At 43.2% G+C, this 54,360-nt stretch overlaps 1 protein-coding gene across 1 annotated transcript; it reads left to right on the top strand.

The window, feature by feature from the left end:
* Window positions 1–17,521: 17,521 nt before the first annotated feature.
* Window positions 17,522–45,208, top strand: LOC138663998 (oocyte zinc finger protein XlCOF8.4-like). The gene is made up of 8 exons (XM_069750395.1): window positions 17,522–17,666; window positions 17,787–17,966; window positions 18,050–18,179; window positions 18,254–18,351; window positions 32,496–32,586; window positions 39,064–39,167; window positions 39,364–39,454; window positions 41,588–45,208. The coding sequence occupies exons 1-8, from the start codon at window positions 17,589–17,591 to the stop codon at window positions 42,220–42,222; spliced, it is 1,407 nt and encodes a 468-aa protein (XP_069606496.1). The 5' UTR covers window positions 17,522–17,588; the 3' UTR covers window positions 42,223–45,208.
* Window positions 45,209–54,360: the final 9,152 nt, after the last annotated feature.

The raw sequence follows: 54,360 nt of genomic DNA, 5'->3' as shown, positions 1-54,360 counted from the left end.
CTGCGCTCCCGCAGGCGTCTGTCAATCTGAATGGCCAGAGACATAGAATCACTCAGACCGGAAGGCGTGGGAAACCCCACCATAACATCTTTAACGGATTCAGAAAGACCCTTTCTGAAAATTGCCGCCAAAGCATCATTACTCCATTTAGTCAACACCGACCATTTTCTGAATTTCTAACAATACAATTCTGCCGCCTCTTGACCCTGAGACAGGGCCAACAAGGTCTTCTCAGCTTGATCCACAGAATTAGGTTCATCATATAACAATCCCAAAGCCTGAAAAAAGGAGTCTACATCAAGCAAAGCCGGATTCCCAGATTCCAGGGAAAATGCCCAATCCTGCGGGTCGCCACGCAGCAGGGAGATGACAATTTTAACCTGCTGAATGGAATCACCGGAGGATCGAGGTCTCAAAGCAAAAAACAGTTTACAGTTGTTTTTAAAAGTCAAAAATTTGGACCTGTCACCAAAAAACAAATCAGGATTAGGAATTTTCGGTTCTAAAACAGGAGTCTGAACAATATAATCAGAAATACCCTGTACCCTAGCAGCAAGCTGGTCTACACGAGAAGCTAATTCCTGAACATTCATGCTAGCACAAGGCTCTTCAGCCACCCAGAGATAAAGAAGGAGGAGAAGACAAAGTAGACTGAAGAAAAAAAATGGCTCAAGACCTTTCTTCCCTTCTTCTGAGACGCATTTAACTCATTATTGGCCAGTTGTACTGTTATGATCAGGTGACCTTGGAGCAGCATGAATAACTTTCACTGGAATAGGTGGTAACTATACTGACCGCAAACCCTGAACTTAACACCGCAACTAGAAGTAGCCGTGGGGTGTGCCTAACAAAACCTAGACACCTCGACACAGCCGGAGGACTAAATACCCCTATAGATGGAAATAGGAATTTCTACCTTGCCTCAGAGCAGAACCCCAAAGGATAGGCAGCCCCCCACAAATATTGACTGTGAGTAGTAGAGGAAAAGACACACGCAGGCAGGAAACAGGATTTAGCAGATGAGGCACACACTAGCTAAATAGGAAAGGATAGGACAGGATACTAAGTAGTCAGTATTAAAAATCCTTCCAAAAATATCCACAGCAGAAAATACAAAAACTCCACCATCTAACTAAAGATGTGGAGCGTATATCTGCAACTCCAGAGAATCCAACAAGACTGAGAAAACACTGACACAGTCTAAGCTGGACAAGAGAAAAACAAATGAATAGCACAGAATATAAGCACACTGCATGTGTGCCACAGAAACAAAAACCAGACACTTATCTTTGCTGAATTGGCAGCTAAGCAGGAGAAGCCAGAAAGTGATCCAACACTTCACAAGAAACATTGACAACTGGCAAGGGCTAATGAATCCTGCACACCTAAATATCCCAGTCAGAACTGCAATGAGCAGATACACCTGGCCAGGACTGCGACTCAGAGACAACTGCATTCCCACCTACAACCACTGGAGGGAACCCAAGAGCAGAATTCACAACAGCTGTCCCCGGGTAGTAGGGCTAATAGAGCTGTCCCCGGGTAGTAGGGCTAATAGAGCTGTCCCTGAGTAGTAGGGCTAAAAGAGCTGTCCCTGAGTAGTAGGGCTAATAGAGCTGTCCCTGGGTAGAGGGGCTAAGAGAGCTGTCCATGGGTAGTGGGGATATGAGAGCTGTCCCTCAGTAGTATGGCTAATAGAGCTGTCCGTGGGTAGTAGGGCTCGGACCTCAGTACTAAGGATTGGCTGCATCTGCTTGGGTTCAAAGATGGAACCACATAAAAGTGCTGGCTGACTGCATTCACTGTGGTCACCATTTGTGTAGGCTGACTGTGTTCCCAGCATGAACTATTCACTCTGACAAAGATGGCACCTGCTCCTTGTGCTGGTGCTGACCCCTTTATTGGCTGCATCGGCTCAGATTCAAAGATCACATCAGTTCCCTGTGCCAACTCCAGGCACTCTGCTGAGCACTGTCTGTTTCTAGTTCGAACGCAGCCAGTATTTAGTAGAGGGGGTGGCACCAGCACAGGGGGCGGCTGACATCATTGATTTTGCGCTCTGACTTTGCGGGTCGCATAGAATGATATGGTGGGCCACATTTGGCCCCTCGAGTCTTAAGTTTGATACCGATGATTTAGGATAAAGGGATTTCCCATGAAATGTCTGTGGCGTCGGTCCTGTACTGAGGACGCTGATCCTGGAGGAGGAGGCTGTGGTAGATGCAGGTTCTATATTCTGGGGCAGAGTTACTGATCCTGTGTAATTAATCGCTCTCAGTCAGATATCTGTGTTTCCATACATTCCTCGGATAGACTATAATGGGAGCACGTTCTGTCGGATGGTCAAATGTCTATGTATGTTTTCCGTCTTGGTGTCTTTTTAACCCCTTAACGACCAGGGGTATTTTTGGTTTTGCATTTTCACTTTTTGCTCCCCTTCTTCCCAAAGCCATAACTTGTTTATTTTTTCCTCAATATGGCCATGTGAGGGCTTATATTTTGTGGGACGAGTTGTACTTTTGAATGACACCATTGGTTTTAGCATGTCATGTAACACAAAATGGGAAAAAAATTCCAAGTGTGGTGAAATTGCAAAAAAAAAGTGCAATCCCACAGTTGTTTTTTGCTTGGCTTTTTTGCTAGGTTCACTAAATGCTAAAACTGACCTGCCATTATAATTCTCCAGGTCATTACGAGTTCATAGACATCAAACATGTCTAGGTTTCTAGGTTCTTTTTTATCTACGTGGTGAAATTTTTTTTTCAAAGTTTGTAAAAAAAAAAAAAGTTGCCATTTTACGAGACCCGTAGCGTCTCCATTTTTCAGGATCTGGGGCTGGGTAAGGGCTTAATAGGCTAGGTTCACATTGCATTAGTGGGTGTCCGCTAACGGACTCCGTTACATGGCGCAATTGTCGCAATTAATGCTATGTAACGGATCCCTTAGCGCACCCATTGACTGCAATGTGCTAATGGATCGCTAACGCATCGCAAACGTTTGCCATTTTTGGCATGCGTCTGCGATGTGCCGTTAGTTTCGGACGGACCTCGAACGCTGCTTGCAGTGTTCAGGGTCCATTCTTCGCTAGCGCAGATCGGGCATCTGCGCTAGCGGGATCGCCAAACGCAATCCCTTTTTGGACATTGTGTTAGCACAATCTGTTAGCGTATCTGCTAAACGGATTGCACTAACGCAATGTGAACCTAGCCTTATTTTTTGCGTGCCAATCTGACATTTTTATTGATACCATTGTGGTGTGTATATGATCTTTTGATCACCTTCTAATGCCTTTTATTGCAATGTTGCAGCGACCAAAAAAAACGTAATTCTGGTGTTTCGATATTTTTTTACTCGCTACGCCCTTTACCAATTTGATTAATTATTTTTATATATTGATCGGGCGATTCTGAACGCGGCGATACCAAATATGTGTATATTTAATTTTTTTGTAATTGTTTTATTTTGAATGGGGCGAAAGGGGGGTGATTTGAACTATTATATTTTTTTAGATTTTTAAACATATATTTTTTTACTTTTGCCATGCATCAATAGACTAGAAGCTGGCACAACTCGATCGCCTCTGCTACATAGAGCAGGGCTGCAGTGCAGTACTGGAAAATGGTTACAAAAAATCAAAACTGCAGTAAAATAGTGTACAAAACCCTCTGCAATTTCACCATTGTTATTTGAGTTTGTTTTAATGTACAGTAAAAATGACCTAAGAACATGATTCTTCACGTCAGTTCGATTGCTACGATATTAACCCTCTACAGCTATGACGTACTGGTATCTCATATGCTGGCTTTCAGACTTTGATGTGGGCTTGCACGCCGAGCCCAACTCTTTCATGTCAGATGATAGCTGATCTAATCAGTTGTCATGTTTGTTTAACAGCCGCGGATGGAGCAGAGCTGTTAACTTGTTAAAGGCCAATGTCAATCTCTGACCGCGGCACTTAACACGCATCGGCAGGAGGGCACATGATTTCACATGTCTATCGGTGCACCCATGATGTGAAGGTGAGGCGCCGATGTATTGTCACTTGTCTTGCGAAAGCCAGCCTTTAGCTGGCATTCATAGGATATCGTGATTTTCCCTATTTATATTCCCTAAGCTTTAAGTCCCTTAAGGTGACTAACATGTACAATAAAAAGTGAAACACGTTTTTTAAAAAAATTTAAAAATAAAGACAAGTTCAAATCGCCCCCCTTTTGCCCCATTAAAAATAAAACAATTTAAAAAAATTATCGCTACGTGTATTAAAGTCCAATCTATCAAAATATAAAATAAATGAATCCGATTGGCTTAACCAGAAAATTATCGAAACGAGAGAATTAATTTATATTTGGTTGGACTGTTACTCAAATCTGTATATATTTAAGTTTTGAAAAGTGGGGATAGTCACATGTTGGGGTCTCTTGCCTTAAGCGGTTTAAAATGGTGACCCATTGTTTGCTCTTTGAGTTTCACAGGAGTACCAACACAGCTGCCTTCAGCAGTCACCTGGCTGCAATGGTAGCTCATCAGCTCCTCGCGAACACATCACGAGGCTTGGGGGGGGGGTAATATAGGAAGTGCACAATTGGTTCCTGAAACTGTTGTCACAGCAGAACCACCTGCCTTAAATGCAGGTCTCAGGTATTAAAGAGTATTGTCAACTTCTACATAGGGCAACTGGTTGCAGGGGCAGCATTAGTTCATGATAAAGAAAAAAATGTTATCTCTCAAGACAATTTTTTTGAGGTCTTACATAAACAGTCACTATCAGTGCAACATGTCTCGCGAGAATTCGGCACGATCTTCAATGGAGCACGGTGACTCCACTGCGCAGGCGCCAGATTTCCATTCCCGCTGTCACGGGGCTACCGCGACAGAGAGGTTCCAGAGAACCGCAGCGCTCTGGGCCTCGTTCACACACTGTGAACAGAAGCTCTTTACCTATATTTTGACCTGGCTGCTTTGTGCCAGCAGTGCAGGAGTTAACCTTATTGCTGAGAGCTGGGTCTCTCTCAGCTGAACTGGATTTTGTAATCTGATCCTCTATATAGACCCAGTCCTGACTTCAGCTATTGTCAGTGATCAGTTCTACTGCCTGGCTGGAGGTTGATGGAGAGAGGTGTTGGAGGTTTATTTACAGAGATTGGTGTCTGCAGTTTTGGTTTCATGTTAAACCTGTTTTCCTTCCTAAGTTTATTCCTTCTCTTCCCTTCTTTGTTTCCTCTGTGGTTGTGTGAGCATTTGGTGAGTTTGAATCTTTTAGTTACCTTGTCTGTTTACCCTGTTATTTGTTGTATTATTACACGGGTGCACTCCACCTCCTTTGGGGGGAGAGGGGGCCACTCATAGGGCCTGCACAGGAGACAGGGATACGCTGGCGGCTCAGGCTTCCTAACCTTCATAGGTACCCCCGAGATAAGGGAAAGCGAGGGCCCCATTAAAGTGGTAGGGTCAGGTGCGGGTCCCATTACACTGTCCTGCCCCTTTAACGCCGCTTACGGCGTGACAGTATCACTGACCTAAAAAAATTTTCTTGGTCCAATATGGACCCCATTGCTGCTTTAGCTGGACAAATGCAGCAACTCAGTCTAGAGGTGGCTGACCTCCGCTCGGCGGTTGTGCAGCGCACTCCAGTGGCCACTGCAGGGGTTGCTACACCTCCACAAGCTTCGCTGGAGCCTAAAATTGCGTTACCTGACAGGTTCTCTGGGGGACGTGACAAGTTTGTTACATTCAGGGAAGCCTGTAAATTGTACTTTAGGTTGCGTCCTGACACTTCAGGTTCAGAGGAGCAGAGGGTTGGAATTGTAGTATCGCTCCTACAAGGGGACCCTCAGGCCTGGGCATTTTCACTTCCCACTGACGCTTTGCCGTTACGGACTGTGGAGGAGTTTTTTCGAGCCTTAGGTCAGGTGTATGATGATCCTGACCGCGTCTCCCTCACTGAGTCCACAATACGCCATCTTACACAGGGAGACTGGCCAGTAGAGGAGTACTGCTCTGAGTTTCGGAGATAGGCTACTGACACATTGTGGAATGACCCTGCACTCCGTAGTCAATTTTATCAGGGCCTATCTGATAAAATAAAAGATGCTTTCGCCCTACAGGAGACACCAACCATACTGGAGGCAGCTATGTCTCTTGCGATCCGTGTGGACCGCCGCCTGCGCTAGAGACATAATGAATTGCCGCTATTCAAGGGTAAATCAGATTTGGACTCACCAGAATCTGAGTCTCTAGGAGAACCTATGCAGTTGGGTGGCGCTTCTCGTTCTAAGGGAGCTGCAGTAGTACGGCGCAAGGAAGGGGCATGTCTTTTTTGTGGCAGAAGGGGTCATTATGTGAATGTGTGTCCTTCTAGAAAACAACCGCCGGAAAACTATTGAGCCCGGGTTGCGGGGAGGTTGGCAACTCGGGTGTACTAATTTCTTCCTTAGGTAAACCTCAATTTTTCCTACCAGCTGAGATTCATCTTGGTGAAAATAGGTTTAATATCTCTGCCTTTCTGGACTCTGGGGAAGGGTTTAATTTAATTGATGCTGGGTTTGTTCAGGCACATGGGCTTAAGACTCAAGAGTTGTCTAGACCCATACCTATTATTGCCATTGATTCTGCACCTTTGAGCCAGGGGACTTTCACTCAGATCGTCCGTGGGGTGAGCCTACAAATAGGGGCGTTGCACTCCGAGTCAATAGATTGTTATGTGTTGGGGGGGAGTGCCGTCGCCTGTAGTACTCGGTTTACCATGGCTCACGTTACACAACCCGGTGTTAGACTGGCAGACTCGGGAGATTACTAGATGGAGTGAGTTTTGTCAGGAACATTGCCTGGGTACTCGGCTGGCCGGATTGAGTTGTCAGGTTTTGCCAGAGTTCATCTTCATCTCAGATTTTGAGGATGTATTCTCTGAGGAGGGGAGTAGAGAGCTACCTCCACACCGTCCTTATGATTGCGCCATACGTTTCATTCCTGGTGCTAAACTGCCTAAGAGTAGGCTATACAACATCTCAGCCCCAGAGAGACAGGCCATGAAGGACTATATCACGGAAAGTCTGGCCAAGGGTCATATCAGACCCTCGTCGTCACCCATTGCTGCTGGGTTCTTCTTTGTAAAGAAGAAGGATGGGGGTTTACGCCCATGCTTAGACTTCCGTGAATTAAATCAGATTACGGTCTGGGATTCTTTTCCGCTCCCTCTTATTCCGGACCTCTAACAAAATTGTGGGCACTAAATGGTTCTCCAAATTAGACTTCAGGGGGCATATAATCTCATTCGGATGAAGGAGGGGGATGAATGGAAGACGGCGTTTAATACTCCAGAGGGACGTTATGAGAACTTGGTTATGCCTTTTGGGTTAAGTAATGCTCCTGCTGTGTTTCAACACTTTGTCAATGACATATTTAGTCACTTAATAGGTAGGTTTGTGGTGGTATATCTGGATGACATCTTAATTTATTCTCCTGACCTCGAGTCTCATCAGGATCATGTACGGCAGGTCCTACAGGTACTCAGGGACAATAAACTGTTTGCCAAACTTGAGAAATGCATGTTCGCAGTCAAAGAGATTCCGTTTCTGGGTTATTTCTTATCCTCCACAGGTTTTCGTATGGATCCGGCTAAGGTCAGGGCGGTCTTGGAGTGGGATCGTCCTGAGGACCTTAAGGCTTTACAGAGGTTTTTAGGTTTTGCAAATTTCTATCGCAAATTTATTAAAGACTTTTCAGTGGCAGCCAAACCATTGACAGACATGACCAAAAGAGGCACGGATTTCTCCGTATGGTCCAGTGCTGCCAGTAAAGCTTTTGAAACTTTGAAAAAGTGTTTTTCCACTGCACCCATATTAATACAGCCTGATATCACTCAGCAATTTGTGGTAGAGGTGGATGCCTCTGAGTTAAGGTACCGTCACACTTAGCGACGCTGCAGCGATACCGACAACGATCCGGATCGCTGCAGCGTCGCTGTTTGGTCGCTGGAGAGCTGTCACACAGACAGCTCTCCAGCGACCAACGATGCTGGTAACCAGGGTAAACATCGGGTAACTAAGCGCAGGGCCGCGCTTAGTAACCCGATGTTTACCCTGGTTACCATCCTAAAAGTAAAAAAAAACAAACAGTACATACTTACCTACAGCCGTCTGTCCTCCAGCGCTGTGCTCTGCTCTCCTCCTGTACTGGCTGTGAGCACAGCGGTCGGAAAGCAGAGCGGTGACGTCACCGCTCTGCTTTCCGGCTGACCGACGCTCACAGACAGTACAGGAGGAGAGCAGAGCACAGCGCTGGGGGACAGACTGCTGTAGGTAAGTATGTAGCGTTTGTTTTTTTTTACTTTTAGGATGGTAACCAGGGTAAACATCGGGTTACTAAGCGCGGCCCTGCGCTTAGTTACCCGATGTTTACCCTGGTTACCAGTGAAGACATCGCTGAATCGGTGTCACACACGCCGATTCAGCGATGTCTGCGGGGAGTCCAGCGACCAAATAAAGTTCTGGACTTTCTTCCCCGACCAGCGACAGCACAGCAGGGGCCTGATCGCTGCTGCCTGTCACACTGGACGATATCGCTAGCGAGGACGCTGCAACGTCACGGATCGCTAGCGATATCGTCTAGTGTGACGGTACCTTAAGGGGTGGGAGCTGTATTGTCTCAGGTTATTTCTCCAAGTAAGTGGCGTTCGTGTGCATTTTTCTCGAGAAAATTATCTTCTATGGAGAAGAATTATGACATTGGTAACAGGGAGCGTTGGCAATTAAATGGGCATTTGAGGAATGGCGTCATTTTTTGGAGGGAGCACTTCATCCTGTCATGGTGATCACAGATCACAAAAATCTGTTATATTTAGAATCTGCAAAGCGTCTTACACCTAGGCAGGCAAGGTGGTCTCTGTTCTTCGCCAGGTTCAATTTCTACACAACGTACCAGCCAGGAAACAAGAATGTCAAGGCTGATGCGTTATCCCGTTGTTTCCCAGGGGTGGGGATAATTAAGAACCAGGTCCTATACTGCAGAAGGGTGTTGTAGTTGCCGCAATTAATTCTGATCTTGAGAAAGAGGTGGTAGAGGCTCAGGGGGACGCCCCAGCAGCCTGTCCGTTAGCTAAGCTTTTTGTTCCAGCTAATCTCCGTCTCAGGGTCATAAATGAGCATCATGACTCGGTTTTGGCCGGACACCCTGGAAGTAAGGTTACCACGGACCTACTCACTCGGCGTTTTTGGTGATCTGGGGTAAGACATGATGTACAGGAATATGTCGCTGCCTGCAGTGTGTGTGCGCGTTCCAAGTCGTCTCGTTCTCGCCCGTCTGGGTCTCTTCAACCTTTGGAGATTCCCAAAAGACCTTTGACTCATTTGTCAATAGACTTCATCACTGACTTACCGGTTTCAGAGGGTAATACAGTTATTTTAGTCGTAGTTGATAGATTTAGCAAGATGTCTCATTTCATTGCGCTCCCCGCATTACCAAATGCTAAGACTCTGGCACAGGTCTTTATTAAGGAGGTTGTGAGACTGCATGGTATTCCTTCAGAATTGTCTCAGATCGTGGGGTGCAGTTTATTTCTAAGTTTTGGAGGGCTTTCTGCAGCCGGCTGGGGACTCATTTGTTGTTTTCTTCAGCTTTTCATCCTCAATCCAATGGTCAGACAGAACGTGTAAATCAAAATCTTGAAACTTATCTCAGGTGTTTCATCTCAGAGAATCAGGAGGACTGGGTTAAATACTTACAAAACAAGAAGAGAATGTCCAGCTTCACTGAATCCGTAAAAAAGAGTTTTCTTTATTCACAAACTTTAAGCATAGAGGATACAGACTTCAGCACGAACCATATGGGTAAGAATCTCAATGCGTTTCTGGAGACTAAGCTCCCTTAATCATGACATGATGTCATGTCCCCAGATCATGTCATGATATCATGTCCCAGGGGACTCTGCTACATGAAGGTGCCGGTGACGTCACGTCAGATAGGAGGCGGCGCCGGGTGGGATGATGGACGGCTGCAAGGCGCTTGAGTCAGGGAGAAATCATACCTCCCTGACTCAATAGAGGTATGGTGCCACATTTATAAAAGTGATTATTTCAGCATTCCTAGGGATGCTAAACATAAGAGCCACCTTCACAGAATGCAGCCTTAGTGCTATTGAAGGTGGCTCTTTTACTTAAAACCCCCTGGGGGGGCGACAGGTTCCCTTTAAGACTACTCTCAAGCTGCACAAGTTCTCTGGAATGAACTACCCCAGACAATCCGGTTAATTCTCAGTAACACAGTTTTAAGTGTAATCTTAAACACATTTCTTTAGACTTGAATATAACCTCAATAATCTATTCCCTGTCCTCTCTTCCTGCTTTTCCTCAGAATCTGGTCCTTATCTTTTTCACAACATATGACGTATATTTCCGTCATACAGTTGTGACCAAAAGTATTGACACCCCTGCAATTTTGTCAGATAATACTCAGTTTCTTCCTGAAAATGATTGCAATCACAAATTCTTTGGCATTATTATCTTCATTTAATTTGTCTTAAATGAAAAAAACACAAAAGAGAATGAAGCAAAAAGCAAAACATTGATCATTTCACACAAAACTTCAAAATTGGGCCAGACAAAAGTATTGGCACCCTCAGCCTAATACTTGGTTGCACAACCTTTAGCCAAAATAACTGCGACCAACCGCTTCCGGTAACCATCAGTGAGTTTCTTACAATGCTCTGCTGGAATTTTAGACCATTCTTCTTTGGCAAACTGCTCCAGGTCCCTGATATTTGAAGGGTGCCTTCTCCAAACTGCCATTTTTAGATCTCTCAACAGGTGTTCTATGGGATTCAGGTCTGGACTCATTGCTGGCCACCTTAGAAGTCTCCAGTGCTTTCTCTCAGACCATTTTCTAGTGCTTTTTGAAGTGTGTTTTAGGTCATTGTCCTGCTGGAAGACCTATGACCTCTGAGGGAGACCCAGCTTTCTCACACTAGGCCCTACATTACGCTGCAAAATTTGTTGGTAGTCTTCAGACTTCGTAATGCCATGCACACGGTCAAGCAGTCCAGTGCCAGAGGCAGCAAAGCAACCCCAAAATATCAGGGAACCTCCACCATGTTTGACTGTAGGGACCGTGTTCTTTTCTTTGAATGCCTCTTTTTTTCTCCTGTAAACTCTATGTTGATGCCTTTGCCCAAAAAGCTCTACTTTTGTCTCATCTGACCAGAGAACATACTTCCAAAACATTTTAGACTTTTTCAGGTAAGTTTTGGCAAACGCCAGCCTGGCTTTTTTATGTATCGTGGTAAGAAGTGGGGTCTTCCTGGGTCTCCTACCATACAGTCCCTTTTCATTCAGACGCCGACGGATAGTATGGGTTGACACTGTTGTACCCTCGGACTGCAGGGCAGCTTGAACTTGTTTGGATGTTAGTCGAGGTTCTTTATCCAACATCCGCACAATCTTGCATTGAAATCTCTTGTCAATTTTTCTTTTCCGTCCACATCTAAGGAGATTAGCCACAGAGCCATGAGCTTTAAACTTCTTGATGACACTGCGCACGGTAGACACAGGAACATTCAGGTCTTTGGAGATGGACTTGTAGCCTTGAGATTGCTCATGCTTCCTGACAATTTGGTTTCTCAAGTCCTCAGACAGTTCTTTGGTCTTCTTTCTTTTCTCCATGCTCAATGTGGTACACACAAGGACACAGGACAGAGGTTGAGTCAACTTTAACCCATGTCAACTGGCTGCAAGTGTGATTTACTTATTGCCAACACCTGTTAGGTGCCACAGGTAAGTTACAGGTGCTGTTAATTACACAAAATAGAGAAGCATCACATGATTTTTCGAACAGCGCCAATACTTTTGTCCACCCCCTTTTTTATGTTTGGTGTGGAATTATATCCAATTTGGCTTTAGGACAATTCTTTTTGTGTTTTTTTTCATTTAAGACAAATTAAATGAAGATAATAATAGCAAAGAATTTGTATTTCCAATCATTTTCAGGAAGAAACTGAGTATTATCTGACAGAATTGCAGGGGTGTCAATACTTTTGGCCACAACTGTATGTTGTGTCCCTGACTTTGATGCGGGGTTCGGCGCTGAGACTGCATCTTTTCCCGCACATGACAGTTGATTTAATCAGCTGTCACGTGCCTTTAACAGCCACCGGTGAATCGATGTGTGTGGGTTTTTTTTCACACACCTGTATATCTTTTAATTTATATTGTGCCAAAAGGAGAGCAATTCAGAGCAATGATTTATAAAACAAACTTTAATTGCCATAAATACAAAAACATATATCAAAATATTACATTATCTAATGACTAGAGCACAGGATTAATGTCCCAGGAATGCTGGAAAAGCGCCCATCCCCCCACTCCCCCAGATGTAAATACCCTTGTAATGGTATGCATAAGAAAAAGCACCTACACTATCCAACCAAGGTCACCCCAAAGCAGTGGGATTCTATAGTAATGCCATTAAGTATGGTGGTGGAAAAAGGGTGCTAGCACTTACCACTACACAGAGGTAGGGGGGGGCGGTCGGGCGATGGTCCCCAACGCACGTTTCGTGGCCACCAGTGCCACTTCCTCAGGGGGAGTGTATATGTGTGTATATATAATTTATATTGTGTACATAAATTGTCACATACATTAATTATTTCCTCTAGTACAGGCGATTAGTTTTATTCTCCTTCCCTATTTCATCACACCTTAGATCTTCCTTAGGTCCTGAATTTTCCTGCATCTTATACAGATTACTTTCACTCACTCACAAACACACATTTTAACCTCAATCCACATATACACTATTCTTGCACTTTACTCATACCCACCAATGTGTCATGTATAAGTATCTGGCACGTACTGCTGTCATCACTATGACTGTGCTGTTGGCTTGCGGGTCAATTACCAGAGGCTGTGAGTCCTATATGACGTGGCAGGCGCATGACATAGTGCGCTGCATCATATCTTTCTTAACCCTTCCAAATTAAACCCACCTGACTTCAGTCACATGACACAGTATGGCAACCATTCATTGACTCTGGTTCAAATTATAACGTTCGGCGTCCTCCCTCTTCTGACACTCCCCCTGAGGAAGTGCTGACAAAATGCGCGTCGGGGCAGAGGTACGTATGACAGATCCGGCCACAGACTGCACCTGGCTAGCTGCATATCTTAGGTAACATATGCCTTATATTTGACATGGCTTATTATTGCATTGATGTTTGTAATAGCAATTGGGTCTGGTTTATAGCAGAGTGCAGCCACAATCTTTATGCACATGCATTTTAACCATACTTACCCTGCAAATCCTTAACTTTGCCACAGCACCATTTTCTGTTGCATCTATATGAGGAATAGCCACTAAGCCTTTATAATTGGTTAAAACATTTTGAATGTATATGCACATGCACTTTAATAGTACTTACCTGGATTATTGTTAGTTTCGGAAACGTTGAGGGAATACTTTGTGCATCTTATGGACTTTTCGCTTATCTGGTATTGCTATTTTCAATATTTAATCATGGGAGTAGGTTTAGTTTCATGCATGGTTGAACATTTATAGGACGATCCTACAAGTACCTCTTTGGTATTGTCTCCAAGGGTGCATGAATGCATTGACTCTGTATGCACTGAGCTTATTTCTGTGCTCATCACACAAGAGGCCTCTATTTTAAAAGTATAACTTGTGTTATATTATATTTGCAATTGATCAATAAAATATACTGTTGTTGACACTTTTTCAGTGTTCACTTTGCCTACTTGGTTCCCTTCGTGTAGTGTTCTTTTGATTGATAATTTTGATTTTCTAAATGGATCTAGCAGTGTATTGTACAAGACTTTAACACAGGTAAACCACTTTTTCATGTACGGTATTTGTATTTCCTTGTTTTTTTTTATTTACATATTTAGGATTTTTTTTTCTTTTTTAATTTACTGTAATAAAGATGTTTTTAGCCTTCTGTAAGAAGCCTCAGCTCTCTAAGTTTTGGTTTTGGATACTTTTTTTGGGCCTAATTATTTAGGATTGAGGGTATTGGTATATGTACAGTGCCTACAAGTAGTATTCAACCCCCTGCAGATTTATCAGGTTTAATAAGATGCAAATAAGTTAGAGCCTTCAAACTTCAAACAAGAGCAGGATTTATTAACAGATGCATAAATCTTACAAACCAAAAAGTTTTGTTGCTCAGTTAAATTTTTATAAATTTTAAACATAAAAGTGTGGGTCAATTATTATTCAACCCCTAGGTTTAATATTTTGTGGAATAACCTTTGTTTGCAATTACAGCTAATAATCGTCTTTTATAAGACCTGATCAGGCCGGCACAGGTCTCTGGAGTTATCTTGGCCCACTCCTCCATGCAGATCTTCTCCAAGTTATCTAGGTTCTTTGGGTGTCTCATGTGGACTTTAATCTTGAGCTCCTTCCACAAGTTTTCAATTGGGTTAAGGTCAGGAGACTGACTAGGCCACTGCAACACCTTGATTTTTTGCCTCTTGAACCAGACCTTGGTTTTCTTGGCTGTGAGCTTTGGGTCGTTGTCTTGTTGGAAGATGAAATGATAACCCATCTTAAGATCCTTGATGGAGGAGCGGAGGTTCTTGGCCAAAATCTCCAGGTAGGCCGTGCTATCCATCTTCCCATGGATGCGGACCAGATCGCCAGGCCACTTGGCTGAGAAACAGCCCCACAGCATGATGTTGCCACCACCATGCTTGACTGTAGGTATGGTATTCTTGGGGTCGTATGCAGTGCCATCCAGTCTCCAAACGTCACGTGTGTGGTTGGCACCAAAGATCTCGATCTTGGTCTCATCAGACCAGAGAACCTTGAACCAGTCAGTCTCAGAGTCCTCCAAGTGATCATGAGCATCTGTAGACGAGCCTTGACATGACATTTTGAAAGTAAAGGTACCTTACGGGCTCGTCTGGAACGGAGACCATTGCGGTGGAGTACGTTACTTATGGTATTGACTGAAACCAATGTCCCCACTGCCATGAGATCTTCCCGGAGCTCCTTTTTTGTTGTCCTTAGATTAGCCTTGACTCTTCAGACAAGCCTGGCCTCGGCACGGGAGGAAACTTTCAAAGGCCGTCCAGGCCGTGGAAGGCTAACAGTAGTTCCATAAGCCTTCCACTTCCGGATGATGCTCCCAACAGTGGAGACAGGTAGGCCCAACTCCTTGGAAAGGGTTTTGTACCCCTTGCCAGCCTTGTGACCCTCCACGATCTTGTCTCTGATGGCCTTGGAATGCTCCTTTGTCTTTCCCATGTTGACCATGTATGAGTGCTGTTCACAAGTTTGGGGAGGGTCTTAAATAGTCAGAAAAGGCTGGAAAAAGAGATAATTAATCCAAACATGTGAAGCTCATTGTTCTTTGTGCCTGAACTACTTCTTAATACTTTAGGGGAACCAAACAGAATTCTGGTGGGTTGAGGGGTTGAATAATAAATGACCCTCTGAAAAGACTTTTCACAATTTAAAAAAAAAAAATAAACAAAGAAATAACATTCTTTTTTGCTGCAGTGCATTTCCAACTTCCAGGCTGATCTACAGTCCAAATGTCACAATGCCAAGTTAATTCTAAATGTGTAAACCTGCTAAATCTGCAGGGGGGTGAATACTACTTGTAGGCACTGTATATGTTAGCTTATTAAGCCAGTGGTAAACTAGTAAAATTCTTCTTCAGGACAAAAAAAAAATGTATCAGCCAGATACCAAATGTACTTTCTCATCCTATAATTCCTACAAAAACCATGTCCTTGATGAACCTATATAGGCCTACAATTCTCCTCTAATTCAATCCAAAATATCTCCCTCAGTTGACTACTCATGTCCTCGTTGCCCAGCCCAATGTGAACCTTTTTCACTGTCCATGGTATTGCCCATTCATTTGAAAACATTAGGAGAAATTAACCCAATGTTTAAAAAAAAATATCTTTAACATCTCAATTCACAGCACTCCAGCGTGGGCTATATTTAATATTTGAAATGAAAGAGCACCCCCAGTTACAAAAATTAACAGAAGAACACTTTATAGTTGGACAGCCGCCACCCATATTACCATCCTTCACTGGTGTGTCTTACTGACATTTCTATCCATACATTTAATTACAGTTAGTAGAATTTCTATTCCGTAAAAATTGGCTGAAAAGCATTGAAAATACATGAAAATTAAGACAGTGCTCTTAAAGACTTGGTAAAAATGCATTGAAACCTGCCTAATTCCAACTAACAACAATGGTAGAAATTTGAGATAAGATTCAATTCAAATTTTACAAAAAATTTAGATTCTCCAGAATTTTACTTTTTTTTGCAATTTGTCGTTTTGCTGCATTGTAGAGGGCTAGGAAAAAGGTTCAATAAATAATATATTGCCGCATACCTGTCTGCCGTCTGGTCCTCCATGCTATCTGGCCTCTTCTTCAAGTCCTTAGGCTTGCAACATCATCTTCAACCTTCTTCACATGGCGCCAGAAACTGTGGCACCCTGAAGGCCTCAGATGTCACGATGTGTTGCAGTTGAGGGCTTGACTAGGTTTTCAGATGACTCACTTCATAATGCCGTCACCTAAAGACTTGCACAATGAAAAATGGGCCTACTCAGAGCTGTAAGACCTGGTGCAAAGTGGAAAAGTACAAATTGGTAGCGTGGCGGGCTGCGGCATGACAGGTGAACTAGGTTTGTTTGTGCCCATTATTTCTGTTTTAAGACCTGGTGACTCTTTTTGCTCTTTAATAACTTTTCTCTCCGACTTGCTCCTACTAAATATGTCACCAGTAGCTTTATTTATTCACATATAAGAGATAAAATCGCCCCAGTGTCAGTTCTTTTTCTTTCATCCCAACTTTTGGTATCTTCCGTCCCACTCAATCACAGCGATCGCACCATCAACTTGACTCTTGGTATCTTTATCATTTCACATATCCACAATTTTTCACCTAAATTTGAGCCCCCACTACTCTAGTATAAGCAGTTACTATTTTCCCTACATTTTAGTTCACTCCTTGTAGATGCTAGCTTACTTTGGTCTAATTTTCCTGCATTTTTTTTTATTTGCAAACAAACATTTATACTCTGGATAGCTTTCAGTTTTTGCAACGTGGGTATCTGAATAACGTCCTACGTGCTATTAATCAGTTTCTGAGCATCTCACAGCTTTTATCTTGCCTACTGAGAAACTCTATATCGTCTCTTAGGAATATAACCTGAACACATTATCTTCATAAAAAGATCCCCAATATGTTATTTCCGAAGGAGCATTAAGTTGCATGAGGCTACAGGAGAATACCCTCAAAAATATCTATACATTTTACCCCACCCTTTAACACCTAAGATAATGAGAAGATCAAAGCCTGAACATATATATAGGTGATGACATTTCCCGGCTATGCTGCCTTTTTGGGATAAATTCTGTTGAATGACACTCATAACTTTCAGCCTCTTCTCATAGGTTCCCCTTAATATCTCCAATAATTGGATTATTACATGGGATTCTGTATGATTTACATTGGTTCATCATTTTCCCTTTAAGGTCACTACAATATCGGGTCCTCTCAGTGGAGATCTTCTATTTAAGAGAATTTTCCTGACTGACCTATTAAAGATGGAAAAAAACAGGCACAAGATGGCAGAGAAGATATTACACCTCACCCTAGAGATCCTCTTCCAGCTTACTGGAGAGGTAAGAAATGTCGCATTACATTATTCTTATCTATGGGAATAACAGATGGACAGAACTGGAGAGGTGAGGACTCTGGAAATGTCTGTAGTGAGATTTATTAATGTGTCTCTCCATAACCAGGATTACACAGTAGTGAAGAAGACCTCTAGTGAGCACTGTCAGTCTCCTTTGTTTGACGGATGGGGAAAACCCCTGAGCCCAATCACAGGGTCTCCACTTTTTCCCCTGAAACATGAGGTCATCAAAGACCAGAAGATTCTACAACTGACCTACAAGATGATTGAGCTGCTGACTACAGAGGTGACACTGCTGGGAATGCTGGGACATTATACAGTAATGCTATGATTAAATAGGGGTTATGATGATATCATTGTATGTGTCAGATTTCTTTAAGGTGTCAAGATGTCACAATCCATTTATCCATGGAGGAGTGGGAGTATTTAGAAGAACATAAAGATCTGTACAAGGACGTCATGATGGAGGTGGAGGTTCCCCAGCCCCTTTCATCACCAGGTAATAGACAGGACTAAATACACACAGCCTATTTATCTGTACATGAATTCAGTCCCTGTATGTGTTTTCTACAGTTCCATCTAGTAATAAGACAACACCAGAGAGATGTCCCCGTCCTCTTCTTCCGCAGAACTGTTCGGAAGAAAATCCCAATGTTCATCAGGATCATCAGGTAGATGAAGTGGTTTCATTAAATGTTCCATTTGTGTAGAAGGTTGTGAAGGTCTTATTTTCAGCATTGTATTAGACACCAATATTATATGTTTTTTTTACTGTCAAAATGCCAGGAATATAGTCTTCCATACACAGGGGATGTTGTCTGGATCTTCTCAATATTTTCTGTATATTGAGACTGCTGGTTGGAAGAAAGAGCCTAAAAGTTGGAATTTTACAGGATGCCTAAAGCTATTTAATAACTACTGCTGCAAAATTTTTAATTAAAATAACATACCCTTCTTCCTGTATTGAGCGGTCACAGTTACCGATCATTACAGTCATGAATATGCGGCTCCACCTCTATGAGAGGTGGAGCCGCATATTCATGACTGTAATGAGCGGTACCATGTGACCACTCAGCACAGGAAGAATCTGCTGCGCTGGAAGAAGCAGGGACTGCAGGGACCGCATCGGGAGTAGGTAAGTATAACTAGACAGCCTCCGCTCCTCCTCCCCTTCAGAACCCTGGTTATGACTCGAGTATAAGCCGAGAGGGGGACTTTCAGCCCCCCAAAAATGGGCTGAAAATCTCGGCTTATACTCAAGTATATACGGTAGTTGTTTTTTTTTCTATATGAAAATTCATGGTATACTTCTTTTCAGTCGAGCGATGGCTTTTTATTCTCTGAAGAGGGTCTTAATCTTAGCCACCAGAACTTCTGTATGATGGATTTACATGGATTGACCAATTAAGTCTCCCACATAGAAAGAATCAGAACATAGAAAGTTATCACAGTTACTATTAATGACTGTATAACTCCTGTTTCACAGTTATAATGGATATAACAGATCAGTCTCTCTGTATACTTATAGGTCACAAGTCATCATTTGTTTTTGTTTTGTTTTTTTATTTAAATCATTTTTGTCTTTTTGCATTGACATACTTTATGCCAAATAAATAAAAATGGGTACACTGTGTGATGAATTATCACAAATTAAAAAAATGCTTATTTTTGGCTCCTTTACTTTTTGCACCTTTTTAGAGTAACAAAGTGCACAATCCTTTCAAAATGTAATACTATGTCACATATTAGTATTCAAGTGCTCAAAAAAAAAAAAATAGACCGATGTTATGCTCCATTAAAGTGTTATAGTTTAATTGTGCAAAATTGTTATGATGTTTCGGGAAAGTCTTTAAAAATGAATTTGGCTAAAACATTTGGATAACCAAAGTCATGACCATAATTGTGAACAAACAAATGAAATAAAATACACAAACCCGAGTAAATTTAACTTAAAAAAATTAATTGAATAGGTCTTAAAGTGGGGAAAATAAGTATTTGATACACTGACGATTTTGCAAGTTTTCCCACCTACAAAGAATGGAGAGGTCTGTAATTTTTATCGTAGGTACACTTCAACTGTAAGAGACAGAATCTAAAAATTTTTCTTTACAAAGCCCTCCTACTCTGCACTCTTTTACCTGTAATAATTGTACCTGTTTGAACTTGTTATGTGTATAAAAGACACCGGTCCACCAGGGCTGTGGAGTCGGAGGCTGTGTCCATTTTGATGGAGTCGGAGCCTGTATAAAATGGAGCAACTCCAACTCCTAAAATATATAATAAATTGGGTACAGTAGCTCAATGTAGTATGTCCCGTAAATGTTTTAATAAGAAATTGGAAAAGTTGAGAAATTACCTATAAGTATCTGTTCTGTTTCTGATATAAGGATCTAGGCTTTTAATTGAGATGAATCTGTGCTGCAGTTTATGTACATGCTCAGTAGTGAGCCAGTGCTGTGGAGACAGAGTCAAGAGTCAGGGAAATTGTGGAGTCGGGGGTTTGTCTAAGGACACCAGAGACAAAATTGTAGATCTGCCCTAAGCCACTACTCGTGGGCAAGCCGTGAGACAAGGTAGTCAGGAGATCCAAGATCAGATTCCAGAAGGGGTCATAGGTAAGAGGGGTGCTACAAAAGAGTGGTGAAGTAACAGTCTGGAGGGTATGTCAAAAGCAGAAGGGGAAATCCAAAAAAGTAGTCACAACAAAAAATCCATGGTCACCAGCAAGATCAGAGACAGACACCAAGCAAGCAAGCAAACACACCTACCTGAAGCAAATTTACAACTGACACAGACTACTAGCAGCTAGCCAGCTAAATACCTTGCAAATGATTAGGGATGGGACTCGGGAGACAACTGAGGAAACACCCGCAGAATAAACCAGATTGAGCTGCTGGGCTGACAATCAAACTGTTCACAACCCAGCATAACCCAGGATAAGATTGGATAACAACTGTCACTCACAAAACTGACAGTCCATCACATTCCAGATACCATAGGGCAGCTGTGCTGTCACTCACAGCGTTCCTTGTCCACAGTCAACGAAGAAATTGTGACAGTAGACCTACACTAAGTTGGAATGGGCTACAGAGCAATTGGCAAGCAGCTTGGAGAGAAGGCAACTACTGTTGTCGTAATTGTTAAAAAAATGGAAGAAACACAGGACTGTCAATCTTCCTCGGTCTGAGGCTCCATGCAGGATATCGCCTCATGGAGTAAGGATGATTTTGAAAAAGTTCAGGAATCGGCCAAGAACTACACGGGAGGAGTTGGTCAATGACCTGAAGAGAGCTGGGACCACCGTCTCAAACATTTCTGTTAGTAACACACTATGCAGTCATGGATTAAAATCCTGAACACTAAGAACACCGTTTCAACCGTTTCATACTTTGGGGGTACTTTTCTGCAAAGGGGACACTTGGAGCCATGTATCTCAAGATTTTGGCCAACAACCCCGTTCCCTCACTAAAAGCACTGAAGATGGGTTGTGGCTGGGTCTTCCCCATGACAATGGCCTGAAACACGTAGCCAGGGCAAAGAAGTAGTGGCTCTGTAAGAAGCATTTCAAGGTCTTGGAGTGACCTAGCCAGTCTCCAGACCTGAACCCAATAGAAAATCTTTGGAGGGAGCTGAATTTCAATGTTGGCCGGTGACAGCCCCAAAACCCGAAAGATCTAGAGAAGATCTGTATGGAGGAGTGGGCCAAAATCCCTGCTGCAGTGTGTGCAAACTTGATCAAGAACTGCAGGAAACGACTGACCTCTGTAATTGCAAACATAGGTTTCTGTACCAAATATTAAGCTTTGTTTTTCTATTGTAACAAATACTTATTTTGTGCAATAAAATGCAAATTAATTATGTAAAAATCATACAATGTGATTTTCTAGATTTTTTTTAAGATTCTGTCTCTCATTGATGAAGTGGACCTAAATCTAGCAGCGGGTTAGAGATTAAATATTAAAACTTAACTTTTACTTTTACTATTTACAATCACAAGCGTGACCGTAGGTGAACAAAGTGCCAGTGTTTTAAAACCAATAACAATAACAAAGTCCACAACACAGAACACAGGTAAGAACCAAATGGAACAATATTTGTAAATCACTCATATGTTTCAGGGATTTCATACATATGGTGCTTAACAACAAATGAGCAAACTTAAAAACCATATAAGGCGGGCCAGACCCCGACCTATTTTATTCAAACCACCAATAGCACTGGAATACATATATGCCTCACAAAGCTTATTTGTGCACATCAGCATATGTTCAGTAGGTGCCTATACGTGGATACATTTGTTACCAGCGTTTCAGTTTATACTCATCTGTGGGACCGATGCTGTCAGCGGTGCCTCCTCAGAGTGTCCGGGACTTAGAGGCGGATCATGCCGCACTATCCATTAATCCCAGTTAAAGCCTATGTCTCCCGACGCGTTTCTTCTTTTAATTCATCAGGGGAGTGATGACATAAGTGCTGTCACATACGCGAGCATTGCTAACCCATGCGTCCTTTACCTGTCTTAAATAGAATCCATGTGTTCCTCCGTGCAGCGCGTGCACGGCTGCCGGTGACTCATTTCCGGCTACTATCGCCTGCGCGCTGCACAGCTCGTGTGACGCGACCGCCTTGTGCATCCCATGGCCGCGTACTTCCGGCCGTCGGAAACTTACTTCCGGCCCCTCGGGCACGCGCTGCGTGCTGCGCACCTTGTGGTGCCATGTGATACTGCAGAGCCTAAGTGGGCGGGTATTAGGGAGTGCACCCATCATTTCCTGTGGACAATAACAAGCGGTGCACTGGCCCATAAACGTCACGTTCGGCTTATGATCAGGTGATCAGAGCCGAAATTCAAGTTTAACATGTGAGCTCCTGATTGGTCGGGCCAGCTCAAGATGCAAAACATCCACAGAGGTGCATATCGGTACACACACGTGGATGCTGTCCATTCAATAAAAGTAATGTGCCGATTTACGCAGTCCACATCCTTCCCATACCAAAGGAGGAGTGTCGGTCATTACAGTGCCTCATTATCCGTATAGTACATCCACGCAGGTGTTAGGTCCTTAAATAAGATGTAATGTTATAATAGTGATGACTGTGCAGCCACAAAACAAATGGGACCATGAAAATATATGATAAGACCGGAAAAATAGATAAAAATAAAAATACAAAAGAAAAAGTCGGGACACGATGGACCTCCTCCCCGTCCACCAGCACCAGGGAAAGGATAGTAAAAGGTGACCCTACAGGCTTCCCCCTATTATCCCCTAGCTATAAAAGAACCTGCCTAACGCGGAGGTTGGCACCCTAGAAACCTGCGCAGAGGCGCCCCCACTCAACGGCGGCTGTCCCTATTCTAGAATCCCTGTTGAACTGCTACACTTACAGGAAGGAAGAAAAGTTGAGTTGCTCATTAAGGCCCGTTGGGCTCTGGGTTTGGAATCGAAAGATCCACATGCATTCCTTCTGCAAAATGCGTTTGTCCCAGTCGCCACCTCTCTGTGGTTGGGCAATTCTCTCAATCCCCATAAATTTCACTCCTTTCAGATCGTGTCTTCTCTAACGGAGTCTTCACGCAGAAAAAATACGTACCATCGTTTAACGCAGCTTTTAAGGAGTTAACAAAAATCTATAAAGATCAGGTTACATCATGGTGGGAGGTCCAAAGCCTGGAGAGTTACATTAAGGCAGGGATAGTCCCTAGACATTTGAGAATTCCCGTAACCCCTGGCTTCAGATACAAAAGTACTAATCTGTTAAGTAGATGGGAAAAAGAAGCGACAGATAGTTCTTTAAGACTGATGAGGTTGCTTCTTGAAGAAGAGAAGGTGATGCTCAGTAACCTTAATGAAAGCTTGAAAGAGCAGATTGAGGTTACCAAAAATTTTTCGGCGGAACCAGAGTTTGCGGCCAAAGAAATTGGATTGCAAAACACGATAGATAAATTCCAGTACCACCTTAAGGAAAGGAAACACAGGTTCTTTATCAGGGACCTGCAGGAGTTCCGTGATAATAAGGCATATCTGGTATCGAACCCTACACCCTTCAGACCTCAGGAGAGGGATATTTCGTCATCGGAAGCAGAGGTCTCTGACACGGAAGTAAGGTTTAAGAACACGAAGGGCAAGACTAGGGGGAGGGGAGCTGAACGTGGAGGTAGAGGAGTGGGCAGGGGCTCACCAGGAGGTGAGCGTTTTTTAGATTCAGGCTACCCGCTCAGGAACAGGTTCAATCCCCGAAACCCCATGTGAAAAGCGAGGTCATAAATATGTCATCTAGACCCCTTAGTGAGGAGCAGATGGCGGTCTTGAGCAAAGGCATGTCATTTGTTCCAACCACTGATTTTGACAGTTTCGAAGCGATCAAAGACCTTAACCTGTTTGCCCGTCGGCTGAAGTGGAAAAAACACTTCGCCAACGAGGATAAAAAATGTTGTAATGAGCTGGGTATCGATGAGGGTTTATTGGGAGATGTAAGGTTTCTATTCCACTTGAGCGACCCCAATCCGAATGATGCGGGGGAGGGGCCGTTTACGGATTTGAAAAATAGAAGCAAACGGATGCCACCTCCAACCAATGACTTGAGTGCAGTTGATGTTTTTGTAAATTTGGTCACGAGTGAGATCATGCAACTCGATAAAACAAAAAAGAGATGTGCACATAATCTCACAAAGGCAGAAATGACAAGTCTATGTGAACTCGAGAAAGATCACGATAGAATTATAAAGCCCTCGGATAAAGGGGGGAACGTGGTGGTTATGGATGTTCCCCAGTATAAAGAGATGTGCTATGCACTGTTGAATGCAGACATGGGCTACGAGAGACTTGAGAGTAATCCCACTGACATCTACTCACGGTGCGGAGGTGCTCCCTCTGCATCCCAGAGCTTCCAGCAAGCAAGACAAAAAATTAAATAGCAAGCTGGACAGAAAAATAGCAAACCAAAGAAATACAAGCTGGAACTTAGCTTCTTATGGGAAGACAGGTCACAAGAACGATCCAGGAGAGAACTAGACCAATACTGGAACATTGACAGGTGGCATGGAGCAAAGATCTAAGTGGAGTTAAATAGAGCAGCAGCTAACGTATTAACCTCGTCACCTGTGAAACTCAGAAACACCCACCAGAGGAAGTCCATGGACAGAACCAGCCGAAGTACCATTCATGACCACAGAAGGGAGCCCGACAACAGAATTCACAACAGTACCCCCCCCCCCTTGAGGAGGGGTCACCGAACCCTCACCAGAGCCCCCAGGCCGACCAGGATGAGCCAAATGAAAGGCACGAACCAGATCGGCAGCATGAACATCAGAGGCAAAAACCCAGGAATTATCTTCCTGACCATAACCCTTCCACTTGACCAGGTACTGGAGTTTCCGTCTCGAAACACGAGAATCCAAAATCTTCTCCACCACATACTCCAACTCCCCCTCAACTAACACCGGGGCAGGAGGATAAACGGATGGAACCACAGGCGCCACGTATCTCCGCAACAACGACCTATGGAACACATTATGGATGGCAAAAGAAGCAGGAAGGGCCAAACGAAATGGCACAGGATTGATAACCTCAGAAATCTTATACGGACCAATGAAACGAGGCTTAAACTTAGGAGAGGAAACCTTCATAGGAACATAACGAGACGACAACCAAACCAAATCCCCAACACGAAGTCGGGGACCCACACAGCGCCGGCGGTTAGCAAAACGTTGAGCCTTCTCCTGGGACAATGTCAAATTGTCCACCACATGAGTCCAAATCTGCTGCAACCTATCCACCACAGTATCTACACCAGGACAGTCCGAAGACTCAACCTGCCCTGAAGAGAAACGAGGATGGAAACCAGAATTGCAGAAAAACGGCGAAACCAAAGTAGCCGAGCTGGCCCGATTATTAAGGGCGAACTCAGCCAACGGCAAAAAGGACACCCAATCATCCTGATCAGCAGAAACAAAGCATCTCAGATATGTTTCCAAAGTTTGATTAGTTCGTTCGGTTTGGCCATTTGTCTGAGGATGGAAAGCCGAGGAAAAAGACAAATCAATGCCCATCCTAGAACAAAAGGATCGCCAAAACCTTGAAACAAACTGGGAACCTCTGTCAGAAACGATGTTCTCCGGGATACCATGTAAACGAACCACATGCTGGAAAAATAATGGTACCAAATCAGAGGAGGAAGGCAATTTAGACAAAGGTACCAAATGGACCATCTTAGAAAAGCGATCACAAACCACCCAAATGACCGACATCTTTTGAGAGACGGGGAGATCCGAAATAAAATCCATAGAAATATGCGTCCAGGGCCTCTTCGGGACCGGCAAGCGCAAAAGCAACCCACTGGCACGAGAACAGCAGGGCTTAGCCCGAGCACAAGTCCCACAGGACTGCACAAAAGAACGCACATCCCGCGACAAAGACGGCCACCAGAAGGATCTAGCCACCAAATCTTTGGTACCAAAGATTCCAGGATGCCCAGCCAACACTGAACAATGAATCTCAGAGATAACTCTACTAGTCCATCTATCAGGGACAAACAGGTTCTCCGCTGGGCAACGGTCAGGTCTATCAGCCTGAAATTTTTGCAGCACCCGCCGCAAATCAGGGGAGATGGCAGACAAAATTACCCCCTCTTTGAGAATACCCGCCGGCTCAGGAACACCCGGAGAGTCAGGCACAAAACTCCTTGACAGGGCATCAGCCTTCACATTCTTAGAGCCCGGAAGGTACGAAACCACAAAATCAAAACGGGAGAAAAATAACGACCATCGAGCCTGTCTCAGATTCAACCGTTTGGCAGACTCAAGATAAGTCAAATTCTTGTGATCTGTCAAGACCACCACGCGATGCTTGGCTCCTTCCAGCTAATGACGCCACTCCTCGAATGCCCACTTCATGGCCAACAATTCACGATTACCAACATCATAGTTACGCTCAGCAGGCGAAAACTTTCTAGAAAAGAAAGCACATGGCTTCATCACCGAGCCATCAGAACTTCTTTGCGACAAAACAGCCCCTGCTCCAATCTCAGAAGCATCAACCTCAACCTGAAACGGAAGCGAAACATCTGGCTGGCACAGCACAGGGGCAGAAGAAAAACGACGCTTCAACTCCTGAAAAGCCTCTACAGCCACAGAAGACCAATTGATCACATCAGCACCCTTCTTGGTCAAATCAGTCAACGGTTTAGCAACAGTAGAAAAATTAGCGATAAAGCGCCGATAAAAATTAGCAAAGCCCAGGAACTTTTGCAGGCTCTTCACAGATGTCGGCTGAGTCCAATCGTAAATGGCCTGGACTTTAACAGGGTCCATCTCGATAGTAGAAGGGGAAAAAATGAACCCCAAAAATGAAACCTTCTGAACTCCAAAGAGACACTTTGACCCCTTCACAAACAAGGAATTCGCACGAAGGACCTGGAACACCATTCTGACCTGCTTCACATGAGACTCCCAATCATCCGAAAAGACCAAAATATCATCCAAATACACAATCAGGAATTTATCCAGGTACTCTCGGAAGATGTCATGCATAAAGGACTGAAATACTGATGGAGCATTGGAAAGCCCGAATGGCATAACCAGGTACTCAAAATGGCCCTCGGGCGTATTAAATGCTGTTTTCCATTCATCGCCTTGTTTAATACGCACAAGATTATACGCCCCTCGAAGATCTATCTTGGTGAACCAACTAGCCCCTTTAATACGAGCAAACAAATCAGACAGCAACGGCAAAGGATACTGAAATTTGACTGTAATTTTATTAAGAAGGCGGTAATCAATACAAGGTCTCAAAGAACCATCCTTCTTGGCCACAAAAAAGAACCCTGCTCCTAACGGTGATGACGACGGGCGAATATGGCCTTTCTCCAAGGATTCCTTTATATAACTCCGCATAGCGGCGTGTTCTGGCACAGATAAATTGAACAATCGGCCCTTAGGAAACTTACTACCAGGAATCAAATTAATTGCACAATCGCAATCCCTATGAGGAGGTAGGGCACTGGCTTTGGGCTCATCAAATACATCCCGATAATCCGACAAAAACTCTGGAACTTCAGAAGGAGTGGAAGACGAAATAGACAAAAATGGAACATCACCATGTACCCCCTGGCAACCCCAGCTGGACACAGACATAGATTTCCAGTCCAATACTGGATTATGAACCTGTAGCCATGGCAACCCCAAAACGACCACATCATGCAGATTATGCAACACCAGAAAGCGAATATCCTCCTGATGTGCAGGAGCCATGCACATGGTCAATTGGGTCCAATACTGAGGCTTATTCTTGGCCAAAGGCGTAGCATCAATTCCTCTCAATGCAATAGGACACTGCAAGGGCTCCAAGACAAACCTACAGCGCCTAGCAAACTCCAAGTCCATCAAATTCAGGGCAGCGCCTGAATCCACAAATGCCATAACAGAATAAGATGACAAAGAGCAAATCAGAGTAACAGACAATAGAAATTTAGACTGTACCGTACCAATGGTGGCAGACCTAGCGAACCGCTTAGTGCGCTTAGGACAATCAGAGATAGCATGAGTGGAATCACCACAGTAAAAACATAGCCCATTCCGACGTCTGTGTTCTTGCCGTTCAGCTCTGGTCAAAGTCCTATCACATTGCATAGGCTTAGGCCCATGCTCAGATAGTAACGCCAAATGGTGCACAGCTTTACGCTCACGCAAGCGTCGATCGATCTGAATGGCCAAGGACATAGACTCATTCAGACCAGCAGGCATGGGAAACCCCACCATGACATCCTTAAGGGCTTCAGAGAGACCCTTTCTGAAGATTGCTGCCAGGGCACATTCATTCCACTGAGTGAGCACAGACCACTTTCTAAACTTCTGACAATATATCTCCGCTTCATCCTGACCCTGACACAGAGCCAGCAAGATTTTCTCTGCCCGGTTCCACTGAATTAGGTTCGTCATAAAGCAATCCAAGCGCCAGGAAAAACGCATCAACATCACGCAATGCCGGATCTCCTGGCGCAAGGGAAAATGCCCAGTCTTGAGGATCACCACGTAACAAAGAAATAATGATCTTTACTTGTTGAACAGGGTCACCTGAGGAGCGAGGTTTCAAGGCAAGAAACAATTTACAATTATTTTTTAAATTCAAGAACTTAGATCTATCACCAAAAAACAAATCAGGAATTGGAATCCTAGGCTCTGACATCGGATTCTGAACCACAAAATCTTGAATGTTTTGTATCCTTGTAGTGAGATTATCCATCCAAGAGGACAGACCTTAAATGTCCATGTTTACACCAGTGTCCTGAACCACCCAGAGGTAAAGGGGAAAATAGAGACAAAACACACTGCAAAGAAAAAAAAAATGGTCTCAGAACTTCTCTTATCCCTCTATTGAGATGCATTAGTACTTTGGGCCACCTGTACTGTTATGACCTGGTGGTCAGGACAATAATGGACCTGGTGGTTAAGAGCACATGGAATGACCTGATAGTTACTGATAATAAGGACGAGCTCTGGGACGTGGGAACTCTGCTGACGGCAATCCCTAAACCTATCAAACACACTAGAAATAGCCGTGGATTGCGCCTAACGCTCCTTATGCAACTCGGCACAGCTTAAGAAACTAGCTAGCCCTGAAGATAGAAAAATAAAGCCTACCTTGCCTCAGAGAAATTCCCCAAAGGAAAAGGCAGCCCCCACATATAATGACTGTGAGTAAAGATGAAAATACAAACACAGAGATGAAATAGATTTAGCAAAGTGAGGCCCGACTTACTGAACAGACCGAGGATAGGAAAGGTTACTTTGCCGTCAGCACAAAAACCTACAAAAAGACCACGCAGAGGGCGCAAAAAGACCCTCCGCACCGACTCACGGTGCGGAGGTGCTCCCTCCGCGTCCCAGAGCTTCCAGGAAGCAAGACAACAATAAAAATAGCAAGCTGGACAGAAAAATAGCAAACCAAAGAAATACAAGCTGGAACTTAGCTTCTTATGGGAAGACAGGTCACAAGAACGATCCAGGAGAGAACTAGACCAATACTGGAACATTGACAGGTGGCATGGAGCAAAGATCTAAGTGGAGTTAAATAGAGCAGCAGCTAACGAATTAACCTCGTCACCTGTGAAACTCAGAAACACCCACCAGAGGAAGTCCATGGACAGAACCAGCCGAAGTACCATTCATGACCACAGGAGGGAGCCCGACAACAGAATTCACAACACATTCTGCAGCGACACTGGTCTGTCCTGCTTATGGATAAGGACCTTAGTAATATGGTCACAACATCACCACAAATTACTTACAAGAAAGGTCGTTCAATCAAGGACAGGGTGGTCCACAGCCATTTCTTCACCCCCCCCCCCCCCCCCCCGCTGCACGAACCCATGACCCCACCTGGCTAGGTGGTCGTACTAAGGGCTGCTATAGGTGTGGAAACTGCAAATACTGTGGCTCTATTAGTCAAGGGAAAGAATTTAAGAGCAATGTTACAGGAAAAAGCTTTGCTATACACCAGTTCATCAACTGTAAGACTAGGGGTGTTGTATAAGATCACGTGTATATGCGGTATTGAATACATAGGGAAGACTAGTAGAGAACTAAGAAGAAGAGTTGGAGAGCACCATAGGGACACCATCAATAAGAAAGATACCCCTGTAGCAAATCACATCAACAGATTCCATAATGGCGATCTGAAAGGAGTGAAATTTATGGGGATTGAGAGAATTGCCCAACCACAGAGAGGTGGCGACTGGGACAAACGCATTTTGCAGAAGGAATGCATGTGGATCTTTCGATTCCAAACCCAGAGCCCAACGGGCCTTAAAGAGCAACTCAACTTTTCTTCCTTCCTGTAAGTGTAACAGTTCAACAGGGATTCTAGAATAGGGACAGCCGCCGTCGTGTGGGGGCGCCTCTGCGCAGGTTTCTAGGGTGCCAACCTCCGCGTTAGGCAGGTTCTTTTTTAGCTAGGGGATAATAGGGGAAGCCTGTAGGGTCACCCTTTGCTATTCTTTCCCTGGTGCTGGTGGACGGGGAGGAGGTCCATCGTGTCCCGACTTTTTCTTTTGTATTTTTATTTTTATCTATTTTTCCGGTCTTATCATATATTTTCATGGTCCCATTTGTTTTGTGGCTGCACATTCATCACTATTATAACATTACATCTTATTTAAGGACCTAACACCTGCGTGGATGTACTATACGGATAATGAGGCACTGTAATGACCGACACAACTCCTTTGGTATGGGAAGGATGTGGACTGCGTAAATCAGCACATTACCTTATTGAATGGACAGCATCCACGTGTGTGTACCGATATGCACCTCTGTGGATGTTTTGCATCTTGAGCTGGCCCGACCAATCGGGAGCTCACATGTTAAACTTGAATTTCGGCTCTGATCACCTGATCGTAAGCCGAACGTGACGTTTATGGGCCAGTGCACCGCTTGTTATTGTCCACAGGAAATGATGGGTGCACTCCCTAATACCCGCCCACTTAGGCTCTGCAGTATCACATGGCACCACAAGGTGCGCGGCACGCAGCGCGTGCCCGAGGGGCCGGAAGTAAGTTTCCGACGGCCGGAAGTACGCGGCCATGGGATGCACAAGGCGGTCGCGTCACACGAGCTGTGCAGCGCACGGGCGATAGTAGCCGGAAATGAGTCACCGGCAGCCGTGCACGCGCTGCACGGAGGAACACATGGATTCTATTTAAGACAGGTAAAGGACGCATGGGTTAGCAATGCTCGCGTATGTGACAGCACTTATGTCATCACTCCCCTGATGAATTAGAAGAAGAAACGCGTCGGGAGACATAGGCTTTAACTGGGATTAATGGATAGTGTGGCATGATCCGCCTCTAAGTCCCGGACACTCTGAGGAGGCACCGTTGACAGCATCGGTCCCACAGATGAGTATAAACTGAGACGCTGGTAACAAATGTATCCACGTATAGGCACCTACTGAACATATGCTGATGTGCACAAATAAGCTTTGTGAGGCATATATGTATTCCAGTGCTATCGGTGGTTTGAATAAAATAGGTCGGGGTCTGGCCTGCCTTATATGGTTTTTGAGCTTGCTCATTTGTTGTTAAGCACCATATGTATGAAATCCCTGAAATATATGAGTGATTTACAAATATTGTTCCATTTGGTTCTTACCTGTGTTCTGTGTTGTGGTCTTTGTTATTGTTATTGGTTTTAAAACACTGGCACTTTGTTCACCTACGGTCACGCTTGTGATTTTAAATAGTAAAAGTAAAAGTTAAGTTTTAATATTTAATCTCTAACCCGCTGCTAGATTTAGGAACTATTGGTTAGTGGTAATTTTGTCCTTGCTGAAATAATGAAGTGTACCTACAATAAAAATTACAGACCTCTCTATTCTTTGTAGGTGAGAAAACTTGTAAAAATCGGCAGTGTATCAAATACTAATTTTTCCCACTGTATATAAAAAACAAAAAGTCTCTTTATTTATTTTTACTCCAGAAAAAAAGGTTCAGAAGAGCAAATATCTCTTAATTTCTTTCGTGGAATATAGGAAGGATCATCATTGTGTCCTCTCATCATGTAGAGATGGAACAGCCACTATCAGGTCATGTGATGCTTTGTAGATGCATCATGGGATTGTTATCAGCACATAGACGAAGAACATGTAGAATGAGAGCTGGGAATCAAGATGGAAGCTGAACTGTAGTGAAGTAAGAACTCCGTGTGAGAGACAACCAGATGGGGGTGCAATTATATAATATATTATATAAAAAATGGGAGTTCTTCTTTAATTATCAAAATCATTTTACTCCACTGTGACTTTTACAATATTTATTTCAGGGTGAAGATCTGACCCATATTAATACTACAGGGACATATGTGAGGGATGATGAGTGGTGTAAAGAGAAGATTCCTACAGATAACCGCCCAGGTGAGTAGTAACCACTAAATACAGAGAAGTCTGATTCTTCTCAGTCAGTGGCTACTACCATTTTGAGTTGTTTGAGGGTCAGTTTGCTGTCAGATTTTTAAATATGGATTTCCCCTTAACAAGGTTGTCCACTTCTCGAACAACCCCTTTTCAATCAACACGTTTGCCCTGCACACTAACAACAGTTATAGCCAGGCCGGCGCCATCACAGCAGCAGTTAGAGTGAATCCAGCACTGATTGGGCAAGTGAGCCTTAGGAGAGCAAGTACCGACATTGCTAAAACGCTGCCGGCACCGGAAGAGAGCATTATTTTACAGGCGCAAACATACTGGGGTTGTCTTAGTAGTGGACAACTTGTTTTTTTTTTTTTTTAATCAGATAAATTTTTATTGAGCATAATAAATGTTATCTATTTATACAACAAGTTGCATTTGTGTTTTATTTTAACAAGAAAATATACCCCTTCCCCCCCCTCCCTCCCTCTGATAACCAACCCCAACTTCCCCCCCCCCCCCCCTCCACGAGAAGATCTTCTTTATTACAGACATATTGTATTATTAACATTGTTTTCCACAACCCCTCAATTATTCCCATTTAGCCATGGCTGCCATAGCTTTTGAAAAAACCCCATCTTATTCCTCTTGATATAAATGCTTTTTTCGAGCTGGACAATATGATTCGCTTGTGCGACAAATTCTCGTCTGGTTGGAGGTTCCTCCCTAATCCAGTATCTTGCAATCACTTTCCTTGCAACGAAGAGCAATCTAGCTATTGCCATTTTGGCAGTTTCGTCGGCCGATAATTCCTCCACATACCCAAGTATACAAACCACTGGATCCCTGGGAACCGCACATCCATAAAGCACCCCAATTTGGTTCATCACCGCTACCCAATACGAAAAGAGCCTGGGGCACAACCACAACATGTGAAGCATACCCGCCTCAGTCTGAGTGCACCTAGGGCACCCAGAATCAGATCTCACTCCAGCTTTGAACAACAAGTCGGGTGTCCTATAGGCCCTATTTACCACATACAATTGCGACAGTCTCCCAGGCTCACTCATCGACAATTTGGGTATGTATTCCAGAATAGACTCCCATTTGTCATCGTCTATTTCCCCCAGTTCAGCCTCCCATTTCTCTCTAGCCTTAATCGGGTAATCCGCCAAGAATGTGTGCAGTAAATCCCCATATACTTCCGATATAGCCCCCTTTGTTCCATTATTATTTAGTATACAGTCTAACATAAGATCCTTCTGAATCACCATGGGCCCCCTCCTCCTCTGTGCCTGAAAAGCGTGCTGAACTCTCCTATATTGATACCATTTTAACCCCGGAAACTGAAACTCCTGCTGAAGCGCATCGTAAGACTTAAGGCTCCCATTGTGAATCAATTGTCCTAACAACCTAATGCCTTTTTCTCTCCATTCTCCCATTCCTTCCATATGGTTAAATTCTCGAAGAGATGAGTTATCCCAGATAGGTGAGAATTCCGTGAATCCCCCAACTCCCCTAATTCGCTTCAGCATCTGCCATACTCTATGAATTAAATTCATGGTGGGACAGCCAATCCCCAATTTTTTAAAGAGTCCTGATTCCAGACCCATACTCAAGGGCCACACCCCGCTGATATGCACCAGACTACTATGACCCAGTTCTTCCTCTAACCCTTTCCCCCATCCCCTAAGATGTTGGCTCTGTGCAGACAGAAAGTACAACCATGGGCTGGGTAATGCAAGCCCCCCCCTCATCTTTGGGTCTCTGCAGAGTCTCCTGCCTAATCCTTGGGCTCTTCCTTCCCCACACCAACTCTCCGAATAACGATCTCAACTTACGGAATGTTCTCATTGGGATCCATACCGGAGAATTATGTAGAATATACAAGATCTGAGGCATCACCACCATCTTGAGGAGATTTACTCTTCCTACCACCGACAAATTTAGCTTACTCCAAACTGAGATCTTGGTGCGTATCTTAGTTACTAAAGGCTCGAGATTAAGTTCCTCAAATCTGGTTAAGGGAAGAGCTACCTGAATCCCCAAATATTTAAATTGTGTGACCACCCTTAATTTTGTACCTTCTTCCACCTCCCTCGTACAATCCACTTCTCTATCTACCTGCAAAACGCTCGATTTGTCCCAATTGATGACTAACCCTGAAATTTGCCCAAATCTCTCGATTAGTGCTATTACGTTCCTCAATGGTTCCCCAGAGCTCTCAAGAAAAAGCAATATGTCATCTGCATACAAGGCAATTTTTTCCTCCATCTTCCCATATAAAAATCCTTTCACCATTTGAGACCTTCTGATAGCCGCTGCCAGTGGCTCCACCGCCAAAGCAAACAGCAGCGGGGACAACGGGCACCCCTGCCTAGTACCTCTAAAGAGCTGAAAGCTGTCTGACATCGCATTGTTCACCTTGATTTTGGCCACCGGAGAGGAGTACAGGAGTCTCACCCATGACATAAAGACTGGCCCAAACCCACAACGACTCAGCACCGACCACAGGTATTGCCATTCTATACTATCAAAGGCCTTATGTGCATCGAGGGAAACCACCACTCTCTTGCCAGCATTATCAGCCGGTATTTGCATATTGAGAAATAGCCTTCTCAAATTAATGGCAGTTGACTTATTGGGCATAAAGCCTGATTGGTCCGAATGAACCACTTTTTCTATCACCCGGGTCAGCCTGTTCGCCAGGGCCTTAGCCAGAATCTTGACATCTGTTGTTAGGAGTGATATTGGTCTATATGACTCCGGTAACCGTGGGTTTTTGTCTGGTTTGGGGATGACCACAATAATGGCCCCCCGCATGGAATTAGGCAATACACCCCTCTCCAGCGACTCCTCAAAGATCCCCAACAACTGAGCCAGCAGCTCTTCAGCAAGGACACCATAAAGTTCAACAGGAATGCCGTCCGCCCCCGGCGCCTTCCCTCCCGCCATGGATCTCAAGGCACCCTCCAATTCCTCCACCGTAAGCGGCCTATCCAACCAGTCCCTATCCTCTGTCTCTATTCTAGGCAAGTTTGCTTCCTCTAGAAACCTGTCAATACCTTCTTCCCCCTGTTCCAATCGTGATGAATATAATTTGCTGTAAAATCCCTTAAATCATTCCACAATTTGGGCCCCCTGTGTGACAATACTACCATTCTCCAATTCTAAGGCATGTACGTATGCCGAGTCCCTCTGTGCAGATGCCACCACCGACAGCAGATGACCCACCCTCTCTCCCTCCGCATAAAATGCCTCTCTTTGGAAATTTCTTGTCCTTTCTGCTCTACGTAAGTGTAACTTATTCACCTCCTCCTGAGCCATCTTCATACGCTTTATGGTGTCTTGTGAGCGCAGAGCATTCAATGCAGCCTCCGCTACCCTCAATTCTTCCATTATCGCTTTATCCGATTCCCTCGTTCGTGTCTTGTGTCTAGATATCTCTCTAAATAATATCCCCCTCAGAAATGCCTTCATGGTATCCCACACCACGTATTTCGCTGCACTACCGTTATTAATTTGGAAGAACTCCTCCAGCTCCTCCCCTATCTTTCCCGTATCAAGGATTTGCAACCAGAAAGGGTTAATTTTCCACTCCCGTTTAGCTATCTCCCCCTGGCTTTCAATTTGCAGTGTTACCACTAGCGGACTATGGTCCGAGATTACCCTAGTCATATATTCCACCTCCTCCACCAGCCCATCCATTCCTTCATTACCTAGGGCCAAATCGATACGCGACAACGAGCCGTATGTCGCCGAATAGCAGGAAAAACAGTATGTGTCAATGTTACGGACTCTCCACAGATCCCTCCATGCCACTTCTTTCAAATAACTGCCAAACGCTGTCTCATTCCCTTCCGCCCTTAGCGGTGCGTGTTGACCCTTATCCCAGTGATCATTAATAATGTTATTGACATCTCCTATTATAAGCAAAGGAACTCCTCCCCATCTACCGGCTATATTTAGGATTTCCTGCAATTTTTTCCCCGAGTACGGTGGAGGAATATATACCGACACTACACATAGCAATTTAGCAAATATTTTACACACTAGGAATACATATTGTCCATCACTATCTATCACCACTTCCACCTCCTCAAACGGTACACTCGTGTGCACAAGAATTGACACCCCTCTAGCGTAGGCCGAGAATGTCGCGTGGTACGCCTTCCTCACCCATCTTTTATGCAGTATATCCACTTTTTCTTTAACTAAATGGGTTAAATAATCTTTATTTTTATATAGCGCTAACATATTCCGCAGCGCTTTACAGTTTTGCACACATTATCATCACTGTCCCTGATGGGGCTCACAATCTAGAATCCCTATCAGTATGTCTTTGGAATGTGGGAGGAAACCGGAGTGCCCGGAGGAAACCCACGCAAACACGGAGAGAACATACAAACTCTTTGCAGATGTTGTCCTAGGTGGGATTAGAACCCAGGACCCCAGCGCTGCAAGGCTGTAGTGCTAACCACTGCGCCACCGTGCTGTTTCCTGAAGGTATATCAGCGAGGGCCTCTGTTTCAAAATATATTGCAAAATCGCCGTACGCTTTGTATTGTTCGATAGACCTCTAATGTTCCAGCTCAAAATTTTAACTTTATCTCCCATCATAGTGCCAAACAATGAAAATGCTCTTCTCCCATCCTTTGATCTTCTTCCCCCCGTAAACTGACCCCACCCACCCCAAACCTCCCCCCAATCCCTCATTATTGCAAAATAACCCAAACCTTACCTCTCCCTCCCTCAATAACCTCCTTCCTCGCAAAACTCCTACTCCCTCTCTATATGAGAAAAAGGGAACGTACTAACACACTCCTACCAGTGACTTAAAAGCTGACACTCACCCACAATAAATTTCCCGCTATCCATCAGTCGTTCCCCTCCCCCCGCCCATCTGAAACATAATGTAAAAACAGTTGCGCCGCCGAACACAACCATAGCGCACTAGTCCTTCAAAACAAATTTCTCCAGTATTCTGTCACAATGAACCCGTAACTCAGTTAATTCTGCCAAATGAACACTTTAGTCAGAAAATCACTCCTGGTCCTCCTCAGCGGTTCTTTTCCGCTCCAATACGCTTCGCGTTCAGATCCAACCAATGCGACACTTCCTCAGGGCTCTGAAAAAAGTGGACCTTGTCCATAGCCACCACCCGTAGTTTAGCCGGATACAGCATAGAATAAGCCAGGCCCAGTTCACGCAGACGTCTTTTAGCCTCTCCAAACTTCATCCTAAGCCTCTGCACAATTGTGGAATAGTCAGGATAGATAGATACTCGGTTGCCATCGATGGTTAATTCCTCCATATTCCTGGCCTTTCTCAGCAGAATATCTCGGTCCCTATAGTTCAGGATTTTAGCCAGAAAGGTCCTTGGAGGGGATCCAGGGGGTAAAGGTCTGGACGGCACCCGGTGCGCTCTTTCAACCGCGAATAATTTAGTGAGACTATCTCCTCCCACCTTAGTTTTCAGCCATATCTCCATAAATTCAGTGGGGTTGTTTCCTTCTGCCTTTTCAGGCACACCGATAATTCTCAAGTTATTTCTACGTGAGCGGTTCTCCAGATCGTCAGTTTTAAGCTCCAACTCTGAAATGCGCTGGACATATTTTTTCTCCCTTTTAGCCATTTCGGCAATTTGGTCCTACACTCCCCCTACACGTTCCTCCAACAATTCAACTCTCCCCTCCATTTTGTGCATAGCTGAGCGGAACGAGGAAACCTCCCCCTTCAGGCCATCTACCTGAGCAGTTAGGGTTGTTAATGCAGTCTTGCAAGACAGTATAGCAGAGAAAATGTCCCTCAGGGTCGGCTCCGCAGCTTCATCAGTACATACAGTTCCCAGCTGTGCTGCACAATCCAGGGCCAGCCCAGCCACTTCATCCATTGGAGCATTGCTTATGGCTGGTGATATGGTGGGTGCCATGCAGGATTCACTCTCCACCACTTCCCTCTGTGCCCCAGCCTGCTCACCCGTCTGCTCCACTGAGTCCACCGCTCCTCCTGTCACCTCTCCTTCAGCTCCTTGCATCATCCGTCCTGCCTCCTCTGTTCTGGCGAACTGCTCCAGCTTTGCTAATATTTCTAGCCGCTTCTGGTAAGCAGCGCCTGCCTTTGCCACCTCCTCCGCTGCGCTGTCGGCGCCATCTTGGGAGCGCGTGCAGCCCGCCACCCCGGCTTCTTTCTGCCTTTTGCGCGTCATTTACCGGCTCCTGCAGCGTGTGGTTTACTCTCCCTGCTCCCCGGTTACTCAGGAGCTGCTCCTCCGGTGTTTGGCGTTCGGCGGCGCCTTTAGTATCTCCTAAGTCTCCGTACGGGCAGAGGGAGAGGTCCGGCAAGCGTCCTCTCACATCTCCTGCTAGGCCACGCCCAAAGTGGACAACTTGTTTAACGAAAAGTGATGTTGATAAAAATGTGATACCGTTAACGTTATAAGAGACCAATGATGACAGCAGTCCCTATATATGTTTCCTACAGTTGTTACCAGAAAGAGAAGAGCACCAAAGAGATGTCCCCGTCCTCTTCTTCCACAGGACTGTTCAAAAACAACAAAAAATCCCAATGTTCCTAAGGATCATCAGGTAGATGGAGAGAAGGTGTCATGAGATCTCCTCTATGATGTGTAGATGTCTGTGAAGATCTTGTGCTCAGTCTTGTTTTATCCACCAGTATTATGTTTTATACTTGTGTAATGAGAACGGTGGAGATGGCAGGATTAGAGCTGATCATAAATGTGACTTCTCCATCTGTCTGTGACTTTTACAATCTTTGTTTCAGGGTGAAGATCTGACCCATATTAATACTACAGAGACATATGTGAGGGGTAAAAAGCGGGTTAAAAAGGAGGTTACTACCTATGACTACCCAGGTGAGTAGTAAACGCTGAGGATACAATCTCACGACTGTGTCTGATTTTGCCTCAAATGGATCCTTGAAAAATATATAGAATAGACATGGCTTCAGTGCATCATGTTCCATGTTGAGATAAATGTGTGAGGCAACAAAGTAGAAGATCAGATCACGACTATTGCCACCATCTTATTGAAATCAGAAACCGGGAATCGAGATCTAATGTTTATATCTTAGCAATAAAATTCTCAGTAGAATCTTATTAGTTTTTGCACACATATATAATTAACAGAATCTGTCTTTGCAAGGCCTCTAAAAGTTACAATTCAAAAAAGTCTTGAATTAAAGGCTGAAGAGATTTAAGTTGTATAATCCGAGTTTGGTAAAATTTGTTTGCAATAAAAGTGTATATATAAGGAAAACTTAGCACTGAGAAATCTGGTGACATGTGTACTAGATAAATGAGGAATAACATTGTGTGTGAGGATCTGAAGTAGCAGAGTTGGGGATCGTCGTGTGATGGATTTATGGCAGACGGCTTTGTATTATATTTTTTTGCATGGTAATAAATGGGTAAAAGAGGGACAGGGAGTGCTTTTTACTCTGTTTTCTTTGTGTTTATTACTTTTGACTATGGGATTAGTAAAGGGGTGTCTGATAGACACCTCTCCATTACTAACCCCTGAGGTTGACATCAGCAGACATTACACAGCTGACATCAACTCAAATACCTTTGCCCTGCTTGCCAACGCACCAGGGCCAGCGGGAAGAGGCGAGGCTAAGCACCAGCAGCTTTCTGTGTTAGCCTTTCCTGGTTATTAAAAATAAAGGGACCCCACAATTTTTTTTTTTGGTTTCCCCTTTTTAATAACCAGTAAAGGCTACCCAGACAGCTGTGAGCTAATATTAATAGGCTGGGAACCTGTATGGATATTGGCCCCTTCCCCAAATAATAACACCAGCCCTCAACTGTTTGCTTTCCTTCAGCTGGTTCATAAAAAAATAGGGAGACCCAACGCCATTTTTATTATTTATTTCATTACTAGATAAATACAAGTACAGAAAAATACACATGCAGAGCACTGATTATAAGTATATCTCGCTGACATATTTCTATATATCTAACCATCATCCTTCTATCATCTTTCTCTTTGCACATCTAACACCTAAACTTCTGCTACTTGTATTCTTCATCCTATTCCAGTACTGGTCACACGGACAGGACACGGGTACATACATACACAGATGGTATCACACTTAGGCTGCTTTCACACATCAGTTTTTTGCCATCAGTCGCAATCCGTCAAATTTTAAAAAAAATACGACTAGCTGATTTGGCTAATTGGATCCTAAAAAAATCGGAGCATGCTCAGTTTAAAAAAACGGAATCTGTCACAGGATTCCGTCATTTGACGGATCCGGCGCCATAGGCTTCCATTCTAGCAAACGCTGGACAGTGCCGGATCTGTCGCTGTCCGTTTTTTCGACGGACACAAAAAACATTCCTTTGTGCGTTGTCTCCGGCCGCCGGACCGACAATTTTCGACGGATCCTGCGAATGACAGATGAACTGTGAGGCTATCCGTCGCTAATACAAGTCTTTGTGAAAAAAACGGATCCAGTGGCATCAGTCACTGGATTTGTTTTTTTCAAAATTCGACCGATGGCAAAAAACTGATGTGTGAAAGCAGCCTAACACACAGATGGCACATGGACACGGGCCACAGAAAACCCCTTAAAGACAGATAAATTGTACATTATATTACTATATTACTGAAACAGATAAAAAGGGGAAAATATCAACCAATGCTCAAAATTTGTTAAAATCATTAATATTACACAGCTAAAAAAATTCTATTCAATGATGTAAACAGTACAGCAAAAGTATTGTCACAGAATATCAAAGCAAAAATTAAACAATTACAAGAAGAAATTAAGTAGGATCGCAAACTTACCATAATGCAACTAGAAGTCAGTCCATATTGTATTCCATAATACACACTTATAATACCATGATAATTGTCAAAATATAACTAACTTATATCTGTGCAATTGCATGCAAGCTGTGGCAGAATTTATTGGATTAATCTTACCCTAGTAGCTTCTGGTCTTTCCTGATAGAAACTTCAACTTACTGTTTTATTCTTGGCAGGTGAAAGTATGATAAACTCAGAAGGACATGTGGTGTCTTCAGATATTAAAGCAGAAGATCACGATATCACACAAGATACACATGAAGAGCCTGCCATTATACCAGATACATATGAAGAGCCTTCCATTACACCAGATACAAACTCAAGCTCTTACAGCGAAGATCTATCTTCTGATCTTTATCATTGGATGCTATCTTATGATTCATCACAGACTGTTAAACAAAATAATAACCAAAGTAATGTTGAACATCAAAGCACACACGCAAAAGAGAAACCATTTTCATGTTCAGAATGTGGGAGATGTTTTACGCATAAATCTGATTTAGTTATACATGAGCGAATCCACACAGGGGAGAAGCCATATTCATGTCCAGAATGTGGAAAATGTTTTAGCCGGAAATCTCATGTTGTTACACATTCAGTAGTTCACACAGGGGAGAAGCCATTCTCATGTTCAGAATGTGGGAAATGTTTCAAAAGGAAATCCCATTTGGTTACTCATGAGAAAACTCACACAGGTGAGAAGCCATATTTATGCCCAGAATGTGGGAAATATTTTACACGGAAATCAAATCTTGTTGAGCATCAAAAAACTCACAGTAAAGAAACCATTATCATGGTTAAAATATTGTAGAATTTTTTTTTTACAATAATATTCTTGCTAAACATGGGAGAATTCACACAAAACCCTTTTTATGTTCAGAATGTGGGATATATTCTAGAAATATGGCAACGCTTGTTACATACAGTGGTTATGGAAAGTATTCAGACCCCTTTACATTTCACTGTTTCATTGCAGCCATTTGGTAAATTAAAAAAGTTCATTTTTTTCTCATTAATGTTCACTCTGTACCCCATCTTGACTGAAAAAAAACAAATGTAGAAATTTTTGCAAATTTAGTAAAAAAGAAAAACTGACATATCACATGGTCGTAAGTATTCAGACCCTTTGCTCAGTATTGAGTAGAAGTACCCTTTTGAGCTAGTACAGCCATGAGTCATCTTGGGAATAATGCAACAAGTTTTTCACACCTGGATTTGGGGATCCTCTGCCATTCTTCTTTGCAGATCCTCTCCAGTTGCGTCAGGTTGGATGGTGAACAATGGTGGACAGCTATTTTCAGATCTCTCCAGAGATGTTCAATTGGGTTTAGGTCAGGGCTTTGGCTGGGCCAGTCAAGAATGGTCACGGAGTTGTTCTGAAGCTACTCCATTGTTATTTTAGCTGTGTGCTTAGGGTCATTGTCTTGTTGGAAGGTGAACCTTCAGCCAAGTCTGAGGTCCAGAGCACTCTGGTGGAGGTTTTCATCCAGGATATCTCTGTACTTGGCAGCATTCATGTTTCCTTAAATTGCAACCAGTCTTCCTGTCCCTGCAGGTGAAAAACACCCCCATAGCATGATGCTGCCACCACCATGTTTCACTGTTGGGATTGTATTGGGCAGGTGATGAGCAGTGCTTGGTTTTCTCCACACATACCGCTTAGAATTATCACCAAAAAGTTCTATTTTCGTCTCATCAGACCAGAGAATCTTATTTCTTATAGTTTGGGAGTCCTTCATGTGTTTTTTAGCAAACTATGCAGGCGTTCATATGTCTTGCACTGAGGAGAGGCTTCCGTAGGGCCACTCTGCCATAAAGGCCTGACTGGTGAATTGCTGCAGTGATAGTTGTGATAGTTGACTTTGTGGAACTTTCTCCCATCTCCCTACTGCATCTGCTTAGCCACAGTGATCTTGGGGTTCTTCTTTACCTCTCTCACCAAGACTCTTCTCCCACGATTGTTCAGTTTGGCTGGACCGCCAGGTCTAGGAAGAATTCTGGTGGTCCCAAACTTCTTCCATTTAAGGATTATGGAGGCCACTGTGCTCTTAGGAACCTTGATTACTGCAGAAATTCTTTTGTTACCTTGTCCAGATGTGTGCTGCCTTGCCGCAATTCTGTCTCTGAGCTCCTTGGCCAGTTCTTTTTGACCTCATGATTCTCATTTGGTCTGACATCCACTGGGAGCTGTGAGGTCTTATATAGACAAGTGTGTGCCTTTCCAAATCAAGTCCTATCAGTTTAATTAAACACAGTTGGACTCCAATGAAGGAGTAGAACCATCTCAAGGAGGATCGCAAGGAAATGGACCGCATGTGACTTAAGTATGAGTGTCTGAGCAAAGGGTATGAATACATATGACCATGTGATATTTCAGTTTTTCTTTTTAATAAATTTGCTAAATTTTCTCGATTTTTTTTTTTTTTTTTGTCAAGATGGGGTGCGGAGTGTACATTACCAAAGGGATGCAATGAAACAAAAAATGAAAAATTTAAAGGGGTCTGAATACTTTCCAAACCTACAGTATCAAAGAAGACACGTGGGAGAATCCATTTTCATGTTCAAAATATGGTAAATATGTTACAGTTAAATAAAACCTTATTAAACATGAGAGAAGTCATACAGGGGCAAAGTAATTAGCATGCCATAAAGTGGAGTTGATTCTACTACCTACTCCATAGGTGCCGACTATGTCATGCTCCTGGCAAACGGGAGTAACTGATATGATTGGAGCTAAAGGGGTATTCCCATCTCCCAAGATCTTATCCCAATATGTAGTAGGTGTAATAATGATATTAGAAAATACCTCCAATTAGAAATGTAGCATAGTTTTTTTTTCTTTGCATTGCAGGACCTTAGTTATCCATGGTTATGACCACTAGCAACTAATTAACTAAATGTCACTGTATAAGTGGTTATAACCATAGATACCTAAGGCCCTGCAATGACTGCACATGAGGAAAGAGAATACTATACTACATTTCTAATTGGAGGTATTTGCTATTATTATTATTATTACTACACCTACTACATATTGGGATAGGATCTTGTAGATGGGAATAACTCTGTACTCAACAGTTTGACTTCTTAGATTCTGTCAATTGTGACAGCAGCATCTAAAATTTTAGGAACAGGATGCCACTTTTGATGCCCCACCCCTACACGATAGTGGTTACCACTGTCAAGGCAAAAAAAAGCAAAGCCTTATCAAACTCCATAGAACAAAACTTTTTAAAAAAAAAGGGGTCTTGGAATTTTTTTGTCTACAGATTTTAATTTATTTTTTTAATGAGTTAACAAAATAATATATATAAAAAAACCATACGAACCCCTAGAAAAAAGTACCCAGTTCATTTTTGCCGCAAAGTGAATATTGTAAATACAACCCCCAAAAAACTGCAAAAGTGAAATTGTTTTTCCAATTCCACTGAATTTGAAATTTTTTTTACCACTTTTAGCATTTTTTTTGGTATGTTTATGGCTATACGATCAATAATTAAAAGAGCAAGTATAAAAAAAGAAAAATAGCTGTTTTTCTAAGTGGTTAATCTTGTATATAACATCATCATATATTCACTCTGTAAAATTTGGGTGCCTGTCAGTGTTAATATGACCAAAATAATGGGGTATTTTTGATTATGGGGGGAAACCATGTACATGCATTAGTGCAAAATGTATTTTAAAAACCTAAAATGCCTTTGATTTCTGAATAGTGTTTGGCATATTGTTTTGAAGCTTTCTCTGCATGTGTTTTCGTAACTTGACAATTGTTAATAAATGTTTGGTTTGAAAACTTATTGTCACTGTGTGTATGGGCTATCTTATTTTTTCTTTATTCTTTTGATAAAGAATGATAATGCTTCAAAAACTTTGGAGTTCAGGCACAACAGGTAGAGATTTTGCTTTTAACCCCTTAAGCCCCGAGGGTGGTTTGCACGTTAATGACCGGGCCAATTTTTACAATTCTGACCACTGTCCCTTTATGAGGTTATAACTCTGGAACGCTTCAACGGATCTTGGCAATTCTGACATTGTTTTCTCGTGAGATATTGTACTTCATGTTAGTGGTAAAATTTATTCGATATAACTTGCGTTTATTTGAGAAAAAAATGTAAATTTGGCAAAAATTTTGAAAATTTCGCAATTTTCCAACTTTGAATTTTTATACCCTTAAATAACAGAGATATGTCATGCAAAATACTTAACAAGTAACATTTTCCACATGTCTACTTTACATCAGCACAATTTTGGAACCAAAATTTTTTTTGTTAGGGAGTTATAAGGGTTAAAAGTTGACCAGCAATTTCTCATTTTTACAACACCATTTTATTTTAGGGACCACATCTCATTTGAAGTCATTTTGAGGGGTCTATATGATAGAAAATACCCAAGTGTGACACCATTCTAAAACCTGCACCCCTCATGGTGCTCAAAACCATATTCAAGAAGTTTATTAACCCTTTACGTGCCTCACAGGAACTGAAACAATGTGGAAGGAAAAAATGAACATTTAACTTTTTTTCTCACAAAATTTATTTCAGCTCCAATTTGTTTTATTTTACCAAGGGTAACAGGAGAAAATGGACCCCGAATGTTGTTGTACAATTTGTCCTGAGTACGTTGATACCCCATATGTGGGGGTAAACCACTGTTTGGGCGCATGGCAGAGCTCGGAAGGAAAGGAGCGCCATTTGACTTTTCAATGCAAAATTGACTGGAATTGAGATGGGACGCCATGTTGCGTTTGGAGAGCCCCTGATGTGCCTAAACATTGAAACTCCCCACAAGTGACACCATTTTGGAAAGTAGACCCCTTGAGGAACTTATCTAGATGTGTGGTGAGCACTTTGACCCATCAAGTGCTTCATAGAAGTTTATAATGCAGAGCCGTAAAAATAAAAAATCATATTTTTTCACAAAAATGATCTTTTTGCCCCCAATTTTTTATTTTCCCAAGGGTAAGAGAAGAAATTAGACCACAAAAGTTGTTGTGCAATTTGTCCTGAGTACGCTGATACCCCATATGTGGGTGTAAACCATTGTTTGTGTGCATGGCAGAGCTTGGAAGGGAAGGAGCGCCATTTGACTTTTCAATGCAAAATTGACTGGAATTGAGATGGGACGCCATGTTGCGTTTGGAGAGCCCCTGATGTGCCTAAACATTGAAACCACCCACAAGTGACACCATTTTGGAAAGTAGACCCCCTAAGGAACTTATCTAGATGTGTTTTGAGACCTTTGAACCCCCAAGTGTTTCACTACAGTTTATAACGCAGAGCCGTGAAAATAAAAATTCTTTCTTTTTTCACAAAAATGATTTTTTAGTCCCCAGTTTTGTATTTTCACAAGGGTAACAGGATAAATTGGACCCCAAAAGTTGTTGTCCAATTTGTCCTGAGTACGCTGATACCCCATATGTTGGGGGGAACCACTGTTTGGGCGCATGGCGGAGCTCGGAAGGGAAGGAGTGCCATTTGGAATACAGACTTAGATGGATTGGTCTGCAGGCGTCACGTTGCATTTGCAGAGCCCCTGATGTACCCAAACAGTACAAACCCCCCACAAGTGACCCCATATTGGAAACTAGACCCCCCAAGGAACTTATCTAGATGTGTTGTGAAAACTTTGAACTCCCAAGTGTTTCACTACAGTTTACAACGCAGAGCTGTGAAAATAAAAAAATCTTATTTTTCCCACAAAAATGATTTTTAGCCCCCCAAATTTTTATTTTCCTAAGGATAACAAGAGAACTTGGACCCCAAAAGTTGTTGTCCAATTTGTCCTGAGTACGCTGATACCACATATGTTGGGGTAAACCCCTGTTTGGGCACATGGGAGAACTCGGAAGGTAAGGAGCACTGTTTTACTTTTTCAACGCAGAATTGGCTGGAATTGAGATTGGAGGCCATGTCGCGTTTGGAGAGCCCCTGATGTGCCTGAACAGTGGAAACCCCCCAATTCTACCTGAAACCCTAATCCAACAACACCCCTAGCCCTAATCCCAACGGTAACCCTAACCACACCCCTAACCCTGACACACCCCTAATTCTAATCCCAACCCTAGTCCCAACCGTAAATATAATCCAAACCCTAACCCTAACTTTAGCCCCAACCCTAACCCTAACTTTAGCCCCAACCCTAACCCTAACTTTAGCCCCAACCCTAACCCTAGCCATAGCCCCAACCCTAAGCCTAGCCCTAATCCTAGCCCCAACTCTAGCCCTAACCCTAGCCCTAGCCCCAACCCTAGCCCTAGCCCTAACCCTAACCCTAGCCCTAATGGGAAAATGGAAATAAATACTTTTTTTAATGTTATTATTTTTCCCTAACTAAGGGGGTGATGAAGGGGGGTTTGATTTACTTTTATAGCATTTTTTATATCGGATTTTTATGATTGGCAGCTGTCACACACTAAAAGACGCTTTTTTTTATAGCAAAAAAGTTTTTGCGTCTCCACATTTTGAGACCTATAATTTTTCCATATTTTGGTCCACAGAGTCATCTGAGGTCTTGTTTTTTGCTGGACGAGTTGACGTTTTTATTGGTAACATTTTTGGACACGTGACAGTTTTTGATCACTTTTTATTCCGATTTTTGTGAGGCAGAATGACCAAAAACCAGCTATTCATGAATTTCTTTTGGGGGAGGCGTTTATACCGTTCCGCGTTTGGTAAAATTGATAAAACAGTTTTATTCGTCGGGTCAGTACGATTACAGCGATATCTCATTTATATCATTTTTTTTATAGTTTGGCGCTTTTATACGATAAAAGCTATTTTATAGAAAAAATAATTATTTTGGCATCGCTTTATCCTGAGGACTATAACTTTTTTTTTTTTTTTTTGCTTATTATGCTTTGTGGCGGCTCGATTTTTGCGGGACAAGATGACGTTTTCAGCGGTACCATGGTTATTTATATCCGTCTTTTTGATCGTGTGTTATTCCACTTCATGTTTGGCGGTATGATAGTAAAGCGTTGTTTTTTGGCTCGTTTTTTTTTTTCTTACGGTGTTCACTGAAGGGGTTAACTAGTGGGCCAGTTTTATAGGTTGGGTCGTTACGGATGCGGCGATACTAAATATGTGTACTTTTATTTTTTTATTTTTTTAAAGAAATGTATTTATGGGAATAATATTTTTTTTAATTTATTTAGTAATTTTTTTTTAATTTTTTTTTTTACACATGTGGAAATTTTTTTTTTTACTTTTTAACTTTGTCCCAGGGGGGGACATCACAGATCGCCGATCTTACAGTTTGCATAGCACTCTGTAAGATCGGCGATCTCACTCACATCGCTGCAGACTTACCAGCACCTGCAGTCGACCCAGAAGTACTCCCTGCAGGACCCGGATGCAGCCCCGTGGCCATTTTGGATCCGGGGCCTGCAGGGAGAAGACGCTCGGTACAAGGTGAGCACATCACCTTGTACCGATCGTCTCAGGGAAGCCCGCAGGGAGCCCCCTCCCTGCGCGATGCTTCCCTGTACCGCCGGCACACCGCGATCATGTTTGATCGCGGTGTGCCGGGGGTTAATGTGCCAGGAGCGGTCCGTGACCGATCCTGGCACATGGTGCCGGATGTCAGCTGCGATAGTCAGCTGACACCCGGCCGCGATCGGCCGCGCTCCCCCCGTGAGCGCGGCCGATCGCTATGACGTACTATCCCGTCAGTGGGAATTAAGGCCCACCCCACCTCGACGGGATAGTACGTCATATGGGATTAAAAGGGTAAACAATAAAGGACAAATTACACCATGGATTGCAGACTTTTTGGAATTTGATAGGTCACTTTCTGTTTCTGAACATTATCCCTTCTTAAGAGATAATTGGAATAATCTACAGATGCATCTCCCAAAATTAGAATATCATCAAAAAGTTAATTTATTTCAGTTCTTCAATACAAAAAGTGAAACTCGTATATTATAGAGTCATTACACACAGAATGATCTATTTTAAGTGTTTAGTTCTGTTAATGTTGATGATTGATTTACAGCCAATGAAAACCCAAAAGTTATTATCTCGTTAAACATCAGCTTTAAAAATGATTTTAAAATCCGAAATGTTGGCCTACTGAAATGTATGTTCAGTAAAGGCACTACTTGGTCGGGGCTCCTTTTGCATCAATTACTGAATCAATGCAACGTGTCATGGAAGTGATAGTCTAAGGCACTGCTGAGGTGTTATGGAAGCCTAGGTTGCTTTGATAGCAGCCCTCAGCTTATCTACGTTGTTGGGTCTGGTGTCTCATCTTCCTTTTGACAATACTGGTCAGACGAATTTGTTGGCCAATCAAGCACAGTGATACTGTTGTTTTTAAAGCAGGAATTGGTACTTTTGGCAGTGTAGACAGGTGCCAAGTCCTGCTGGAGTATGAAATTTTCATCTCCAATAAGCTAGTCGGCAGAGGAAAGCATGAAGTAATAATAATAATAATTATTATTTTTATATAGCGCTAACATATTCCGCAGCGCTTTACAGGTTGCACACATTATCATCGCTGTCCCCGATGGGGCTCACAATCTAAATTCCCTGAAGTGCTCTAAAATTTCCTGGTAGACAGCTGCTCTGACTTTGGTCTTGATAAAGCACAGCGGACCTACACCAGCAGATGACATGGCTCCAAAAACCATCATTGGTTGTGGATACTTCACACTAATTTTTTGAGATGTACCTGTATGTACATCAGACTTAGAGAGTCTCCCATACTGCATGTGCTAGAATAGCATGCAAGTAGCCTACTCAAAGAGGAAGAGAACAGGACCTCTAGTGCCAGAAAGATATCACACATATCGCAGGTGAGACGGGGGTAATCTATTTCCACTTACTCAATCATGCACTCATTTTGAACTCCGATTGCAAATTGAGCATAAATCATAACCTAAACAGTCTACAAACCAAAAATACAAAACATGGAGCAACCACACATCAAACAAATGGGATGATGAGTCACCAAAATACACACTGCTCTTTAATAGCCTAAGGATTAAAGGGGATTTTAGGGCTTAACTAAAAGGTCTACAGTCACTGTACAGTATATAACTGCAAACTCCCGAATCTTGTTACTGTGCAATGAAAAATGGTCTGACTAGTGACTTGTATAGGGGCAAAGTTAGTTTCTTGTCATAAACATCTGTGCCTCTTTTAAAGAGTCCTACTATTTTATTTGCTTTGTGCCCATTAGTCAACCTATTCGACAACACATTAGTCCACATGGTTTTATGCATGCAGAGGAGTACTGGAATGTTCTCCTCTTCTTCCTTGGCTGCGATCAGTTTGAGGAAAGTCTTTCTGACTAAGGATCGGCAAATAGGGCCCATCGGGCACCAACCATTTTGCTTTTTTTGTGTGCTTACCGTGTGATGCTGTGAAACCACAGGAATTGAATAGCCTTAGATAGCAATATCTCAGCTGCTGCTGCTTTGCCGGTTGCATAGACCAACGTCGATTTAGACCAAAGGGAGTAATGTTGGTGTGCTGCGCTGCTGGTAAGGATTCAGATGAATAGAAATTGATTGCAGTTTATTCCCAGTAACCACAAAAAGGATGCTGGCATGAAGTGCTGCAATGTTTTCCTCTTTGTCCTTGGCTCTGATAAATTCGTGGATAATCTTTGGCTTCAACAAATCAGTTAGTGTTTCCCTAGGAATCCGACGTTTCCGTAAAACCAGGGAGTCGTCCAGTTGTAGGAGTAGGAGTTGTCCCTCTTGTCTCAGTTGAGCCTCTTTCAAGGAAGAAGTAAGAGATGGACCTGCCCGCAGCACCTCTCTTGACTCACAGACAAAGGAGGTCTGCAGGCGGGTGGAGATATCAGGGATGGCCTTCCCACCCTTTCTTGGCTCTTTTGTTCGTACAGTCCACCCATTCCCTTACTAACCTTGGTCATGGCTTTGTATAAAAGCAAAAAAACAGACACCACACTGATATCATCTGACTTACAGCCATGTGCTCTCTGATTTTCACTGACTAGCTAGAAGCGTGGGATAAGTTTTTTTTTTCTTACATTCAAGAAAAACAGGTGAAAATTGGTTCATTTTTGCATTTGAGAAAACAGATGTGTAAATGAATAGTAGCTGAGCATGTTGTCTGCTCTGTGCAACGTTTATATCAGGCTGTTACAAGAGCTGGTAATAGTTGTCTGTGGAAGTGCTGGGTGTCAGATATACATCGTTTTGATACTGATGATCTATCCTGAGGTTAAGTTATCAATTTCTTAGTAGTTGACAAACCTTTTGATGACCTCCCAACATGTGACGCGCATGTTGGATGCTGGCTCAGGTGCTGAGCCTGTACTACGCCTTGCAGATGCTGGCTGTGTTATACAGCTGGCATTTGATACAAATAGCAGAGATTGGAGCAATGGTGCATGATCTAGGATCACAATTTTTTTTGCACCCATTGGCTCCTCTGTGACACAATTGTATGTTGCCAATTGGTTAACATGGCAGAATTTTAATTGAGGGGGCAGAATGGAGCAATGAGCTTTTGGACACCCCACATACCAATGCATCTGAATTAGTGGAAAAATGAAAAAGATATGACTCTTGGAAGAAGAGGGGAAAAAAATGCAAATTGACCCCAGCGGTAAGAGGTTAAGGTTCATTTTGACAAAAAGATAATCAGGTAAGTAAAAAGTTTTATATATTTGATGGCAGAGAATCCTTCACAATGTGCGGTCATCCTGTAAGAAGGGGTTCATGTTGATCGCTCAATCTGACGTCAATCATTGCATTCAATTCATACTATTTGTATTCACATTGTACAATGTATAAGCCAGGAAAGATCATATCCTCACCTGTCATCTATGGCTACATGGTCTGGTCTGCTCCTCTAACAGGGCTTCTACATGCTACTCTGCTGTGTGTATAATGACTGGAATACATGGCATTACACGCTCCGCTCTGTACACCTCAAACACACGGCTCCGCTCCGGGTACACACACACAGCATTGCTTCGTACACGCTTGGCACGGCTCCCCTCCATACACACACAGCTCCGCTCCATATACCTTGAACACACGGCTCCACTCCGTACACCTTATACACACGGCTCCGCTCCGAACACCTCATAGTGACATAGTTTTTAAGTCCGTATAGTTCAACTCATATCATAACCTAACATGCCCTAACATGTTGATCTAGAGGAAGGCAAAAAAAAAAAACGTGGCAAACAGTAAGCTCCACATTAGGGAAAAAAATTTCTTCCCAACTCCACATACAGTAATCAGACTAGTTCCCTATCAAGGAATCTATTATATATAACCTGTAACATTATACTTTTCAAGAAAGGCATCCAGTCCCTTCTTAAAGGGACTCTGTCACCTGAATTTGGCGGGACTGGTTTTGGGTCATATGGGCGGAGTTTTCGGGTGTTTGATTCACCCTTACCCGCTGGCTGCATGTTGGCTGCAATATTGGATTGAAGTTCATTCTCTGTCCTCCATAGTACACGCCTGCGCAAGGCAAGATTGCTTTGCGCAGGCGTGTACTATGGAGGACAGAGAATGAACTTCAATCCAATATTGCAGCCAGCATGCAGCCAGCGGGTAAGGAAAGGGTGAATCAAACACCCGAAAACTCCGCCCATATGACCCAAAACCAGTCCCGCCAAATTCAGGTGACAGAGTCCCTTTAAATTTTAGTAATGAATCACTCATTACATCACACGGCAGAGAGTTCCATAGTCTCACTGTTCTTACAGTAAAGAATCCACGTCTGTTATTATGCTTAAACTTTCTTTCCTCCAGACATAGTGGATGCCCCTGCCTAGGGTCTAAGAATAAAAAGATCATTAGAAAGGTCTTTGTAATGTCCCCTCATATATTTATACAGTGCGTTGCGAAAGTATTCGGCCCCCTTGAACTTTTTAACCTTTTCCCACATATCATGCTTCAAACATAAAGATACCAAATGTAAATTTTTGGTGAAGAATCAACAACAAGTGGAACACAATTGTGAAGTTGACCAAAATTTATTGGTTATTTTAAATTTTTGTGGAAATTCAAAAACTGAAACGTGGGGCGTGCAATATTATTTGGCCCCTTTACTTTCAGTGCAGCAAACTCCCTCCAGAAGTTCATTGTGGATCTCTGAATGATCCAATGTTGTTCTAAATGCCTAATGATGATAAATATAATCCACCTGTGTGTAATCAAGTCTCCGTATAAATGCACCTGCTCTGTGATAGTCTCAGGTTTCTGTTTGAAGCACAGAGAGCATCATGAAGACCAAGGAACACAGCAGGCAGGTCCGTGATACTGTTGTGGAGAAGTTTAAAGCTGGATTTTGATACAAAATGATTTCCAAAACTTTAAATATCCCAAGGAGCACTGTGCAAGTGATCATATTGAAATGGAAGGAGTATCATAACACTGCAAATCTACCAAGACCCGGCCATCCCTCTAAACTTTCATCTCAAACAAGGAGAAGACTGATCAGAGATGCAGCCAAGAGGCCCATGATCACTCTGGATGAACTGCAGAGATCTACAGCTGAGGTGGGACAGTCTGTTCATAGGACAACAATCAGTCGTACACTGCACAAATCTGGTCTTTATGGGAGAGTGGCAAGAAGAAAGCCATTTCTCAAAGATATCCATAAAATGTGTTGTTTAGAGTTTGCAACAAGCCACCTGGGAGACACAGCAAACATGTGGAAGAAGGTGCTCTGGTCAGATGAAACCAAAATCAAACTTTTTGCCAACAATGCCAAACGATATGTTTGGCATAAAGGCAACATAGCTCATCACCCTGAACACACCATTCCCACTGTCAAACATGGTGGAGCAGCATCATGGTTTGGGCCTGCTTTTCTTCAGCAGGGACAGGGAAGATGGTTAAAATTGATGGGAAGATGGATGGAGCCATATACAGGACCTTTCTTGAAGAAAACCTGTTGGAGTCTGCAAAAGACCTGAGACTGGGACGGAGATTTGTCTTCCAATAAGACAATGA

Source organism: Ranitomeya imitator, chromosome 2 (genome assembly GCF_032444005.1).
Source record: "Ranitomeya imitator isolate aRanImi1 chromosome 2, aRanImi1.pri, whole genome shotgun sequence".
In the NCBI taxonomy this organism is placed as follows: Eukaryota; Metazoa; Chordata; class Amphibia; order Anura; family Dendrobatidae; genus Ranitomeya; species Ranitomeya imitator.
This window is presented reverse-complemented; position numbering and strand designations above follow the sequence as displayed.

What these genes read in the sequence shown, in the direction of transcription:
- LOC138663998 (XM_069750395.1), top strand. Translation starts at nt 17,589, where the DNA reads ATGGAAAAAAACAGGCACAAGATGGCAGAGAAGATATTACACCTCACC. An exon ending in ATGTTCATCAGGATCATCAG is followed by an intron (nt 18,352 to 32,495) that starts GTAGATGAAGTG and finishes TATTTATTTCAG; the next exon opens with GGTGAAGATCTGACCCATAT. An exon ending in TACTACCTATGACTACCCAG is followed by an intron (nt 39,455 to 41,587) that starts GTGAGTAGTAAA and finishes TATTCTTGGCAG; the next exon opens with GTGAAAGTATGATAAACTCA.